Source organism: Canis lupus, chromosome 17 (genome assembly GCF_048164855.1).
Source record: "Canis lupus baileyi chromosome 17, mCanLup2.hap1, whole genome shotgun sequence".
Taxonomy (NCBI): Eukaryota; Metazoa; Chordata; class Mammalia; order Carnivora; family Canidae; genus Canis; species Canis lupus.
Window position 1 is genome coordinate 22,907,874 of NC_132854.1, and position 72,089 is coordinate 22,979,962.

Consider the following 72,089-nt stretch of genomic DNA (forward strand, 5'->3'; position numbering starts at 1 on the left):
AAAAATATTCAACACTTCCAAAGGTTTCCTTTATCCCTCTTTATTATTTTCTGTGACAAGTACATTTAATACAAAATCCAATTTTTTAGCAGATTTTTAGCAGACATAGTTTAACAAAAATATTAGATTGTGACTGTAGGATATAGTATTTTTAACAATAGGCACTATACTGAAAAAATTTCAGATTTATTCATCTTATAACCAAACCTTTACACCCTTTTATTGCCTCCTTTGTTTCTCTCTTCTTCAGCCCCTAGCAAATACAATCCTATATTTTGCTTCTGGGAGTCTGATTATTTTAGATTCCTCATATAAGTGGTACCATGTATTATTTTTCCTGTGTCTGGCCTATTTCACTTACCATAATGTCCTTCAAATTTATTCATGTCATTATAAATGGCAGGATTTTACTCTTAAAAAAAAAAAGATTTTATCTATTTATTTGAGAGAAAGAGAGAGAAGGGGAGAGAGGGAGAGAAAATGTGTGAGCAAGCAGAGGAAGGGGCAGAGGAAGAGGGAGAAAAGGAATCTCAGGCAGACTCTGTGCTCAGTATGGAGTTGGATGCTGGGCTACATCCCAGGACCCAAGATCATGAACTGAGCTGAAATCAAGAGTCAGATGCTGAACCAACTGAGGCACTCAGGTGCTCTTTTACTTCTTCTTTTTTAAAGATTTTATTTATTTATTTATTTGAGAGAGAGAGAGCAGGAACACAGGGAGAGGCAAAGAGAGAGGGAGAGAATCCCAACAGACTCTGCTAAGTACAGACCTGATGCAGCACTTCTTCCCAGGATCCACGATCTGACTCAAAATCAAGAGCTCTAGCTCTTGTACTATGTTTAATAGAAGCCACGAGAGTGGGCATCTTTGTTTTGTTCCTTATCTTAAACAAAAAGCTTTCAGCTTTTCACCATTGAGTATAGTGTTAGCTGTAGATGCGTTATACACATGGTCTTTATTATACTGAGATATAATTCTTCTATACCTGCTTTGTAAATAATTTTATTACAAAAGGATGTTCAATTTAGTGAAATGCAATTTTGCATCTTCTGTGATGATTATGTAATTTTTATCCTTAGTCCTATTAATGTAGTATGTCACACTGTTTGATATGTTGACCCACCATTGCACGCCAGGAATAATAGCTGGTTATGGTGCATGAAACTTTTAATGTGCTGTGGAATTCATTTTGCTATATTTTTTGACATTTTTCTCAACCATATTCATTAGGGATATTGATGTATAGTTTTCTTTTCTTTTATTGCCTTAGTCTGGCTTGATATCAAGATGACATTGGCTTCCTAAAATAAGTTCAGAGGTATTCCCTCTAATTTTAGATGAGTTTAAAAAGGATTAGTACTAATTTTTCTTTCAATATTTAGTAGAATTTACTTGTAAAGTCATCTGGTCCTTGGATTTTTCTTAGATGGGAGTTATTTTATGACTGATTCAATATCCTTACTCATTATTAGTCTTGTTCTATTTCTAAAACTGATAATGAATCAGTTTTAGTTTGTTGGATATTTCTAGTAATTTATTTATTCTAGGCTATTTAAGTTGTTGACATATAATTGTTCATAATAATCTTTGATGATATTTTAAATTTTCCATAGCATACATTGTTATGTCTCTTCTTACATTTTTAATTTTGAGTTTTTTCTTAGTCCATCTAAATGCTTATTAATTTTATTTATCTTTTGAAATAACCAATTTTGATTATGATGTGTCTTAGTGTATACTTCACTTGACTTATCATAGTTTTATTAATCTGGGTTCCATCAATCTGGTTATCCATTTCCCTCCTCTGATTTGTGAACTTTTTGGTCATTTTCCTTTAAGTTTTCTGTCCCTATATGGGACTATCCTATCCTTCTGGGACTGCCATAATGAACGCAATGGTCCACTCAATGGTTACCTATAAGTTCTATAGACTTTCTTCATGCCTTTTTAATTTTTTTCTTTATTATTTCCTCCAAATGGATAACTTTAGATGACCTCTCATTTTGAGTTTTGCTGATGCCTCTTCTGCTTTATCAAGTCTACTGTTGAAATGTTCTACTGAAGCTTTTAAATTTCAGCCATTGTATTCATTAGCTCTAGATTGTTTAGATCTTTTTTGAACTTTACATTTTATCTATGTATTGTTTCCCTGATTATGTTTAGATTCCTAAATGTGTTCTCTTGTACCTCACTTAACTTCTTTAATATGATTCTTTTGAATTATTTGCTGAGAAGTTCATAGAGCTCTATTTCTTTATGAATAGTTATTGGAGATTATGTGGTTGCTTTCAAGATTTCATGTTACCCTGATTCTTCATGATCCTTGTAGTCTCACTTTGTCTGTGGATTTAAAGAAGTAGTCACTTCTTCTAGTCTTTACATACTGACTTCATCAGAGAAAGCTTTTTGCCAGTCAATCTGGCTAGAGATTCTAGACAGGATTGTTTCCTGGGTCTGCTGGCAGGTGACATGGTCCTGGGGTCTGCTGTTGGAAGGTGTTGGTGCCATGTTCTATGGCTTGCTGCTGAAGGATTTTTGTGTTGTTGTTGTTTTGGGTTTTCTTGTTATTGTTGTTGTTGGTGGTGGTGGTTTGTTGTTGTTGAACCAAAATGGGCTAAGATTTTCCTTTAGGAATTTTTTTAAGTTTCTACTTTAAATACTGTCTAGTCACAGCAGATTAGCCCCACCTGCAGCCCAGGGTGTGATCCTGGAGACCTGGGATCGAGTCCCACATCAGGCTCCCTGCATGGAGCCTGCTTCCTCCCTCTGCCTCTCTCTCTCTTTCTCTCTCTTTCTCTGTCTCTATGAATAAATAAATATAATCTTTTAAAAAAAAGAAGGTATAAAAAAAAATCAGGACAGCCTGGGTGGCTCAGCAATTTAGTGCAGCCTTCAGCCCAGGGTGTGATCCTGGAGACCCAGGATCAAGTCCCAGTCGGGCTTCCTGCATGGAGCCTGCTTCTCCCTCTGTCTGTGTCAGTCTGTCTGTGTCTCTGCCTCTCTGTCTCTATATTAAATATTTAAATAAAATATTTAAAAATAAATAAACAAACAAACAAATAAATAATAAAAATACTGCCTAGTAAATTTACCTACAAATATTTCTGGAAGTTTAATTGTATAGAATTTTTGTTTACTATTAATTAGTTTATCTTTTCTATGAGTCTTAAAAATTTTAAGTTTAGTTGTAAAATGTCTCCCTTGACTTAAAAGGAAAAGTATTACTCATACTGAAAAAATATATTCCAAAGAACTAAGGTATAAGGGAATAAACTTTCTCTAAGTAGAAGTTCACTTATAGAAAATCCTATACAATGTCTGAACAAAACGCAATTCTAAATATTGCACTGCTCAAATAAATATAATAAATACATATATTGTCAAAATCAGACAACTTCCTCTAAATGTTTAAGAAAAAAAAGGTTTCAAGCTAAGTAATTTATTTATACATGATGAATTATTACATTTCAGATATACAGATGTGATTATTATTTTTTATAATTCACTGTGTTAGAGCATATTTGATTTATGTGTGATTTCATGGGTTTTTTGAGCAAATTATTTGCTTTGAGATTCAATTGGAAATACTAAGTAGTAATAATGTCATCCTATATAAAATAGAGTTATTTTATAGTGAAAATAATTATACTGTGATTAAAAACTAAGATAGAAACCAAAATTAGAGCAGCTACTGCTAAAACATTTGTTCTCTTAACACTGGAGAGGTCATTCTTAGATAGGAAATAAATAGGCACAGCAGGAGATACCTACAAAGACATAATATCTTGAAATCAGATTGATGTAAGCTACTCTTGATCACCCGCAGGCACCCCTATTACCTAGAATTACTATCCCAATTAAGCACCTGTCTTTACAGTTGAGTGTTATTAGGCTCAATTTAATAAGACGGGAAAGTCCCAATTAAAAGGACTCCCTAATTAAGCATGTTTTATGTAGAACAGCCTGATTACTCCAAAAATATATTTTCTGTCCTACTTCAATAACATTTTATCCACTATATACACATATCTATCTATCTATCTATCTATCTATCTATCTATCTATCATCTATCATCTATCTTATTATTTAACTTATTATCTATCTTATTATCTATCATCATCATCTCCATTTAAGTAGTTATGCAATGTTTTTAACACAAATATAATAGTAAAGAAAAAAATAACACTTGGTAGACATAGTCCAATTACAGCAAAATCTTTTTCTCTTACAAGGAAGCAATAAGCAATATATGTAAGATTCCATTCTCTGATAATTTTTGTTTTGTTTATTCTGGACTTTCCATACCACACTTTAATTTGCATTTATGTTTAAGACTCTTAAAAAAAATCACAGATAGCCATTATATTTTGTATAATTTCTATGAAGTTAATATATTATTTTTCATCTAGCACATGTTTCACTCCTGTTATAACTCATATCCAAATTAAAACTGATTAAATAAGTTGGTTAGAACTGTGACTTTAAAACTGAAATGTGTTCAGTTCCAATTATTCAGAGGTGCATGCATTGCTAACTAGAGTAAGATGTGCCATTGAGAGAAAATGTAATTGTATGAAGACTTGTCTCCAAGCTTCTACCCCCTATTATATCAGTAGAAACACATTTATTATAAGATTTTTTTTAATTTAATGAGGCTTGGAAGAAAGGTTCAGAAGAAATGAGTATAAATATATCACATTATTGTTATATAACAAGTCTCTTTAAAATATAGTGGTTTAAAACACCAATAATTATTTATTGTTTTACACAGTTTCTGTGGGTTGAGTATTTCATTGCTGGCTGACTAGGAGGTTCTGGTTAGGGATCTCCATAAGATTACAGTCAAGGTCAGTTGGATTGCATTCTTCTTAAGGCACATATGCATCTGGAGAGTTAAATTCCACAGAAGTCACCCAAAAGTAACTTCACCTACGTGGCAAGTTGGTGCTGGCAGTTGGCTAGAGGATTTATTTCTTCTCAACATGAACCTCTTTATGGGGCTACTTTAGTGTCGGCATGGAAGCAAGAAACCACCAAGACAATAGATTCAAGTTGCAAAGCTTTAATGGCCTACCTTCATATTACATCAGTCACACAGGGACAACCAGCCCTGGTGCAGTGCAGGAGAAGACTACACAATGACATCACTATAAGGTAATCATTACTGGAAACATCACAGAGGTTGTCTAACTCTATAGCCAGTGAGTTCTAGTGGAAATTCTTTTGCCAGATATTCACTCTTCTACTTTTAATTCTGTTACTGATTGTGTGAATTTGGGGACCACACTTAACTTTTATCTCTTAGTCTCTTAGTTTTAGAGACTAGAAGAGGGTCTAAAGAGGTAGAAGACTAAAGAAGACTTTAGAGAGTAGAAGAGGGAGAGAAGCAAGCAGAGGGAGAAGGAGAAGCAGACTCCCTGCTAATCAGGGAGCCTGATGTGGAACTCAATCCCAGGACCTTGGGATCATGACCTGAGCCAAAGGCAGATGCTTAACTGACTGAGCTACCTAGGCACCCCTGAAAAGTATTTTTAAAAGAGGCTGGGATGCATTAGATTTCTATATGTGATGCTATTTCTACTTTTTATTTCTATAGTAATATCACAAGTAAGCAATTTTTATGTGGCTTTTAGAGACTAAAATGTAAAACTTGCCTGGACAAGTTGGTTATGAACATAATTTTAAAAATTTTCACTTGGGCAGCCCTGGTGGCTCAGTGGTTTAGCACTGCCTTCAACCCAGGGCCTGATCCTGGAGCCCCGGGATCTAATCCCACATTGGGCCCACTGCGTGGAGCCTGCCTCTCCCTCTGCCTGTGTCCCTGCTTCTCTCTCTCTCTCTCTCTCTCAGGAATAAATAAATAAAATATTTTTTAAAATGTTTAAAAAGAACCTTTTTTACTTGAGTATAGTTGACCCACTACATCACATAAGTTTCAGGTGTACCACACAGTGATTCAACTTCTCTATATCTTATGTTGTGCTCACCACAGCTGTAGCTACGATCAACATAATTTTTATTTGAGAGTGAGGTAGCTAGCAGATATATATTCTATGATGAATAAAATAGTGAAGCAAAGGTCTAATGAAGAGATGCATTTTTATAAATGGGCAATTAAAGCATATATGGAAATTAAAATACACAATATTATTTCTACCAACCTTGAATGTTTGGCAAAAAGATTAAGACTATATTTAGGAAAATAATTATGTTATAAATCAATATTATCTTTTTCATCACCAACACATACATTGCCATATTTGGAATATAAAATACATATGATAAACCAGATCTGTGAATCAATTAAAATATTTAAAAAGACCTAAGAATGCCTGAAAATATAAAATCAACAATTAAAAATTAAAAACTAAAGCACAAGTCTGTAAGTAAGTTTAACTCTCAGTTTTGAATTTGAGGTGAGGAGAGAGGGATCAAAATTTGAATTAATTTCTTGGCTATGTCTGAGATCATTTCCTGACAAAATGAGAACAGGCTATGAACTAAAAATAGTCTCTATAGTTTATGCTAAATGTAGATGCCTGCCAAGAATAACAATATTAAATGAAATACTTCTTGAAATAAGATTCACTGTCATCAATCTCCTTTGCTATTAATCTTAATTCACTTGTGAATTGGCTTAGCAAGAATCATATATTTTCATAAATATCACTAGCAATCAGAAAAATTCACAAAAACTATAACAATCCAATATAAAAGCATAACTCATAAAAATGTATGGGAGTACTTAAAGCACAAATATTGAATAAGAATAAAATTTGCATCTATTTGCAATTCATAAGTTAGTAGTTCCATTGACTCCAGCAAAATTGAATTCCTTGCTCCAATCATAATAAACTATCTTTATACATCAACAAAGTTTATATCTTAATGTCTATCACAGAATGAGGGAATACAGTTTTCTTAACCATACTCACCCTCTATAAATTGTACACTTTAAAGATAAAGCTGTTACATATGTACGAAGAGATTTTTTTCCAAATCATTGAAAGGAACCTGTAAGAACAAGTGACTACAATAACAACACACGCATGCCAACACACATACACACAATCCATTTATCTGTACTTCCCCCTGGTTTGTAGACTATTCTATGCTTAAGACACTTGAGCAATATAAAAAGCGGCTCAAAGAAGTACCATGTTCTTCCAAAAATATATTATAACCACACACACATCAATTTGTCTTTTCTGACTTTCTCCAACTCCTCCACCCCCCTCCCACACACACAGTATTCTTCAATATGCATTGAGGTTTCTAAATATTAAAGGATTGTATTTTCTAATATGTAAGGCTTTACTCAGAATAGACCTTCATTTATAGATTTTAGTCAATAGGTATTTATAAATGAATAGATGTTAGGCTTGATAAAAGAATGGCCCCGGGGATCCCTGGGTGGCGCAGCGGTTTGGCACCTGCCTTTGGCCCAGGGCACGATCCTGGAGACCCGGGATCGAATCCCACGTCGGGCTCCCGGTGCATGGAGCCTGCTTCTCCCTCTGCCTGTGTCTCTGCCCCTCTCTCTCTCTCTCTCTCTGTGACTATCATAAAATAAATTTAAAAAAAAAAAAAAAAAAAGAATGGCCCCATTTACATTGCTGTCTTACGTCATTAAAAGTAAAGTTCATGACCAGCACCTGATGAATAAATTAGTGCATATGAAAATTTTTAATATGTCCACTTAATAGTGCTTCTTCTTATAGAAAGATATTTATTTTATTTTAAAAAATCTGGCAAGTACCATCAATATAAAAATTCATTACTTCCTGTTAGTCAACCAATTGCTTTTCATTTAATTAAATCATAAAATATAAAAATATTATAGAATAAAATACACTGAAATAGAACAATATTCAATAAATAATACTTATTTTCAAGAAAACTATTTTCAAAAACATTACATTAACATGCTATAGTTAATGTTATATGCTAAATAGTAACTGAAATAAAGCATTTGAAAATATAGCTGTGCTCTGGATTATGTTTTATAAAGTGTTATTAACAATTTATTTTAATTGCTAGATTATTGGAAAATAACATGTTATTTCAAATCTAATAAAGGCATTTGAAAATAAATCATTTGTAATCTTATTTTGATTCACAATCAACATTTTATTGCACCTCATGGATCCAATTTGTACTTCACAAAACAATCTTATGATGTAATCATTGTTCATTAAAGAAGTAACATAGAAGATTTTGTTTTATGCTGAACACTCTTACATTTGTACATTATATACCTTTAATATAAAAGTATGTATATGATATATATGCACATAGATACACCTATATATAATATAATAAAATATTTTAAATGACATAGATTACTTTATTCTTCTCGTTTCCAATAAAATGTAACTTAACAAAATATGTATAAAATGTATAAGAAGCAATAATGTTTACCATGAAATAGTCCACAGTAAAATTGGAAAGAAATAGAAAATAGGAATACATTTGATGTTTTTCAAAGTCAAGAGAATACTTAGTAATTAACAATGGTGAAACCATGATTAGATTTATATCTCAAGGATTTTTTTTGTAATTTATTCTTTTTTTTTAAAGATTTTATTTATTCATTCATAGAGAAACAGAGAGATAGAGAGAGGCAGAGACACAGGCAGAGGGAGAAACAGGCTCCATAAAGGGAGCCCCACGTGGGACTCGATGCCGGGTCTCCAGAATCACACCCCAGGATGCAGGCGGTGCTAAACCACTGCGCCACCGGGGCTACCCTGTAATTTATTCAATGTTGAATGCTGACTTTCTGATCAAGATTACCAAGGTATTTGTCAATGTGAGTTGAAACAATTTATTATATTTTAACATATACTAGCATAAAATGAGGAATAATTGAAATGTTATAAAGGTGGGAATTAAAATATGAAAAAAATAAATTATTAATAAGAAAGAAATCAAATGAAAGAAGTCTCTTAGCATAACAAAAATGCAAAGTTTATGAATCTAGACAATTAATGACAAAATAAAGGAGTCAGTGATGAAAGGAGTGGAAAAGGGATGTAACATAAGCATAAAATGAAACAGAAGAACACACACCCTGAACAAGTTTTGGTTATTTTTCTTCTAAACACCAATAATAAGCCTATAAAAAGCAAAAGGAAAAAAATCCAGATTTCAAGAACAGGCTAATGTTCTTGGAATGGAACATTTAAAATGTCTTTGAAATGGAAACATAACCAAACATACTGTTTCTTTCTTTGACAGAATAAGCTAAAAACAAAAGGTTATTTTTAGAAGATTGTATGAAAAGTTATTTTACCCAATAATAGGCTATATATAGTAGGAAAAAGCCCAATATATCAGTCATCATTCATGAGTCAGCAAAACCAAAATGTTCTGGATGCTATAAACCTCGAACACATAAAACATATTTGAGGAAAATACTTAAATAATTGATAAGCTCCATGAAAATCATATCAGAAACATACAGCAATTATATAGCTAGTATTTTATATAATTTCACCAGACCAATTACTAAGTTTCTCACATATAAAATATATTTCATTTCTTATGAAATTATATAGATAGACAATTCCAGGAATGATGGAGGAGCAGAAGGATCCTAAGGTCATCCTGTCCCATGGATACAACTATATTAACAATCGCATATGAGTAAATTACCCCAAAAAATAACCCAAAGACTGGAAAAACACTCTTCACAGCTAAATGTAGAGAAGAGGCCACAATGAAGAGGGTAGAAGGGTGGAATCATGCTCAGAGTCAAACTGACCCTGGGACTATCTGAAGTAGGGGGATACTGGGCAATGGTGAAGAGGGGAAAGAAGCAGGCACCCCAGACACACAGGGACCACATAGGAAGATGAATTCCCCGCTCCCCCCCCACACACACACACCATAACATTTGTCTTTGAAAACCACAGGGGCTTAACAATTAGTGAGGTTTAACATCTAGAAATTTAAAAATCAGCCCGCAAGACCCTGGACTGATTGGTTGGAGGGTGGAGTTGGAGGGTGGAGTTCTAATCCTTAGAGAAACATCATAAAAAACAGCTCTGCTAAGATACAGCATAGAAGCAGCAGTTTGAAAAATGTCTGGGATATACAGGAAGGAGATTACAGGAAGTACTAAAGGGTCAGGGATCTTTGGAAGATCTCTTCATGAACAAAACAGAGGGTGGGAAGCATTTTACTCCCCTGCTCCTCAACATAGATACATACAAGAGATACCTGCAAGAACCAGTAAAGTGCAACATTATACACCTAGTTTGCTAACAGTACCCTATGTCCATGAACTTCTGTGAATCCACCCCCTACAACTCAGCTAGCCTGGCAGTTTTCCTGGGTGGCTGCAAGTCCCTTCCTGCAATGAACCATCAGTGGAACTTTCTAGCAACACACCCCCTGCTGCTGAGTTCTGTGAAACAGCCCTCTTCAGCCCAGCAGCACAAGTTTCCTAAAGCTACTCCAAGTCCCCTCCAGCAGCTGACTGAGGAAAACCTTCCTAACTCCATGTGACCTGCCCCTGTATTCTCCTGTAGACCTGCTCTCTCCAAAACATCTTTGGCTGGAGTCCATTCAAAGTGGTCACAGGTCTGACAGTGTGCAAGCAGCCCCAACAGAGGTCAAACACTCCAAAGTGAATCTTGTCCCAGGGAGAGGGGAGAAGTACCACAAACACCAATCCAACTATGGTCCTAGCAGTGGGCTGGAGGAGATATCTGGTCTGCCTGCAGGCCTACATCAATGAAAGCTTCTAAAGGGACAACATAGGAGAGCGTGCTATAGTTTTGTGATACTGCATCACTGGAAATACCTGGTCTAACTCAACTCAAGCAAGAGGTGGTCCCAGACTGTCCTATTAACAGCACAAGGACAAAATCTTGCCCACAACAGGCAAAAAGAGCCATTACAGACAACTGAATTGAAGACAAGTAAAATTCAGCCATAATAGTAGGGAGGCACAAAACACATATAGGAGATAGCTCTGAAGTGCCAGGTACAAGCTGAAAAGGGAAAATAGCACTGCAGGGCACTACAGGATCTCTTCTTCAAACAGTTACTAATATCAAGAGCAGGAGACATAGCTGACATTCCTGACATATAGAAACAGATTCAGAGATTTTGACAAAATGAGGAGAAAGGATTATGTCCCAAATGAAAGAACAGGACAAAATCACAGCAAGGGAGCTACATGAAATGGAGATAAGTCATATCCTGATAAGATAATTTAAAGTAATGGTCATAAAGATCCTCAATGGACTTGAGAAAACAACCAGTTAGCTCAGTGGGACTTTCAACAAAGAGATAATATGAAAAAGAACCTATCAGAGATTTTAAAAACCTCAATAATTAAAATAAAAAAAAAAAACAGTAGATGGGATAAGTAGTAGCCTATAGGAAGCAGAGGAATAGATCAGCAATGGAAGACAATCAAGCTGAAAAGAAGAAAAGGATTTTTTTTTTTTTTTTTTTTTTATTTATGATAGTCACAGAGAGAGAGAGAGGCAGAGACACAGGCAGAGGGAGAAGCAGGCTCCATGCACCGGGAGCCCGATGTGGGAATCGATCCCGGGTCTCCAGGATCGCGCCCTGGGCCAAAGGCAGGCGCCAAACCGCTGCGCCACCCAGGGATCCCAAGAAAAGGATTAATAAAGAGAATAGATTAAGGGAACTCAGCAAAACCATCAAGTGTATTAATAATTGCATTACAGAGATCCCAAAAGAAGAAGAGAGAAAAAAGGGAGAAGAAAATTTATTTGAAGAAATGATAACTGCAAACTTTCTGAATTTGGGGAAGGAAACAGAAATCTATTTCTGGAAGACACAGAGAGCCTCCAACAAAATCAATCCAACGAGGTCCACACCAAGATACATAGTAATTAATATAACAAAAAGTAGTGATAAAGAGAATTCTAAAAGCATCAAGAAAAAAGAAAATGATTACATACAAGGGAAATCCTATAAGATTTTCAGCTGATTTTTCACCAGGAATTTGTAAATCAGAAAGGACTGGCATGATATAGTCAAAGTGCTAGTGAAAAATAAAAACAAAAACACCCTACAACTAAGAGTACTCTATCTATCAAGGCTAGCATTCACAATAGAAGGAGAAATAGAGTTTTCAAGAGAAAAAAAGGTTAAGGAAATTCACTAAAAAATGACCACTAAACAAAACCTATAAGATATCTTAAAGGATAGAGTAGAATGAATAGAAAGGAAGGACCATAAGTAGAAGTAATAAAAATAGGTAGCAAAAAGCAGTAAAATTAAGTATATCTATAAAAAAACAGTCAAGAGACTTATAAAATTAAAGGATGTAAAGTATGACACCAAACACCTAAAACATGACACGGAAAGGAGTAAAGAATGGGTTGAAACTTAAAGTAATTGTCAACTTAATATAGACCGCTGTATCATATGTTATTTATAAACCTAATGGAGACTACAAACCAAAAACTGATCATAAATATACAAAAAATAAAGAGAAAGGAATTCAAGTATTTCACTAAACAAAGTCAGCAAAACATGACAAAAGAGAGCAAGGAACAGAGAACTACAAAAACAACCATAAAACAAGTAATAAAATAGCAATAAGTATATACCTATCAATAAGTACTTTGATGTAGATGCACTAAACGCTCTAATCAAAAGACATGGAGGGATGGAAGGGATAAAAAAAAAAGACTCATCTATATGTTGCCTACCAGAAACTCACTGCAGATTGAAAGACATACAGATTGAAAGCACAGGGGTGTAAAAGTACTTATCATGCAGATGGAAGGAAATAAAGCTGGGGTAGCAATACTTACATAGGGCAAAATGGACTTTAAAACAAAGGCTGTAATAAGAGACAAACAAGAACAATATATACTCATAAAAGGAGTAATCTAACAAGAAGATATAACAATTATAAATATTTATGCACCTAATACTTAAGCAACTGAATACATAAAGCCACTAATAACAAACATAAACAAAACAGCTCATAGTAATACAATAATAGTAGGGGACTTTAACACTCCACTTACACCAATGGATAGATTATCCAAACAGAAAATCAAAAAGGAAACAGTGGCTTTGAATGACACAGGGTACCACAGGGATCTAACAGATATATTCAGAACATTTAATACTAAAACAGGAGAATACACATTCTTTTCTAGTGCACATAGAAAAGAATGAAATCTTGCCATTTGCAATGATGTGGATGGAGCTACAGAGTATTAGGCTAAATGAATGGAGCTACAGGGTATTACGCTAAGTGAAAGAAGTCAAAGAATGACAAATACCATATGATTTCACTCCTATGTGGAACTCAAGAAACAAAACAAATGAACATGGGGAGAAAAGAGAGGCAACCTATAAAACAGACCCTTAACTATAGAGAACAATCTGAAGGTTGCTGGAGGGGAGGAAGAGGGAAAGAGTTAAATGGATGATGGGTATTAAGGAGGGCACTTGTGATGAGCACTGGATATTGTATGAAAGTAATGAATCAGGGCACCTGAGTGGCTCAGTGGTTGAGCATCTGCTTTCAGCTCAGGGTTCTAGGATCTAGTCCCACACCTGCTTCTCCTTCCACCTATGTCTCTGCCTCCCTTTCTGTCTTTCATGAATAAATAAATAAATAAATAAATAAATAAAATCTTTTTTTTAAAAGTGATGAATCACTAAATTCTACACCTGAATCTAATACTACACTGTACATTAACTGGAATTTAAATAAAAACATGAAACAAAATAATAATAATATTTAAAAATAAATAAAAAATAAAAATGGGTAGAAGACATGAACAGACATTTCTCCAAAGAAGACACACAGATGGGCCAATAGAAACATGAAAAGATGCTCAACATCATTCATCATCAAGAAAATGCAAATCATAAATTCCAATGGGATTTCACCTCTTACCCATCAGAATGGTTAGAATCAAAAACACAAGAAACAAGTGTTGTCAATGATGTAGAGAAAAAGGAACTGTCAAGCACTGTTTAGGAATGAAAACTGGTGCAGCCACCGTAGAAGATAGTATGGAGTTTCCTCAAAAATTAACCATAGAATTACCACATGATCCAATAATTCTACTACCAGGTATTTACCCAAATATGAAAGCAGTAATTCAAAAAGAACTATGTTTATTGCAATCTTAGTTACAGTAGGTAAATTATGGAAGAACTCTAAGTGTCCATCAATAGACAAATAGATAAAGAAGAGATAAGTATATACTTAGCCATAAAAAAAGAATAAAATTTTGCCATTTGCAACAACATATATGGAGCTAGAATGTATAGTACTAAGTGAAATAAGTCAGAGAAAGACAAATACCATATGATTTCACTCATATGTGGAATTCAAGAAACAGATAAACAAAGAAAAAAAGAGTAAAACCAGACACCTAACTAAAGAAAACAAACTGATGGTTACCAAAGGGGAGGTGGGTGAGGGATGGATGAAATAGGTGAAGGAAATTAAGAGTACACTTATCATGATGAGCACTGAGTAATATACAGAATTGTTGAATCACTATATCACACACTTGAAACGAATACATTGTAGTTTATACTGAAATTAAAATAAAAAATAATATACTAGTGAGTTAAAAAAACTTTATTACTAATTTCAGAATGAGGATAACAAAATAACAAAATGTAAGAAATTAAGTATCTTCCTAGGACATAGGGAACCTAGGGAACACAGCTCCTAAGGGACATAATCTGGTGTTTAAACCATTCACTTTGGGAGTGCCTGTGTGGCTCAATTGGTTAAACCATTCAATTTGCCTTTGGAGGCTGACACTTTCTCCATTGTTTAATAAAGACTGAAAACATTCAAATTGCATGCCAGTGTAAAACCCATTGAAAAACACAGGAGTATTCAATGAATCTAGGAATATTTTAATATTCTAATCATGCCAAAATATAATTTTGTAATCTAAGAGAATAATTACTTTCTTATAATGAAAACAATGTATAACATGGCAGAAGAAAGAATATGAAACTACCTATAGCTTGGCCCCAGAATTATTAAACAAACAACTGAATTTTATTTGGAAATTAAGTATGAGCACTACAAGAATAAAGCTGTAAGGAAGACTGCATCTAAGTAGAGAAAGGTCTATATTGATATATAAGTATAGGTAATATATATGTAAACTTCATTTTTAGTTAAATAAAATAGGGGCACACACAAAAAACTCCATTAAAATGAATCACTCAGGGATCCCTGGGTGGCGCAGGGGTTTAGCGCCTGCCTTTGGTCCAGGGCGCGATCCTGGAGACCCGGGATCGAATCCCACGTCGGGCTCCGGTGCATGGAGCCTGCTTCTCCCTCTGCCTATGTCTCTGCCTCTCTCTCTCTCTCTCTGTGACTATCATAAATAAATAAATTAATTAATTAAAAAAAATAAAATAATGGAACGCTACAGTGAGAAGAGTCCGCGCTTCTATCAAGGTAGGAAGATGGGGGGGGAGGGGGGAAGAAATAAAGAAACTAAAAGGCCTCCAAGGGGGAGGGGCCCCGCGAGGAGCCGGGCTGAGGCCGGGGCGAGTGTCCCCATGACAGGAGAGCCCCGTCCCGGAGGAGCAGGAGCTGCACCGACCTTCCCGGGCGGAAAGGGGCTCTCGGGGAGGTGGAGCAGGACCCAGGAGGGCGGGGATGCCCTCGGGCTCCCGGGGACACTAACAGACACCTGCGCCCCGGGAGAGCCCCACACCCCGCGGCCGAGCTCCCTAAGGGCTGCAGCGCGCACGGCGGGACCCGGAGCAGCTCGGGGGGCTCGGGGGCGGCTCCGCGGAGGGGGCTGCGGGGCGAGAGCAGCTGGGGGGGCTGGGGGCGGCTCCGCGGAGGGGGCTGCGGGGCTGGAGCAGCTCGGGGGGGCTCGGGGGCGGCTCCGCGGAGGGGGCTGCGGGGCGGGAGCAGGTGGGGGGGGCTCGGGGGCGGCTCCCGGAGGGGGCTGCGGAGCGGGAGCAGCTGGGGTGGGGCTCGGGGGCGGCTCCCGGAGGTGGCTGCGGGGCGGGAGCAGCTCGGGGGGGCTCGGGGGCGGCTAGCTGAGCCTCACAGTGGCCTCACAGGATAAACAGCTTAAGCATCATTCACTGAGCCCTGCACCAGGCAGGGGGCTGAGCAGCTCCCCCAAGTGCTAACACCTGAAAATCAGCACAACAGGCCTCTCCCCCAGAAGACCAGCTAGACGGACAGGGGAAAAACAAATTATTGACCAAGCAACACTGGAAAGTTCCAGGGGAAGTCGAGGGACTTACAGTATACAGAATCAGAGGATACTCCCCCTTGTTTGTTTGTTTGTTTTGTTGTTGTTGTTTGATTTCTGTTTGCTTCCACCCCTTTTTTCTTTTTTTATTTTTTCTTTTTCTCTTTTTTTCTTCCTTTTTTATTTTTTTTCTTTTTCTTTCCTTCTTTCTCTTCTCTCTTTTTCTCCTTTTCCCAATACACTTGTTTTTGGCAACTCTTCACTGAGCAAAATGACTAGAAGGAAAACCTCACCTCAAAAGAAAGAATCAGAAACAGTCCTTTCTCCCACAGAGTTACAAAATTTGGATTACAATTCAATGTCAGAAAGCCAATTCAGAAGCACTATTATACAGCTACTGGTGGCTCTAGAAAAAAGCATAAAGGACTCAAGAGACTTCATGACTGCAGGATTTAGATCTAATCAGGCAGAAATTAAAAATCAATAAATGAGATGCAATCCAAACTAGAAGTCCTAACGACGAGGGTTAACGAGGTGGAAGAAAGAGTGAGTGACATAGAAGACAAGTTGATGGCAAAGAGGGAAACTGAGGAAAAAAGACACAAACGATTAAAAGATCATGAGGATAGATTACGGGAAATAAGTGACAGCCTGAGGAAAAAAATCTATGTTTAATTGGTTTTCCCGAGTGCACCGAAAAGGACAGAGGGCCAGAATATGTATTTGAACAAATTCTAGCTGAAAACTTTCCTAATCTGGGAAGGGAAACAGGCATTCAGATCCAGGAAAAGGAGAGATCCCCCCTAAAATCAATAAAAAACGTTCAACACCTCGACATTTAATAGGAAAGCTTGCAAATTTCAAAGATAAAGAGAAGATCCTTAAAGCAGCAAGAGACAAGAAATCCCTGACTTTTATGGGGAGGAGTATTAGGGTAACAGCAGACCTCTCCACAGACACCTGGCAGGCCAGAAAGGGCTGGCAGGATATATTCAGGGTCCTACATGAGAAGAACATGCAACCAAGAATACTTTATTCAGCAAGGCTCTCATTCAGAATAGAAGGAGAGATAAAAGAGTTTCCAAGACAGGCAGGAACTGAAAGAATATGTGACCTCCAAACCAGCTCTACAAGACATTTTAAGGGAGACTCTTAAAATTCCCCTTTAAGAAGAAGTTCAGTGGAACAATCCACAAAAACAGGGACTGAATAGATATCATGATGACACTAAACTCATATCTCTCAATAGTAACTGTGAACGTGAAAGGGCTTAATGACCCCATCAAAAGGCGCAGGGTGTCAGACTGGATAAAAAAGCAGGACCCATCTATTTGCTGTCTACAAGAGACTCATTTTAGACAGAAGGACACCTACAGCCTGAAAATAAAAGGTTGGAGAACCATTTACCATTCAAACGGTCCTCAAAAGAAAGCAGGGGTAGCCATCCTTATATCAGATAAACTAAAATTTACCCCGAAGACTGTAGTGAGAGATGAAGAGGGACACTATATCATACTTAAAGGATCTATCCAACAAGAGGACTTAACAATCCTCAATATATATGCCCCGAATGTGGGAGCTGCCAAGTATGTCAATCAATTAATAACCAAAGTTAAGACATATTTAGAGAATAATACACTTATACTTGGTGACTTCAATCTAGCACTTTCTACCCTCGATAGGTCTTCTAAGCACAACATCTCCAAAGAAACAAGAGCTTTAAATGATACACTGGGCCGGATGGATTTCACAGATATCTACAGAACTTTACGTCCAAACGCAACTGAATACACATTCTTCTCAAGTGCACATGGAACTTTCTCCAGAATAGACCACATACTGGGTCACAAATCAGGTCTGAACTGATACCAAAAGATTGGGATCGTCCCCTGCGTATTCTCAGACCATAATGCCTTGAAATTAGAACTAAATCACAACAAGAAGTTTGGAAGGACCTCAAACACGTGGAGGTTAAGGACCATCCTGCTAAAAGATGAAAGGGTCAACCAGGAAATTCAGGAAGAATTAAAAAGATTCATGGAAACTTATGAGAATGACGATACAACCATTCAAAATCTTTGGGATGCAGTAAAGGCAGTCCTGAGTGGGAAATATATTGCAATACAAGCATCCATCCAAAAACTGGAAAGAACTCAAATACAAAAGCTAACTTTACACCTAAAGGAGTTAGAGAAAACACAGCAAATAGATCATACACCCAGCATAAGAAGAAAGTTAATAAAGATTCGAGCAGAACTCAACAAAATCAAGACCAGAAGAACTGTGGAACAGATCAACAGAACCAGGAGTTGGTTCTTTGAACGAATTACTAAGATAGATAAACCATTAGCCAGCCTTATTAAAAAGAAGGGAGACAAGACTGAAATTAATAAAATCAGGAATGAGAAAGGAGAGATCACTACCAACACCAAGGAAATACAAACGATTTTAAAAACATATTATGAAAAGCTATACACCAATAAATTAGACAATCTAGAAGAAATGGATGCATTTCTGGAAAACCACAAACTACCGAAACTGGAACAGGAAGAAATAGAAAACCTGAACAGGCCAATAACCAGGGAGGAAATTGAAGCAGTCATCAAAAACATCCCAAGACACAAAAGTCCAGGGCCAGATGGCTTCCCTGGGGAATTCTATCAAACGTTTAAAGAAGAAACCATACCTATTCTACTAAAGCCTTTTGGAAAGATAGAAAGAGATGAAGTACTTCCAAACTCGTTCTATGAGACCAGCATCACCTTAATTCCAAAACCAAAGACCCCACCAAAAAGGACAATTATAGACCAATATCCCTGATGAACATGGATGAAAAAATTCTCAACAAGATACTAGCCACTAGGATCCAATAGTACATTAAGAAAATTATTCACCATGACCAAGTAGGATTTATCCCCAGGATGCAGGGCTGGTTCAACACTCGTAAAACAATCAGTGTGATTCATCATATCAGCAAGAGAAAAACCAAGAAACATATGATCCTTTCAATAGATGCAGAGAAAGCATTTGACAAAATACAGCATCCATTCCTGATCAAAACTCTTCAGAGTGTAGGAATAGAGGGAACATTCCTCAACATCTTAAAAGCCATCTATGTAAAGCCCACAGCAAATATCATTCTCAATGGGGAAGCACTCGAGCCTTTCCCCTAAGATCAGGAACAAGACAGGGATGTCCACTCTCACCACTGCTATTCAACATAGTACTGGAAGTCCTAGCCTCAGCAATCAGGCAACAAAAAGAAATAAAGGGCATTCAAATTGGCAAAGAAGAAGTCAAACCCTCCCTCTTCGCAGATGACATGATACTCTACATAGAAAACCCAAAAACCTCCACCCCAAGATTGCTGGAACTCATACAGCAATTTGGTAGTGTGGCAGGATACAAAATCAATGCCCAGAAATCAGTGGCATTTCTATACACTAACAATGAGACTGAAGAAAGAGAAATTAAGGAGTCAATCCCACTTACAATTGCACCCAAAAGTGTAAGATACCTAGGAATAAACCTAACCAAAGAGTTAAAGGTTCTATACCCTAAAAACTATAGAACACTTCTGAAAAAAAATTGAGGAAGACACAAAGAGTTGGAAAATATTCCAAATATCTAAATGTGAGACAAGATTCCATCAAAATCCTAGAGGAAAACACAGGCAACACCCCTTTTGAACTTGGCCACAGTAACTTCTTGCAAGATACATCCACGAAGGCAAAAGAAACAAAAGCAAAAAGTGAACTATTGGGACTTCATCAAGATAAGAAGCTTTTGCACAGCAAAGGATACAGTCAACAAAACTAAAAGACAACCTACAGACTGGGAGAAGATAGTTGCAAATGACGTATCAATAAAGGGCTAGTTTCCAAGATCTATAAAGAACTTATTAAACTCAATAGCAAAGAAACAAACAATCCAATCATGAAATGGGCAAAAGACATGAAGAGAAATCTCACAGAGGAAGACATAGACATGGCCAACATGCATATGAGAAAATGCTCCGCATCACTTGCCATCAGGGAAATACAAATCAAAACCACGAAATACCACCTCACACCAATGAGAATGGGGAAAATTAACAAGGCAGGAAACCACAAATGTTGGAGAGGATGTGGAGAAAAGGGAACCCTCTTACACTGTTGGTGGGAATGTGAACTGGTGCAGCCATTCTGGAAAACTGTGTGGAGGTTCCCCAAAGAGTTAAAAATAGACCTGCCCTATGACCCAGCAATTACACTACTGGGGATTTTCCCCAAAGATACAGATGCATTGAAACGCTGGGACACCTGCACCGGATGTTTCTAGCAGCAATGTCCACAATAGCCAAACTGTGGAAGGAGCCTCGGTGTCCATCGAAAGATGAATGGATAAAGAAGATGTGGTTTATGTATACAATGGAATATTACTCAGCCATTAGAAACGACAAATACCCACCATTTGCTTCGAGGTGGATGGAACTGGAGGGTATTATGCTGAGTGAAATAAGTCCATTGGAGAAGGACAAATATCATATGGTCTCATTCATTTGGGGAATATAAAAAATAGTGAAAAGGAATAAAGGGGAAAGGAGATAAAATAAGTAGGAAATATCAGAAAGGGAGGCAGAACATGATAGACTCCTAACTCTGGGAAATGACCTAGGGGTGGTGGAAGGGGAGGTGAGCGGGGGGTGGGGGTGACTGGGTGTTGGGCACTGAGGTGGTCACTTAGCGGGATGAGCACTGGGTGTTATTATGTATGTTGACCAATTGAACACCAATATACATTGGAAAATTGTCTGGAGTATTTCTCCGTATATTCAGACACAGCAGATTGTATATATATATATAAAAGAATCAGTCATCCAAACCAGGACAAATAAGTTGAATCATTCTAGTAATAATAAAGATAGCACATTTTGCCAGTCATTGTTGTAAGCATGTTTGCATACATAAAACCACTGGAGCTGCACACACACACAATATATATATATAAATATATATATATTATTATATAATATATAAATTAGTTGATCCTATTATTATATATGCTTTGCAGGGTCAATAGTGACCAATAAAAGTAAAATTGTCCCTCCTGAGAGATTAGGGGACAATGAATTAAGCAATGTAAAGTTTTTTTTTTTTTTTTTTAAGATAGTCACCCAGAACGAGAGAGAGAGAGAGAGAGAGAGGCAGAGACATAGGCAGAGGGAGAAGCAGGCTCCATGCACCGGGAGCCCAACGTGGGACTCGAGCCTCGGTCTCCAGGATTGCACCCTGGGCCAAAGGCAGGCGCTAAACCACTGAGCCACCCAGGGATCCCAGCAATGTAAAATTTTAAGTAACTTTACTCAAATATCTTCATGAACTCTTATAAGAAAGGTTTATTCCATAAAACAAAGAAAAGCACTAATGTTAATAATTATTCATAACTGGGTCAATTTAAGATTGGAAACTTAAAGTTATTAAAAGATACTATCTCCCATCTTATAAAATAACACATAAAAAAGTGGGGAAGCTATATATGAAGGAGAACTCTGAAACTAAAAATACTCATTCCAGCAACAAACTTAAGAAAGGGAAATTGAAGTGAAAATATGCAAAAGGAAGAAAGCAAGCTGCGTAGCTAGTGGGAAGCTATTCTAATCAAACTGATAGCTTCAGTGTGTTATTTGTTTCAGGAAGGCTATTTGTAAATAAAATAAAACAGAGAGGCCAAATTGAGGGTTGCCCATCCCTTGAACCCCTGGCCAAAAAAGTTCTTGAACTGGCAGAAAAGTCTAAGTAAGAAAGATAGCTGTTACCCTTCTATTAGATGTGCCTCTGCATCTCAACCTGGTTCCTCTAAATAGAACTAACATAGTTTGAAATTCCTCTTTATCCAAATTAACCTTGATTATATGAAAATTACAAACACCTCAAGAGTATAATTCAAGGGCAAAAATCTACATATTACTGATGGCCAAAGGGTTGCCATTTTTCTGCACAAAGAAAGAAGCAGCACAAGAGAGATAAGAAATTCATACATTCACCATTGTCAGAAGTCAAAGTTCTTCTTAAACCTCCAGGAATAAATCTGTTCTGGATTCTAGACCAAAAAAGGGAATCTATCCTGACAAATAGGTGTTCTCTGATTCTTTTTTTCTTTTTAAAGGTTTTATTTATTTATTCATGAGATACAGAGAGAGAATGAGAGAGAGAGAGAGAGAGAGAGAGAGAGAGAAAGGAGGAAGCAGGCTCCATGCAGGGAGCCCAATGTGGGACTGATGGTGATCGCGGGACTCCAGGATCACACCCTGGGCCAAAGGCAGGTACTAACCCACTGAGCCACCCAAGCCATCCCATTCTCTGATTTTTGCAAATGTTGATGCTGAATAGAATTTCCAAAAAAGATAATGGTTTTTACTTCAATGCAGAGAGTCACAGGCAAGATTACTTAATGAGCTCTGGAGTGACAAAAAGTTTTAAAATTAAAGAGACATGGTTTTTACATGATACTGTGAATGTAGGACATACCACTGAATTGTCCACTTTAAAATGTATGTTATGTGAATTTCACCTCAGTTTTAAAAAGTCAAGGTAGTTAAAAAAACAGTAAGGAGTCATCATTTCATTTCCCTTAAAATTGCAATGATAAATTAACAATAAAATATGAATATGTATAGTTTCATTGACATGAATATGCTTTATAAAATATATCATCTCTATCAGGGAAATACATGATTACTTATTATCCTTTTTTTAGAAGTCAGGCCAGTCGTTTTTCCCTGTCCAGTATGTTTAATAAGAGGTATTATTCTTTCAAAAATTGAATCTATGAGGTCAAAGCAGAAAAGAAAATACCCTCTAATGAAAATTGCATTTCTATTTCTGTTTCTGAGGTACTTTAATCATTCAGTGTGTGTTGTTGCTGGACTTAACAATCACCGTTTGTAGCAAAATAGCTCTAATTAGCTCCATGTTAAGCACTGAGCTGACAAGGAAATATTCTCAAAAGGGTTCTAAATTAGCACTAATTTAAATCACCTCTACTATCAAAGGCTTTCTTTAGCAGATCTGAAAAATTCATGCAAGATTTTCTACTGGACTATTTAAATGAAAACTTTCATCCTGATAGGGTATGCTAAGGGTAGCAAGCAGGGGTAAATACCAAGAGGGGGAGTTTGCAAAATATCTTTCTATATGAATTTTAACATATATAATATATATTTGATCAGAACAAATGATAACTTAAAGCCATTGAGTTGACACGGAGATTTTAAATGTGATGAAAAAAAGTACATCTACATTGCATTCTAGTAGTTTCTCAAAGGAACTATGGATTTATTAGATATCTATTTGATTAAAATCCAAGTATCTGATATATTTGTCATACAGTAAACTAATTTATATAAAGAAAATTAACTATTTAATTATCAGAAACCGAACAAATTTTACATTAATTACATAACTTTAAAATGCTTTTCTAGAAGAAACTAAAAAATATTATGCACATGGACATCTTTGACATCCATATATATAAACATCCATTTTGCATCGATAAATTCACACTACTAGTGTTCAAAAGGTATAAAGTATAATTAAAGTAATATGTAATAAGACAACAGTAAAAAATGCATCTGGACATGTGTTCCATGGAGTTCCCATTACATATAAACTAATATTAAAGAAATTGGATGGTGCCATTAATATCATTTTAGTTTTTTATTCCAAAGTTATAAACATATAAAGTACATATAATTTACCTTCAAGTATTAATTGTGGTTATACTGTTAATGGTTTCCAGACAAATTTAAGAAAGCAAAAATATAACCAGATCATTTAAATGTTATTCCTCTCAATATAATTTGACAAATATGTAATAATTGATGTAGGAGTTAAAAAAAAAGTATGTAGTAAATATTTTTTAAAACTCTAAACAACAATTACCACCTCCAATACCAACACCCTGTCCCAACACACAGTCATTTTTATCCTATAACTTTGCAATAATCTCTTACTATATCTCTTTTTCCTGGTTGCTCTTCTTTCATCTATTCTTAATGCAGTAGCTAGTATAATCTTCTTAAAACTTAAGGTACATCATATCACTTCTATACTTGTAACTATTTATTGTCTTACCATGTCACTTCAAGCTAGAGTTATTACATTGAACTTACAAACTACACAGCAAACTTGGTTCCATGCTATTTCTTATTTCAGTGACTTCGTCTTCTGTTTTACTTGCCCTTACTCAGTTTATTCCTATCAGTGTCAAGTTTGACAGCTTTTCGCAAGAACAATTAGTAGAAGGGGTTGATTTGTCAACAGTTTTGAGTGGGAGACTGCAATGATGGCATTCGCACAAAATATAAGGAGTTCAGTTTTTCAGCTGTTAAATTTAAGAAAATATAGAACTCTCTATGGAAATACTGAATTTGCATTTGAATTTTGACTCTGGAATTCAGTGAAGAAATATTATTGCTCCAGTGTATATAGATGTGGTGTTGATGGATCTCTTAAAATAGATTTCTAACTAAAATGTAACTGCTACATTAGTTTTAAGAGAAGCCATAACAAAGAACTATAGACCAGGTAGCTTACATAACAGAAATTAATTTCCTCACTGTTTCTGGAGTATTGAAGTCTGAGATCAAGGTGTTGTAAGGTTGAATTCTCCTGGGGCCTCTTTCCTTGGGTTGTGCATGGCCAATTTCTTTCTGTATTTTTACATAGTCTTTCCTCTGTAACTGTCTGTATCCCAATTTCTTCTTTTTATGAAGAAACCAGTTATATCAGATGGGATCCACTCTAATCACTTCATTTAACTTAATTATCTCTTTAAAGACCCTTTATCTAAGTAAAGTCACATTCTGAGGTACTAGACACTAAGACTAATGTATGAATTTTAGGGAGACACATTTCATCCCATAACAGGTTCTTACCACTTATGTTATGTTCTCTGAGAGAACTAAAAAGATATTCTCTTCATTGAGATAATAAGGAATATATTATAAAGTGTAGTATAAATACAGTAGCTTTGAGAAGTTAGATGCTAATTATGTGCTGTAAGTTTCAAATGACACTTAGGGATATTGTATGGAACTGGTATCCCAAATATCAGTGAGAATGATGGGATTCTAGAATGTCATAGTCCAGACACCAGCACATAAATATCAATGGAAGATTTATATTTCCATAATGGCTATCCAGGCAAGAGTGGCAATCGACACGCTCTATTCTGGAGGTATCTAATAGAAAACGGTATTCTAAAGGGTAAGATGGCAGGTCAGAAAAACTGGTGAGCAGAAAGCTGATTTAAGCCATCATGGTAGTGAGTAATACTACTTCACAAGGCTTCCAAATCCAAGTCATTTTCTGTTGCTTGAAGTAGGGAAAGGTCCTCATACAAGCATCAGTGCCACTATATATGCTTCTAATTCTTTTCCAAAAGAAGTTTTTGAAATTTGCCAATATAACTTTGTACCAGAAAAAGGATAATCAGTAAAACTTTTTTATGATTTTCAGGTATAATATTTAAACTGACATGGAAACTAAGTTACCTAAAATGCTAAAATAATATTTTATGAACATCAAGTAATAAATGATCTAGGACTAAGTTTATCACATAGGATGTCTAATGTGTTATTGCACAATGTATTTTCCAGTACTTGAGTGTCTACCTGACATAGATATACTTCACAAATGAGAGAAGCCTCACACTGGTTCTCACATTGGACCTTTGTGCTAGGAAACCCTAGAAAAAAGCTCCTAAAAAATAATCCTCTGGCCAAGATATTATATACAAAGCAAAACCACATCATAGAAATATTTACAGAGAAAACATAAAAGGATTTTAAAGATTCAAAGAGACCTGTATCCATCATGATTTCTTCTTTTAAATTTTGTTAAAGATTTTATTTATTTGAGAGTGAGAAAGAGGGAGAGACACACAGAGAGAGAGAGACAGAGAGAGAGAGAATGAGCAGGGTGGAGGGGCAGAGGGAGAAGGAGAAGCATACTCTTCGTTGAGCAAGGAGCGCAACATTGGCCTAGTTCCCAGGACCCTGGGATCATGACCTGAGCCCAAGGCAGCTGCTTAACTGACTGAGCTACCTAGGCGACCCATCATTTCTCATTTTAATTCCCTATCTAAACCTCGATGGAAAGCAGTTGTACCAGGTGTTATATTTTATATAGAGCAGATCAATACAGCCTCTGACATTTTGTATGTAGGTTTTAGTTTGGTGAATGTTTATCTCTTAATCCTTATTTTAACAAGAAGGATAAAAAAAAGTCAGACCACCTGGGTGGCTCACTCAGTTAAGTCTCTGACTCTTGGTTTCAGCTCAGGTCATGATCTCAGGGTCATGAGATCAAGTCCCACACTGGGCTCTGTACTGAGTGTGAAGCCTGCTTAATATTCTCTCTCTCCCTCTCCTTCTGCCTCTCCTCCCAGCTCACATGTGTGCCTTTCTCTCTCTCTCAAAAAAATATACTTATATTTTACAGGAAATTCAATAGTGCATCTTCATTGCTCTGGCTGCAGGGCTCTGTTTGCTCTTCTGTTCTTGGACATAATACAGTCTGTATTATGTAGGGTCCTTGATCATACTGATACTTTGTCTTAATGAAATTATGCTATTCTTAATAAGAAGAATAGGAAGTGGCAAGAGCCCTAAATTCTCTAGTAAACAACATGCTTGCTAGAGATTCAAGATGATCCCTAAAAAGTTTTAAATGATTGCAAATTAATGAAATTTATATAGGTACAGGATTTTGGTAATCTTGGACATCCTCTTTAATATAAAGTCCCTTTCACTCTCAAACAACTGACTTCTACCACTGAGAAATATATACTTAACGCACCTCTTTGGATTTTGGAGGCAGTATATACTGTACATGAATCGATTATCCTGACCTATTAAAATAGTGCCTAGAAATTCTGCTAGTTTAGAATGTGATCTAGAACAAGAGAGTTTTCTGTAGTAAGAACAGACTGCAGAAAACACTGCTTAACTTTAGGATCATTTTGCTGATATTCACACTGTGTGTACTTTGCTTTGAACTCCTACGAGACTAGCCTCTCAGGCTTTTAGTGTGCTGCAAGTCCAGACTGTGCCCTTTGAGGCAAAAAACAAATGTCTTTTTTAGACATAGCTCCCATGACATTGGGACGAGGTAGAGATTGTATGTTTGATCACTGAACACGTATTGACTAAGTAGCTACAGCTTCACATCATGGCACTGTTATTGAACCACTGGTTCATACTTTTAGGAACACAGTACCATACCATGGGATTGGTACATTTGAGATCAGCCTTAAGTAGATGTAGAAATATGAGGCTCAGACTCCCAGCTTACTTATTACTTTTGTACAAAGATCTGTCCTTCAACTATCATCTACTGCTTTGTGGCATATTTCCTATAACCCACTGAGGGATGAAAAAGATGTGGGCCTACTTCACATACAGAACGTCAAATATAATGGCGGTAGCCTAAAGTAGATGGCAGTTGCATTCCATTCCACTCAGAATAAACCCCAGAGAATTGTGGTAATTTTTTTTTCCAGTGGGAAAAGTTGTAAGCAATCATTTCACTGTCCCACTCTAATTGTAGGGAGAAGTGGCCAAATGCATGTTTTACATTGATATCTCACTAATGGGGGAAATAATGGCCTGGATAGCATGGGATATGGACAGTATAGTCCTGGAATATTAGAAAAAAATGACTTGGGAAAAATGTAAATTAACCAATAAGAACAGAAAAAGCCTGTGATCTTTGTTATCTTCTGTTTATATCCACAGAGACATCATATAGGAAATGTTATCACATAAACATTATGACTGACCTATTAGAGTCAGCCAGCCTCTCTCTTCTTATACCCTTAATGTTTGCAAATAGGCAAATGAAGAGATGGGCCATAATAGCAAGGGTGGTGGCAATGTATTGTCTTAATATGGGCTCCATTTTACACAGGATTATTTAACTGTGCTAAATCAGCAGTGCTATTCATAAATCCTAATTATGACACTATTTTACAGGAAAATAACTCAGAAACTCTTCCTATTCAACATAATCTGAGTGCTCACAGAATGCCTTATTCAGATCAAGAGACTCATTTTACCATAAAGGATAAGCAACAGTGGGATCATAGTTATGTGGTTCACTAATCTTACCATATATCACATTACTGAAAAGCAGCAGGCCTATAAAACATAGGCCTGTATAACGGCCCATTAAAGAGAAAATACTTTGAAAGACTCATCTGTTACCCTAAAAACTACAGTGTATACCCTGAACTCAGTCAAAATACAGAGTTGAGTCACAAATGCCATAATATATGGGGTCTGGAAATAAAGGGGTTGAAAAAACTTCTGCTCCTTTCACTGATATGCCCAGAGATCTATTTATGAAAATATGCTTCCCATCCTAGAAATCTGAGATTTCGGCAGGTTCTATTTATTGGTCTTTTGAGAAGTGCAAGGCATTTCTGCCCATGGAAAAGTTCGGTGGAAGTGAAGATGTGATGCTAACATGGCAACTTTGGATTCCTCATGCCACTGGTTATGTCATTGTGCTGGCAAAAAATTGACTCTGATTTTCATGAAAAGCTGGAAAAAATTACTAAATAATGGATAGGGCAAGAGGGAATGTGAAGCTGAGGGGACTCGGGGGTGTGTCTTGGTGCTTTTATGTTAAATTATAGTTATGAATAATTAATTACAGCATTTATTGCCTGAGAACAGTATAGCTTCAAAGGCTCAGTGCCCACAGGCAAGCAAACAAAAACATCTGAAATGCTACCTAAGTGTAAGAAAACTCTAAATTCATGGTCAAGTAGAAAAGTGATGAATATCAGTTACAGATTTAGGATTACCTTCAATAACTGGCCTTAGCTTGGGTTGTTATCTTGCTTTAACTATTTTTAAGGTATTGTAATTGGCCACCACCTTAAAAGTTGGATTTTCACTTGTCCAATCACAGAATATTATGTATATGCATGTTATTCTCATGTGATTAGAAGACACTCAGAATCTGTTAGAGAATGTGATTTGATTTGAGTTTTATCAGGGATAGACTGTATCTCACTCATGTTTCTCCCCTGATTAATTTGGCCTCTCTAGTCTCCTCCTCTGGTTCAAGCAGATCATCCCTGCTGCCTTCATGACTGAATTTCTGATCCTCACTAGCTGTCTCAGAATATCCCAAGGTGAAAGAGAGGCTCTTGTTCTACCCTGCAAAACTTAGTGAGAGCTTCAGAGTCATGATACCCCATCCAGCTAGGCCTAAGGATCTACTGATTGTAGGATCAAAAGACATGTCACATCTCAAGTGAACAATATGGTTATCCAAAGGGATGCTCAAAAAGCCCAATGAAGAATGAAGCTAACCCTCGAAGTATAAAGTAGTTAGCACATCATAGATGAACATTGACCAAAGAGAGAAAAATTAAATGACAATAACACCAACAATAAAAGGCAAAAGAAAACAGGGAATACATTTCTAACTCTTTATTTCTACCTTGCCATCAGATTGTTCAAAGGTACAATGGTTTCATACAAAGAAGGTTTAATGAATGCCTAGGGAACTAGCTTTGTTTTACTAAGGAGACTAGCCAGCATCGTGACACACCACAATTTATTTACCTAAATTTTTCTCATTCTTTTTTTGATGGTATCATTATCTGAAATAAAGTGTCTGCAAATACATTCTACTATAGGTTCTGTATTCTACAGATTCCATGCTAAGATGATCTGATTATAAAGTCTATAGATCCAAAAATTAGATATGTACCTTATCATTATTAAGATTCACTTGTAGGGTCCTTAGTAGGTGTCACATGTTCTTCTATACAGTTAATTCTCACAATAACTATGACTGATAAAATAGCATCCATATTTCACAGAGCAAAAGTTTGTATAACAGATTAAATGGAACAGGGATGCCTGGGTAGCTCAGCGGATGAATGTCTGCCTTCTCAGGGCGTAATCCCAGGTCTGAAGATCAAATCCCCCATTGGGCTTCCTGGGAGGAGCCTGCTTCTCCTTCTGCCTAAGTCTCTGTCTCTCTCTATGTATCTCATGAATAAATAAATAAAATCTTTAAAAAAGATTAAATGGTACAAAATATCAATTTTATCTTTATAATCAGTAAAGTTTCTTGTTTGTGAAAAGTTGAATTTCACTAACTTACTACAATGAAATCAGTTATTCTGGGACAGTGGCTTTAACGTAATGTTGAATTTTGTAATCAAGACTTATATCCAGATAGTCTGTGCATTTTTCAACCATATCAAAACGTTATCACAATCCAGTGTTTTCTAAAGCAAGAGAAAGACTTTAATTTTAATTAGTGACAGTATAAGCTATCCTGTGTTTGAATCATATGGATCACCTAATTGAATACACTTAAAGTGTTTGTGGCAGATTGAAATAATAAAAGGAAACCAGCTTTTCTTGAGAAGAAAATCAAAGAAACAGTCATTTCACTTTTGATGTAAACCTTTACTTAACAGGTCACTGTCTTTTTGAGAAATAGTAACTTACATAGGATTCCTATAAATATTAAATAATTGAACATGAGATATCAGTTGACTATGAAACATGAGTTTGCCATCATGAACTTGATGTTAATCGACCTGCAAAACAGAAAGACGATGATATGCTGGAGGCCGATGTTGAACAGTGGTTGCAAGCAGAAATGTCAGTAGTATACCCAGAAACAGGCTAGAATACAATAAATACTGGTGACTTTATTTTTTTTTTATTTTTATTTATTTATTTATGATAGTCACACAGAGAGAGAGAGAGGCAGAGACACAGGCAGAGGGAGAAGCAGGCTCCATGCACCGGGAGCCCGACATGGGATTCGATCCCAGGTCTCCAGGATCGCGCCCTGGGCCAAAGGCAGGCGCCAAACCGCTGCGCCACCCAGGGATCCCTACTGGTGACTTTAATATGTTGTATGAGAACGTATGTTGCCTCCATATTTCTAATCTTGCTGTACTTCCTCTCATCCTTCAGAACTGAAGCCCAATAGGATAAGCATATGACCCACCAGCTAAGACTGTAAAAAAGTATATCAAAAAAAAAAAAAAGTATATCAAAGATGGTAGAAATTGATGTCCAATTGTCTCCTATTCTTAGATGCAATATTCTAAAATAAACATTAATAAATTAATCTGGATATATATACTATATATTAAAATGGCCAATAAATATATGAACAGATTCTTAACTTTCATTAGTCACAAGGAAAAATACAAACTCAAACCAAATCAAGAGTTTAGTACATTTTTATCAATAAATCTAAAATGAAAAAAGCAGACCATGACAAGTGTTGATGCTCATCTGTCTCAGATCAACAGGAACATTGCTGTGGTTGTATGGAATTTGGTTTATTGGTTTATTGTAACTGGTGAGATAGCTTAACATTGTACAGAGTGTTTCATAAAACATGATTTTTTTCATGAGGATTCTAGAAACAGAGGTTTCACAATGAAATGAGTGCTTTCTGAGATCTTGCTCCAGTTTGAGTGTTGTTAGTAGTGGGAAGCAAATTTATGGTTCTTTCTCTTCATTAATATTATATAGAAGACAGAAAAAAATGGTATGAGGCTAAACAAACATTTGGTAAAGAAGCAGATGTTATATCAGCTGGGAAGATAGTCATTTGATAATTCTTGTGGTTTACACAATGACCTTATTTTCGTCTCTGTTCAGAAAAGATAATGGAGTCAACTTACTTCATCACAGTCAAGAAGTGATCTGTTCTGATGTTGGTGACCTATGAAACTGTTTTTATTCAACAGGTGGGGGATCCATGGGTGGCGCAGCAGTTTAGCGCCTGCCTTTGGCCCAGGGCGTGATCCTGGAGACCCGGGATCGAATCCCACGTCGGGCTCCCGGTGCATGGAGCCTGCTTCTCCCTCTGCCTGTGTCTCTGCCTCTCTCTCTCTCTCTCTCTCTCTGTGACTATCATAAATAAATTAAAAAAAAAATTTATTCAACAGGTGAACATGACTGCTAACCTATGGTGCCAAGGCAGTTCCTCAAAAATCAAGGTATGAGTATTAGCAAAAGGCAAGCTCACAAAAGCTTTCTAATGACAATATCAATTAGTTATTATCACCCACAAGTCTGTAGATTAGTAGTTTTTTTTTTAATTTTTTGTTTAAATTTAAGTTAGTTAACATACAGTGTAGTATTAGGTTCAGGTGTACAACGTAGTCATTCAACACTTCCATACAACAATCTGGTGCTCTTCATAAAAACCATACTCCTAAATCTCCATCATCTATTTAACCCATACCCTCCCCCCACACACACACATTTCTCCTATGATAGCCAACAGTTCTTTTTTTTTTCTCTATAATTAGGAGTCTGTTTCTTGTTTTGCCTCCCTCTCTCTTTTTTCTTTTTTTTTTTCCTCTCTCTTTTTTCTTATTGCCTGTTTTATTTCTTAAATTCACATGTGAGTGAAATATTTCTTAAATTCACATGTGAGTGAAATCATATGGTTTTATCTTTCTCTGATTGACTTATATCATTTAGCATAATACTCTCCACACCCATTCACATCATTGCAAATGGCAGAATTTTATTCCTTTTTATGAATAATACTACAATGTATATATATAGCATTATTCCTTATCCATTCATCAGTCAATAGACACTTGGACTGTTTTCATAATTTGGTTATTGTAGATAAGGCTGCTATAAATATTAGGGTGCATGTATCCCTTTGAATTGGTATATTTGGTATCCTTTGGGTAAATATCTAATAATACAATTACTGGATCATAGCGTAGTTCTACTTTTAATGTTTTGAAAAACTTCCATACTATTTTCCACAGTGATTGTACCAATTTCGATTCCCACCAACAGTGCAAGAGGGTTCCCTTTCTCCACATCCTTGCAAAAACCTGTTGTTTTTTGTGTTGTTGATTTTAGCCATTCTGACTAGTTTGAGGTTATATCTCATTGTAGTTTTGATTTGCATTTCCCTGATGATGAGTGATGTGGAGCAACATTTTTTCATGTTTCTATTGGTCTTCTGTGTATCTTCTTTGGAAAAAAAAGTCTAGTCATGTCTTCTGCCCATTTTTAACTCATTATTCATGTTTTGGTTGTTGAGTTTGATAAGTTCTTTATTGAATTTGGATACTATCCCTTTATCAGATGTGTCATTGCAAATATCTCTCCCATTCCATAGGTTGTCTTTTAATTTTTTTTAAATTTATTTATGATAGTCACAGAGAGAGAGAGAGAGGTGCAGAGACACAGGCAGAGGGAGAAGCAGGCTCCACGCACCGGGAGCCCGACGTGGGATTCGATCCCGGGTCTCCAGGATCGCGCCCTCCAGGATGGGCCAAAGGCAGGTGCCAAACCGCTGCACCACCCAGGGATCCCCTGTCTTTTAATTTTGTTGATTGTTTCCTTCCCTGTGCTGAAGTTTTTTATTTTGATATAATTCCAATAGTTCTTTTTTGCTTTAATTTTTCTTGCCTCAAGGGACATACCTAGAATGAAATTGTTACTGCTGATGTAAAAGAAGTTACTACCTATGTTCTCTTCTAGGGTTTTTATGGTTTCAGATGTCACACATAGGACATTCATCCATTGTGCATTTATTTTTGTATATGGTTTAAGAAAGTGGTTCAGTTTCATTCTTTGGCATGTAGCTGTTCATTTTTCCTAGCACTATTTATCCAAGTGACATCCTTTTCCCATTAGATAGTCTTTCTTGCTTTGTCAAAGATTAACCGTATAGCTGTGGGTTCCTTTCTATGTTTTCCATTCTATTTTATTGATTTATAAGTCTATTTTTGTTACAGCATTATACTGTTTTGATTACTACAGTTTTGTAGCATGTCTTGAAGCTTAGAATTGTGATGCCTCCAACTTTACTTTTCTGTTCTTCTTGTTGTTATGGTTTGGCTTTTTATGTTACAGCTTTTGCTATTAGGGGTCTTTTGTGGTTCCATACAAATTTTAGGATTGTTTGTTCTAGCTCTGTGAAAAATGCTATTGGATCTTGAAAGAGATTGCATTAAATGTGTAGATTTCTTTGGGTAGAATAGACAGTATAACAATATTTATTCTTCCAATCCATTAGCATGGAATGTCTTTCCATGTCAACAATACATTAAAAAAAAATCATTCATCATGATCAAGTGGGATATTCCTGGGATGCAAGGGTGATTCAATATTTGTAAATCAATCTACATGATACATCACATTAATATAAAATAGGATAAGAACCACATAATCATTTCAATATATGCAGGAAAATCATTTCACAAAGTATAATATACAACCATGATTAAAACTCTCAACAAACTAGGTTTATTTTTTTTATTTTTTAAGATTTAATTTATTCATTTATGAAAGAGAGAGAGAGAGAGGCAGAGACACAGGCAGAGGGAGAAGCAGGCTCCATGCAGGGAACCAGACGTGGGACTCCATCCTTGGACTCCAGGATCACGCCCTGGGCTGAAGGTGGCGCCAAACCACTGAGCCACCAGGGCTGCCCAACAAACTAGGTTTAGAGGGAACATATTTCAATATAATAAAGGCCATATATGAAAACCCCACAGCTAACATCATACTCTGTGCAAAAACTGAGAGCTTTTCCTCTATGATCGAGAACAAGTCAAGGATGTACACTCTCACCTACTTTTATTTAACATAGTACTGGAAGTCTTAGCGACAGCAATCAAACAACAAAAAGAAATAAAAAGCATCCAATTTGGAAAGGAAGAAGTAAAAATTTCAGTATTTGCAGACAACATGAATCTATACATAGAAAACCTGAAAGACTCCACCGAAAAACTGCCAGAACTGATAAATGAATTCAGTAAATTCACACGATAGAAAATCAATGTGGGCAGCCCCGGTGGCCTCTCTCTCTCTCTCTCTCTCTCTCTCTCTCTGTGTCTCTCATGAATAAATAAATAAAATCTTAAAAAAAAAAAAAAGAAAATCAATGTACTGAAATCTGTTCATTTCTATACACCAATAATGAAATAGCATAAAGAGAAATTAAAGAATCAATCTCATTTAAACTGCACCAAAAACAATAAGATGCCTAGGAATAAATCTGTTATCATGACTTGAGCCAAAATCAAAATTCCGAAAATTAACCAACTGAGCCACCCAGGTGCCACCCCACCTCTCAAGAACAAATATAACCGAAGAGGTGAAACATTTGTACTCTGAAAGCTATAAAGCACTGATGAGAGAAATTGAAGATGACACAAAGAAAAAGGAGGACAATTCTTCACACTCAGCTCGATTCACATTTGTGTCTGAGATCAGATGTGACTAGAGGTGCATTATAAGGCTACAGAAGTATGTAGTCATTAATAAAACTTTGAATATGTACCGCCCAGTTTTAAGTCCACAGTCACACCTATCAATTTACTTTATAAACTTTTACTGCTTGCATAATCTATGGAACTAACTTGACTACTATGAGCATCAGTTTCTCACTAGGAAAACTGGAGATTGATGTGATATTACTCTATAGACCTGCTGTGATAAAGAAACAAGGTCAAACATGGAAAAGCACTTAATAGTCCCTGGTACACAATAACACCCTAAAATGTTAAATATCATTATCTTCTATATAAATAAAATATTTAGGTCTATTTGCCCAAGATTCAATTAGAATAGGGATACCAGATTTAACAAATAACATATAAGACACTCAGCCAATTTGAATTTCAGATAAGCAATTAGTGAATTTTTGGTATCAGTAGGGAATATGCAATTTTTGGAACATATTTATACAAAAATCATGGTTTAACAAATATATTTGTTTTTGTAATTTACAAAAGTTTTGTAATTTACTTGGCTATAATACACTGGATGAAACTCTTACATCATCTTTGGTGCATTTTTATGTATTAGAATGATCATAGGATTTTGCAGTCAGTTGAGTATCCGACTATTGGTTTCCATTCATGATCTTAGGGTCATGAAATCAAGCCCTGTGTCAGGCTCTGCATGGAATTGGCTCGAGATTCTCTCTCCCAGTCCTGCACTCTCAATCTCCCTCAAATAAATAAATCTTTTTTTTTTTTAAAGTAAGATTATAGGAAAAAAAAAATGGTGCTGGATAAAAACCCAGATAAATACCATAAAAAATATACCCAAATAACATTTGAGAAATGCACTATGTTTTATTTGCAGATAAATACTGAAAATCTTCTACTTTTACCATACAATTTAAATAGCACAGTTCTATCAGTTCTCTATAGTTGAGTCTGTTTCTTAGTTTTCCTCTTTTCCTGTGTTCTTTTGTTTGATTTCTTTAATCCTACATGAGTGAAATCATAAGACATTGTCTTTTTCTGACTTATTTCACTTAGCATAATATTCTCTAGCTCCAACCACATAATTGCAAATGGTAAGATTTCATTCATTTTTCTGACTATATATATATATATATATATATATATATATATATATATATATATGTCTCCATTCATCAGTCAAGGGACACTTGGGCTGTTTCCATCATTTGGCCTTGTAAATAATGTTGCTATAGACATTGGGGTGCATGTATCCCTTTGAATTAGTATTTTTGTATCCTTTGGGTAAATAACTAGTAGTGTAACTACTGGATCATAGGATAGTTCAATTTTTAACTTTTGAGAAACCTCCATAGTGTTTCCCATAGTGGCTGCACCAGTTTGCATTCCTATCAACAGCGTAAGAGAGTTCCCCTTTCTCCATACCCTTACCAACACCTGTTGCTTCTTGTGTTGTTAATTTTAGCCATTCTGACTGGTGTAAGTTGATACATCATTGTATTTTTGATTTGTATTTCCTTGATGATTGGTGATATTGAGAATCTTTTCATGTGTCTGTTGGCCACCTGTTTGTCTTTGGAAAATGATGGTGGGTGAGAGGTTGGGTTAAAGAGATGATAGGGATTATGAGGGCACTTTGTGATGGGCACCAGGCATTGTATGTAAGTGTTGAATCACTAAATTCTGTAACTGGAACTAATATTACACTGTATGTTAACTAGCTGGAATTCAAATTAAACAACTTAAATATAAATAAATATATCAGTTCTTTCTTTAGAATACTTTAAATCTTCAATCTAATACTACCTGTATAACTGTGGGGCATTTTCTTTATCTTATCTGGCTCACTGATAAAATGGCAGAAAATGGTTTATCTTTATAGAGTTGATAACTATTAAATGAGGGGTTAAATGGAAGATTTTTTTAGGTAATGAATACCACAGAACATGCATTCAGTTAGTATAAACTACCATATTAAAGGCTTTATTTTTTTTAAAGGCTTTAAAACATTTATCCTGTTATTCAGAATTCTAGACATATAATTTTCCTTGTTAGTCCTCTACTGACCTCTGCTAGATCTTAAGAACATACTTCAATTAATTTATGGTAAAGAGGAGTGAGGGACAGTTTAATCTTTCTACCTCAAGTTAAGATAAATCTTCTAGTTGAAAAAAAAAAGTGTGTAGTAAAAAAAAAAAAAAGTGTGTAGTTCATCAGTTATTTCAGGATTCAAACTTAGTCAATTCAAATTTTATCTCCTTTGAAAGACAGTCATCCTTCTCATCCCTTTTGCCTTCCCAGGGGATACATGGACAGAGGGAAAATTATGTAATACCAGGAGGAAGAGCAGTGGTGGTGTCTTGGCTGATTCCAGGGAGAGGCTTCACTCAAACTGTTCTTTGGGTATTGTCCTCCACACACTAGTAGCATCTATTGGTTTGACCCCTCTTACCTATCCTCCTGGTGTGTGATGACATTTACTGCTTTTCCATTCCCCTAGAAAAAATAATTTACATTCTATTCCACCTTTGTTCTTTTTCTAGAACTGTTTGCATCTGTCAACTATCACAGCCTTGTCTAGCCTCTGCTCAATAATAACCAAGTAAGACTATGGAAATAATAATGTAAGACTTATTTTTTACCAAATTATACCTTCACACCTTTTTTTTTTTTTTTTAATCTTCTACAGTGACAGCCTGACACTGATGCATGAAAATCTGAAAAGTGTTTTGTTCCTGAAGTTCCAGATAAGAAGAAGGTCATTGGAGTCAGAGAACATCATTGGAGTCAGAGAGGACTTTCTTCTGACTTCTATTCAACCTATTAAGAGGGTTTCTTCCTTTCTATTATTCAACTTCCAAACTATAGGTTTCAACACATAAAGGATAAAGACCAAAATTCCATTGACTACTAATTGATAATTTTCTTTATTTTTTTTATTTATTTTTATTTTTTTTGATAATTTTCTTTAATTTTAATATCTATCATTCCCCAAAATAGAACAATGCAATTCATGTTTCAAGTAAATGATTATTTTGTCAAATCTTATGCTCTCCCTATAAAGTATTAACAAATATTTTAAGTCAGAAAAAAATATAAAAATTTCCTAATTTTTTCTCTACATTTACTGTTCTATTTCTTACATAATATTGAGTTTTACAAGATGCCAAATTCTTGGCTAATGATTAAGAATACATAAATAGGGGCTCCTCGGCGGCTCAATTGGTTGAGTGTCTGGCTCTTGATTTGGGGCCAGGTCATGGTCTCAGGGTTGTATGATTGAGCCCTGCATCAGGGCCCATGTTCACTGGGGAGTATGGTTGAGATTCTCTTCCCTTCCTTCTCTCCCTCCCACCACACACACACACACACACACTCTCTCTCTCTCTCAATAAATAAATCTTTTAAAAAGAGAATACAAAAATAATAACACAATATTATGCTATCAAAAACTCTGACATTTAGTAGAATAAAATGTCATGTGGCTTTCTCTGTAGTCAATGATACTTAGATATAAAAATACTCATTTCTGTATGCAGAAGACAATATTGCTTTAAATGATCTTAAGTGACTAAAATAATAATTTCCCTTAAAATGGTATATAAATATATCAGAGGCTAAAATCTTAGCTTTATGTTTATTCAAAATAAAATCTGACCTATTTTCACAAGAATGTTAGGGTTTCCAAGGAGAAATATTAATGTATTCAAATACATTCAGTTATTTTCTAATAGCAACATATTTATTATTATCAAGACACAGATTATTTGAAATAATAGATTTTCTCATTTTAGCTAATTGGTTTGATTGAATTTGCCACTATATAAATCAATCCTGTTTAAATTTTATATTCCCTTTTTATATAACTCAATCTAAAATTTGTATGATACAAAACACAGAATTTGGGGTTTTATGTCCTAAACTTGATATATTTAGTAAATTTGAGATGCACCAAAGTAGTTGATGCACCAAATAAGAACAGGAAATAAACATTATTTTCATCAGAAAGTCTTGTTTGACTTCTTTCTCTTTTTATGTGCTGCCAGGTTTTTTTATGGTTTGTCATATTTTGCTAGCCTCAGATATGCAATTATACTTCCTCTTCTTTATCATTATTATCATTTATAGCATTATTTGCTGCTGTGTGAATTTCACCAGCTTGCTATATTTGAGAGCATTAATTTAGAGTAGTTTATTTCTGTTCTTCAAGAAAGTTTTTATTTTTAAATTTAGAAGAGCAGGACAATTTAACATAAAAATAATTAATGCAAATTTTTGTAGTCCAAATGACTTTTAAGTTTTCATCAAAAACCCAACAGAGAAAAATCCACAACATATATTAATTGATTCTACCTGCAATTTGGACCTCTATACAAAGTGATGATTTTCCTTTTCCCCTATAAACTAACTTAAAGTTAGTAATGCTATGATTTTCTTTTTTAAGATTTTATTTATTTGTTTGTTTGAAAGAGAGAGAGAGTATGCACACAAGCAAGGGGAGAAGCCGAGGGAGAATGAGAGGGACAAGCACACTTTCCACTGAGTGTGGAGCCTGACACAGCGCTTCATCCCAGAACCCTGAGGTCATGACCTGAGCCCAAGTCAGATGCTTCATGGACAGAGACACCCAGGTGCCCTTATAATATATATATATTTTAACTTGCCAATCACCTGTTCCAGTTTGGCAATAAACATTTATTTTAGAGATTTTACTTATTTATTCATGAGAGACACAGAGAGAGAGAGAGAGGCACAGGCAGAGGGAGAAGCAGGCTCCATACAGGGAGCCCAATGTAGGACTTGATCCCAGGACTCCAGGATCACACCCTGGGCTGAAGGCAGCACTAAACCGCTAAGCCACCTGGGCTCCCCCAGCAATAAACATTTTTTAAACTAATTTTCTTTCCTTATTTTTTTTCTTTCCTTATTTTCCTTTCTTTCCTATTTTTAACATTTTAAAAGTTCCATACCATTTATTACTTGTTAATTCAGAACAAAATATATTTAATTCCTTTTATGGTATCAACAAGGTTTAAAAAATAGAAACAGCATATTTAAAATTGAAAATCTGAAATATTTAAAGCTATTTCTAGTACTTTCCATTAGAAATAACTTAATTTATCCTGAAAGACCTTATTGACCATATACCATATATGCATATACTATATTGGCATATACTATAATTATGCATATACTATATACCTTATTGACCATATGCAAATTATGCATATACTAAATTATGTCATTTTAATTTGGCACTGGTTCTTACTCTAAATTAATCTGCATTATTTGAAATGTGCCCATACAATCTTTCCAAATAAATTAAATTACATAGGTAAAGTTATAGGGAATTGAGGAAAAAATAGAATATAACTCTCCCTATAAACTCATAAAATGACTCTCTTTATACTACTGCAAATTTGATTAGAAAATAAAATTTAATCCTCAATATTCAGTCCTGCATGTAAAGCTAAAATTTCTCAAATTGGAAGATACACATACAGTCTTCTGGTAAACATGGATGGTTGGATAGATAGATAGATAAACAGATAAATAGATAATGTCCTAGTACAATGTGCAGATAGATCAATAGAATGATAGAATGATAGAATGATAGAATGATAGATGAGAGATAGATAGGTAGAGATAATGTCCTAATACAATGTGTAGAATCTGTGGGTGTACAAGTAAAGATGAAAGAATTCATTTTAATGCATGTTTTCTATTTATTTAGGTGGAATTGTATACTTTAATCAAATATACATATTTGTAACGACAAGATATCAAAACTTTCATGGAACAGAATAAACTAATTTTTCCAGAGATACCACATTTTGATTCATTACCAGTATTTTCTTCCACTTGCGACTACTAAACTACTTGCCAGAAATCATCAGTCTTTCTTTTTTTTTTTTTTTTTTTTGCTTCTGCAATCCCTGAATGTATTTTGAAGAACAAAATGATACTACGTACCTGTTTAAATTTTCATGGTTATTAGTGGAAAATTAAGTACTTGTGAATAATATAGTTTTCAACATATTGTATCTTTGGTCTTTTTATATAAAATAGTTATATTACCAATTTAAATGGATATGGTGAATTCCAAATAATACCCATGTCGCATATAAATTTTTTTTAACATTAGCAATTTAACATTTTTTTCTTATTTAACTGAACTAGGATTTCAATTTCACTTGTTCACAGTATTTTACAATAGCATATTATTATATATTTTATGCATTATTTTCTTCATACATTTATAAGCATCTGGGTGAAAATTATTAAACATTATCAAATGTGAAGCACAAATTAAAGTGAAATGAAATTGTTTTTCATAATCTGTAGGTCTCTATATCATCATCTACATGAAGCTGTGTAATTGCTCCAAGCTGTCATTGTCTAGTTCTCCTTTTTTTTTTTTTTTAAGATTTGTATTTATTTATTCATGAGGGACACAGAGAGAGAGGCAGAGGCATAGGCAGAGGGAGAAGCAGGCCTCCTGCAGGGAACCTGATGTGGGACTGGATCTTAAGACCCCAGGATCACGACCTGAGCCAAAGGAAGACATTCAACCCTTGAGCCACCCAGGTGCCCCTGTAATCATCTGGTTCTATCACGATTATCCTTTAACTGTCCTACTCGGATCTCCCTTCACAAAACATTTTTTTCTCTGAATTTGAAGGTAAGAGCACATATTTTCTACATAGGCCCCAGAAAATGACTGAACCTAACGAAGCTACCAAAGCTGTTCATTTTTAACAAATTCAGTACTCCTTTACTGGGCAATATATATTCCTGAGCTCATCATGGCAGCCAATAATCTGTTAACTCTGCCCAGTGATCTTAAACAACCTGCCATCCTGATTCCTCCCATCTTTTGTTTAGTAGATTTCAGATGTGCAGTGCATTCTGAAGTTTTCCCCTGGGCAATCTGGTTTTCTTACTCTTTCTCCGTCACAAGTATTCACTACAATAACCTTTCTGGACATCTAAATGTATCTCAGAGTTAGCAACCAGAGGTCCTGAACTGATGTAACCTTCTGCATGTCAGTTTAATTCTAGTCATAATTCAATATGCCTATTAAAATATAAACCTTACAGTTGTTTATTTTGAATTATGATGCATGTGTAAATATAAGTAAAACTCATCTTTCCTTTTTTGGTATTTTTAATTCTTTATTATTAATAATTTTAGGTTTAGATGAGATACAAAAATGGAATGCATAGTTCCTTTGTACCTTTTACTAAACTCCTCCTAATGCTAACACTCTATACAACTATGTAATATTTATCAAAATTAAGAAATAAACAATGGTATGATATTACTTAAGCACAGACTTGATTAAAATTTCAAATGCTGGGGGGCACAAAGGTGACATAGCCAATTGAGTGTCCAACTCTTGGTTTCACTCAGGTTGTGGTCTCCAGGTCCTGATATCAAGCCCCAGGATAGGCTCCAAGTTCAGATTTAGTGAAAGGCTTGAGATTCTCTATCTCCCTCTCCCCCACCCACTCATACTGTTTCTCTCTCTTAAATAAATAAATCTTTTTTAAAAAATCAAATGTTTGTTAAAAGGTTTTGCTAACATATTTTCTGGTAATTAATTCTTTTTTTTTTTTTTAAGATTTTATTTATTTATTCATGAGGGACAGAGAGAGAGAGAGAGAGAGGCAGAGACACAGGCAGAGGGAGAAGCAGGCTCCATGCAGGGAGCCCGATGTGGGACTCAATCCTGGGTCTCCAGGATCACACCCTGGGCTGAAGGTGGCACTAAACCTCTGAGCCACCCAGGCTGCCCTCTGCTAATTAATTTTTATTCCATCATTAATCTAGGATATCAGGTGGCACTTAGTTAACATTTTGTCTAAGCCTTCTCAAATTTGTTACTGTTTTTGGATTTTTGCTTTTTTAAAACAATCTTAATACTTTTGAAGAGTATTGGTCAATAATTTCACAGAATGAACCCGGCTCGGGGATTTTTTCTTCTTTTCTCATAATTTTACTAAGCTTATTATATAGATTTGAGGAGTAGGGAATATCATAGAGAGGAAATATCCTTACTGCATAGTACCAATGATAACATGGCATCAACCCAGTTATGGTCCTGCTTCTGTGAATCTGGACTCCAGATCAAGGTTGTGTCTGCCAGGTTTACCCACTGTGACTGTATCTTCCCTGTGAATATATCATGAAGATCTTAGAATAAAATCTTGTAGTAAGGTGCAACCGCCCTCCCAGGCTGCAACCTGAAGGGGCTTCTCATTGCTACTCTATCTTCTGCTTGGCCTTTAACAATTTATTTATTTATTTTTATTTTTAATAGCTGAATGTTCTTTCCTGTTTAAGTTGTATGCAGCAACTTTTGTCCTAGGTAAATTTGGAGTCCAGTTTCTCAAGGCAGGCATCTACCTCTCTACACATTTCAGGTTAGTTGTTTGCCCTGCTACTCAGTTCTCTGATGAGCTCAAGAAAAATCACTAATTTGCTATTTTTCAGCTCTGTTCTTGTTATAAGGGTGGGAGTAAAACTTTTTCTAATTCTCTGTACCTCTTACTAACCCTGGAAGTCCTCTGCCATAATTTATGATATTATTATCCTATTTATTTTCTTCCTTTGATTTTTTTTCATCATCTTCATTGGAAAGATGTTGTAAACACAGGATATTAGATTTCCAAAAGGAAACCAATGTGGAAAAGTTACAATTCTATATTATCAAGCAAAACCTTAAATTATATTTTAAACATATCATTATACTTTTGTATAATATTTATACAATACTTACAAATGTAAGTAAATTAATTTATTAAAAAATAAAACCAGGATTATCCAATCTAAAAATGAAAATATAAAAATAATCCAACCTCATCAAATGTGTGCTGATTTTTGAACGTGGATTATTTTCTAAGTGAACAGGATAAATTTCTGGATATAGGAGCCTTTTATTTCCTTAGTTTCATTTTCAAAAAAAATCTATTTTATACTAAAGAGTATTTCTTTTGTAGGAATAAGTCAATCAATAAGTCACTACATTTCTTCCTGTTTAATTATGACTTCAAGGAAAAATACAAAACAAAATATGGATTTATTTTGCTTCACATAGTAAAGTATTATTACAACATAGATTACAAATATTAAAGGTTTTATGTTTTATACTATTAAAATCTATATTATATTGTTGAATTCACTGTGATCATATATATTTCCTACATAATCCACCCATTTAGATGGCATCAAGTCACTCAAAAGGAGACCAAAGCCCATGCATTTTTAAGTTCTAAAACGGAGTTTAGGTTATATGATAAATGCTGTTTAGTTTTCTAAGTGCATTTGTTTAGCTGTCTGTAGACATTTGTAATTAATGTGTAGTTTTGTCATCACTACCAAGAAGGAAATTGTATTTTAACTTGTAGCAGTTAAATATTTCAGAAACTAGTTCACTACATTATTATTTTTTTTTCTTGTTGCTAAAATGATTTTTAAAACAATGACACTTTGGGAAGCCTCTGTACTAAGGAAGCTTGGAAGCTTTAAAAGCAACATTTTAGAGAGGCTTAAGTAGAAAATTCTTTCCTTTTTTTTCCTCTCTTCCTTCCTTCCTTCTCCACTCCCTCTTCTTTTTTCCCATCCTCCTATTCTCCCTCCTCTCCTCCTCTTGTCACTTTTCTCTACTTGGTAGCAGAGAGGAATAACCAACTATATCAATGTTTCCTCTTAAATTTGCCTTCCAACTATGGCTATTGAACTGGACTGGTTACTAAGATATATGCCATAAGTTACTTTTATATTACATTTCACTCCTTTATCTCCAAGTATTTAATGCCCTTTAAAATTGACTTTAAACTATGGAAGTTACATAAGGAATGCATTTTGTTTAACCATGAAAAAAAAAAAAAAAGACTGCACACACAAGGCTGGATGCTGCCCTATTCCATCCCCATCCCTAGACATGTTAAGAATTCTGGAATTTTACTTGACAGCTCTCACACTCTTGTGTGTACTTGTGGATATGAGCATATATGAGTGTATATCCAGTGCCACATCTATCTTCACTGTTTTCTGATAATTGTGTAGATCAACATTCCATCATAGCAAGTAGTTCTTCAGTTTTATTTAGTCTTAAATTAAGTTTATTTTCTGAACTGCCATTTGTATTTTCTTATTTAATTTCAACAATTATCATTTTACATTTCAATATCTCTAATAGCTTATCATTGTGTAATACTCTCTGCTTAAGGGACATATCCTTTATATTACTGAGAAACCAAAATGGACAGACTTATTTTAAAGTTTTAAGTATTCTCTTATTTTTCTTTTGCTCCATGTAATTCTCACATCAGAGTAGTTGCTTATTTTTCTGCTATCTTTATTAAAATAATAGAGCAAGTACTGTAACTATTGTTTTTATCTCCATAGTCTGGCACATAGGTAGTTGTTTAGAAAATACTGGTGAATAAGTGAATAAATTTCAGAAATGTTTCATATTGCTTTTGATTCATACAGTAACTTTATAACTTTACAAAGTTGAATATTAAAACAATACAAACACAATATTTCCTCTGCACTTAAAGAATTCAGTGAGGTAACAAGTATATAACAATTACTTTAACATTTATCCTTTATTAAACAGTGAATGAAGGATACAAATTTTCTTTTATGGCTCCAAATTGCACCCAATCTAAAAACATGGTCTAGTAACTTAAATGACCTAATGAATAAGTTGAAGTTTCCACAACATTAATTATATGTATAAACCATCTCAGCCTTAATGACTGGTTGCCATTTTCCACAATTTGTTGTTCATAAATCTGTCTCCTTTCCTCCTAAGACTACTTGTTCAACTAAGACGCCCCTTCACACTTTGCTGCATGGACACGCAAGTTTGGGCTTCACTGATATTGACTACTCTATCATATTGTTTCAAATTGTGCTTCAATATGTCCTTGAAAGATTTCTTATGACCATCTGTTGTACAACTGGTTTTCTTCAGTTCATACACAGGTTGCTTTGGGATCTTATCGCCAGCAATTATTTTCCCGCATGAATAAGTTTGCAAAACAAGATAAAATAAAAATAACTCAGAAGTCCAGAATTTGTGAGTACTCAGTGACTGTATAGTTTTAAACTCAAAATTGTCAAAGTATATTATTTCACTAAAGTCTTGCTTGTTTATTTGTTTGTTCTGAGAGTATGAGAAAAAGTAAAAGTCAGGGCAGGAGCAGAGGGGAGAAAGAATCTTAATCAGGCTTCAGGTGGAGTAGGAACCCTACACGAAGCTCCATCTCACAACACTGAGATCATGGCCTGAGCCAAAACCAAGAGTCCAATACTCAACTGACTGCACCACCAAGGTACCCCTAGAACCCAGAATTTTCAAATAAAGATGTTATCACTACCTGTTACTGACCTGTAGAGTTTAAAAGAGACTGACAGGAGGAGGGGCAAGATGGAGGAAGAGTAGGGTGTCCAAATCACCTGTCTCCACCAAATTACCTAGAAAACCTTCAAATTATCCTGAAAATCTATGAATTCGGCCTGAAAATTAAAGAGAGAACACCTGGAATGCTACAGTGAGAAGAGTTTGCGGTTCTATCAAGGTAGGAAGACGGGGAAAAAGAAATAAAGAAACAAAAGGCCTCCAAGGGGGAGGGGCCCGCGAGGAGCCGGGCTGAGGCCGGGGCGAGTGTCCCCAGGACAGGAGAGCCCCGTCCCGGAGGAGCAGGAGCTGCACCGACCTTCCCGGGCGGAAAGGGGCTCGCGGGGAGCTGGAGCAGGACCCAGGAGGGCGGGGATGCCCTCGGGCTCCCGGGGACACTAACAGACACCTGCGCCCCGGGAGAGCCCCACACCCCGCGGCCGAGCTCCCTAAGGGCTGCAGCGCGCACGGCGGGGCGGGAGCAGCTCGGAGGGGCTCAGGCAGAGGAAGAGGCTCCGTGCGGAGGGGGCTGTGCGGTTCCAGGAGCAGCTCGGGGGGGCTCGGGCGGCGGTCCGCGGAGGGGGCTGTGGGGGCCTGAGCGTGAATCCAACAGCGCAGGCTCCGGAGCACAGGGCGCCGGGACACAGCCCAGGATCCCGCCTCCCCCGGGACAGGCAGAGGCCGGGAGGGCCCAGGACAGCGAGGACGCTCCTGCCCCAGCTGAGCAGATCCGCGGCCCCGCCCCGGAGCCTCCAGGCCCTGCAGACGGAGTTCCTGCCTGAGCTGAATCCAGGTTTCCAGAGCTGCCCCGCCACTGGGGCTGTTCCTCCTGCGGCCTCACGGGGTAAACAACCCCCACTGAGCCCTGCACCAGGCAGGGGCACAGCAGCTCCCCCAACTGCTAACACCTGAAAATCGGCACAACAGGCCCCTCCCCCAGAACACCAGCTAGACGGACAACTTCCAGGAGAAGCCAAGGGACTTAAAGTACACAGAATCAGAAGATACTCCCCCGTGGTTCTATTTTGTGTTTTCTTTTGTTTTGTTTTGTTTTGCTTTTTGATTTGTTTCCTTCCCCCACCCCCTTTTTTCTCCTTTCTTTCTTTTTCTTTCTCTATTTCTTTTTTTTTTTTTTTTCGTTTTTTTCTTCCTTTTTTTTCTCTTTCTCTTTTCTTTCCTTCTTTCTCTCCTCTCTTTTTCTCTTTTTCCCAATACAACTTGCTTTTGGCCACTCTGCACTGAACAAAATGACTAGAAGGAAAACCTCACCTCAAAAGAAAGAATCAGAAACAGTCCTCTCTCCCACAGAGTTACAAAATCTGGATACAATTCAATGTCAGAAAGCCAATTCAGAATCACTATTATACAGCTACTGGTGGCTCTAGAAAAAAGCATAAAGGACTCAAGACACTTCATGACTGCAGAATTTAGAGCTAATCAGGCAGAAATTAAAAATCAATTGAATGAGATGCAATCCAAACTAGAAGTCCTAATGACGAGGGTTAACGAGGTGGAAGAACGAGTGAGTGACATAGAAGACAAGAGATAGCAAAGAGGGAAACTGAGGAAAAAAGAGACAAACAAAAGACCATTAAGATAGATTAAGGGAAATAAACGACAGCCTGAGGAAGAAAAACTTACGTTTAATTGGTGTTCCCGAGGGTGCCGAAAGGGACAGAGGGCCATAATATGTATTTGAACAAATTCTAGCTGAAAACTTTCCTAATCTGGGAAGGGAAACAGGCATTCAGATCCAGGAAATAGAGAGATTCCCCCCCTAAAATCAATAAAAACCGTTCAACACCTCGACATTTAATAGTGAAGCTTGCAAATTCCAAAGATAAAGAGAAGATCCTTAAAGCAGCAAGAGACAAGAAATCCCTGACTTTTATGGGGAGGAGTATTAGGGTAACAGCAGACCTCTCCACAGAGACCTGGCAGGCCAGAAAGGACTGGCAGGATATATTCAGGGTCCTACATGAGAAGAACATGCAACCAAGAATACTTTATCCAGCAAGGCTCTCATTCAAAATGGAAGGAGAGATAAAGAGCTTCCAAGACAGGCAGGAACTGAAAGAATATGTGACCTCCAAACCAGCTCTGCAAGACATTTTAAGGGGGACTCTTAAAATTCCCCTTTATGAAGAAGTTCATTTGAACATTCCACAAAAACAAGGACTGAATAGATATCATGATGACACTAAACTCATATCTCTCAATAGTAACTCTGAATGTGAACGGGCTTAATGACCCCATCAAAAGGCGCAGGGTGTCAGACTGGATAAAAAAGCAGGACCCATCTATTTGCTGTCTACAAGAGACTCATTTTAGACCGAAGGACGCCTACAGCCTGAAAATAAAAGGTTGGAGAACCATTTACCATTCAAATGGTCCTCAGAAGAAAGCAGGGGTAGCCATCCTTATATCAGATAAACTAAAATTTACCCCGAAGACTGTAGTGAGAGATGAAGAGGGACACTATATCATACTTAAAGGATCTATTCAACAAGAGGACTTAACAATCCTCAATATATATGCCCCGAATGTGGGAGCTGCCAAATATATAAATCAATTATTAACCAAAGTGAAGAAATACTTAGATAATAATACACTTATACTTGGTGACTTCAATCTAGCTCTTTCTATACTCGATAGGTCTTCTAAGCACAACATCTCCAAAGAAGCGAGAGCTTTAAATGATACACTGGACCAGATGGATTTCACAGATATCTACAGAACTTTACATCCAAACTCAACTGAATACACATTCTTCTCAAGTGCACATGGAACTTTATCCAGAATAGACCACATATTGGGTCACAAATCGGGTCTGAACCCATACCAAAAGATTGGGATCATCCCCTGCGTATTCTCAGACCATAATGCCTTGAAATTAGAACTAAATCACAACAAGAAGTTTGGAAGGACCTCAAACACGTGGAGGTTAAGGACCATCCTGCTAAAAGATAAAGGGTCAACCAGGAAATTCAGGAAGAATTAAAAAGATTCATGGAAACTAATGAGAATGAAGATACAACCGTTCAAAATCTTTGGTATGCAGCAAAAGCAGTCCTAAGGGGGAAATACATCGCAGTACAAGCATCCATTCAAAAACTGGAAAGAACTCAAATACAAAAGCTAACCTTACACATAAAGGAGCTAGAGAAAAAACAGCAAATAGATCCTACACCCAAGAGAAGAAGGGAGTTAATAAAGATTCGAGCAGAACTCAACGAAATCGAGACCAGAAGAACTGTGGAACAGATCAACAGAACCAGGAGTTGGTTCGTTGAAAGAATTAATAAGATAGATAAACCATTAGCCGGCCTTATTAAAAAGAAGAGAGACAAGACTCAAATTAATAAAATCAGGAATGAGAAAGGAGAGATCACTACCAACACCAAGGAAATACAAATGATTTTAAAAACATATTATGAACAGCCATATGCCAATAAATTAGGCAATCTAGAAGAAATGGACGCATTCCTGGAAAGCCACAAACTACCAAAACTGGAACAGAAATAGAAAACCTGAACGGGCCAATAACCAGGGAGGAAATTGAAGCAGTCATCAAAAACCTCCCAAGACACAAGAGACCAGGGCCAGATGGCTTCCCAGGGGAATTTTATCAAACGTTTAAAGAAGAAACCATACCTATTCTCCTAAAGCTGTTTGGAAAGATAGAAAGAGATGGAGTACTTCCAAATTCGTTCTTTGAGGCCAGCATCACCTTAATTCCAAAACCAGACAAAGACCCCACCAAAAAGAATTATAGACCAATATCCCTGATGAACATGGATGCAAAAATTCTCAACAAGATACTGGCCAATAGGATCTAAGAGTACATTAAGAAAATTATTCACCATGACCAAGTAGGATTTATCCCTGGGACACAAGGCTGGTTCAACACCCGTAAAACAATCAATGTGATTCATCATATCAGCAAGGGAAAAACCAAGAACCATATGATCCTCTCATTGGATGCAGAGAAAGCATTTGACAAAATACAGCATCCATTTCTGATCAAAACTCTTCAGAGTGTAGGGATAGAGGGAACATTCCTCAACATCTTAAAAGCCATCTATGAAAAGCCCACAGCAAATATCATTCTCAATGGGGAAGCAATGGGAGCCTTTCCCCTAAGATAGGAACAAGACAGGGATGTCCACTCTCACCACTGCTATTCAACATAGTACTGGAAGTCCTAGCCTCAGCAATCAGACAACAAAAAGACATTCAAGTTGGCAAAGAAGAAGTCAAACTCTCCCCCTTTGCTGATGACATGATACTCTACATAGAAAACCCAAAAGTCTCCACCCCAAGATTGCTAGAACTTATACAGCAATTTGGTAGCATGGCAGGATACAAAATCAATGCCCAGAAATCGGTGGCATTTCTATACACTAACAATGAGACTGAAGAAAGAGAAATTAAGGAGTCAATCCCATTTACAATTGCACCCAAAAGCATAAGATACCTAGGAATAAACCTAACCAAAGAGGTAAAGGATATATACCCTAAAAACTATAGAACACTTCTGAAAGAAATTGAGGAAGACACAAAGAGATGGAAAAATATTCCATGCCCATGGATTGGCAGAATTAATATTGTGAAAATGTCAATGTTACCCAGGGCAATATACACGTTTAAAGCAATCCCTATCAAAATACCATGGACTTTCTTCAGAGAGTTAGAACAAATTATTTTAAGATTTGTGTGGAATCAGAAAAGACCCCGAATAGCCAGGGGAATTTTAAAAAAGAAAACCATAGCTGGGGGCATCACAATGCCAGATTTGAGGTTGTACTACAAAGCTGTGGTCATCAAGACAGTGTGGTACTGTCACAAAAACAGACACAAAGATCAATGGAACAGAATAGAGAACCCAGAAGTGGACCCTGAACTTTATGGGCAACTAATATTCGATAAGGAAAGACTATCCATTGGAAGAAAGACAGTCTCTTCAATAAATGGTGCTGGGAAAATTGGACATCCACATGCAGAAGAATGAAACTAGACCACTCTCTTTCACCATACACAAAGATAAACTCAAAATGGATGAAAGATCTAAATGTGAGACAAGATTCTATCAAAATCCTAGAGGAGAACACAGGCAACACCCTTTTTGAACTCGGCCACAGTAACTTCTTGCAAGATACATCCACGAAGGCAAAAGAAACAAAAGCAAAAATGAACTATTGGGACTTCATCAAGATAAGAAGCTTTTGCACAGCAAAGGATACAGTCAACAAAACTCAAAGACAACCTACAGAATGGGAGAAGATATTTGCAAATGACATATCAGATAAAGGGCTAGTTTCTAAGATCTATAAAGAACTTATTAGACTCAACACCAAAGAAACAAACAATCCAATCATGAAATGGGCAAAAGTCATGAAGAGAAATCTCACAGAGGAAGACATAGACATGGCCAACATGCATATGAGAAAATGCTCCGCATCACTTGCCATCAGAGAAATACAAATCAAAACCACAATGAGATACCACCTCACACCAGTGAGAATGGGGCAAATTAACAAGGCAGGAAACAACAAATGTTGGAGAGGATGCGGAGAAAAGGGAACCCTCTTACACTGTTGGTGGGAATGTGAACTGGTGCAGCCACTCTGGAAAATTGTGTGGAGGTTCCTCAAACAGTTAAAAATAGACCTGCCCTACGACCCAGCAATTGCACTGTTGGGGATTTACCCCAAAGATACAAATGCAATGAAACGCCGGGACACCTGCACCCCGATGTTTATAGCAGCAATGGCCACGATAGCCAAACTGTGGAAGGAGCCTCGGTGTCCAACGAAAGATGAGTGGATAAAGAAGATGTGGTTTATGTGTACAATGGAATATTACTCAGCTATTAGAAATGACAAATACCCACCATTTGCTTCGACGTGGATAGAACTGGAGGGTATTAAGCTGAGTGAAGTAAGTCAGTCGGAGAAGGACAAACATTATATGTTCATTCATTTGGGGAATATAAATAATAGTGAAAGGGAATATAAGGGAAGGGAGAAGAAATGTGTGGGAAATATCAGAAAGGGAGACAGAACGTAAAGACTGCTAACTCTGGGAAACAGACTAGGGGTGGTAGAAGGGGAGGAGGGCGGGGGGTGGGAGTGAATGGGTGTCGGGTACTGGGGGTTATTCTGTATGTTAGTAAATTGAACACCAATAAAAAATAAATAAATAGATAAATAAATAAGACTGACATAAAAACTATTATTACTAAACTATTACAATTTGCAACTTCTAAACAATATTTAATGTGATATCAAATTACATTGAAAATGTTGAAAAGAATAATATACTTTTAATTCCTTTATGGTTCATTAAAAATCCAGCAAATCTTTGTTGATGAGTGCATGAATAATTCATGAATGAACTCAGTGGAGTTAACTGAGAATATACTATATAAAGTATATAGTATGTATTGAATGTATTTTTTTAAAAACAGATACATTCAAACTTGCTTGATACTACCTCAGAATTTTTTTCCAGTACTGTCAGAGAGTAACTAAAAAATGTTATTTTCCATAATATAGAAAATTCTTGTAGTTTTCTGGAACTGAATATTTATAAAATACAACAGGTATGAACTATTTAGAAAAGATTCTTATTATTACTCAAACTCAGATATGATCAACATGGAGGACCTTCAAAAGCATGTCTGGTGGAAAGAAGAGGAAGCCAAATATTCTATAGAAGCAGGTGTACCAGTAGAAGGCCAACCAAATATAAACAGTCTAAGGCACACTGGTAATAGATGGCAGTTAGCATCAGGCATTTTCTAGAAAGTATCTTGTGTATATTGAGTGTATGTGTATATACACACAAACATATATATAATTTCAATCTATTAGAACTAGTGGTGCATCAAAGAAAATATATACTTGGTCTTCGCTATAATTGCCATATTTTTTGCCAGACTGTTAAATTCCTGGGTTAGAATAATGTACAGTACCCTGTCCATGCTAGTTATATACTGGATAGCATTAACATAATAAATACTAAGAGAAATACCCAAAAGTATAATTGTCTTCCTCCTCTCTTCTTTTTGGAGGTAATTCAGGGCTTTTGGGGGCCTTCATCATAGAAAGAAGGAAAAGAAAACTGAACTGCATCTAATCATTTGTTCACTGTGATGTATTTTCAGAAAGTTATGTTTAAGAGAGATATTGTTGGCATTAACTAAATACATTGATTCGACAATTTTGATCAATCAGATATAATATGTAGTATTGTTCTATTGACATAAAAATTGGCAGACAAGGGCAGCCCAGGTGGCTCAGTGGTTTAGTGTCGCCTTTGGCCCAGGGTGTGATCCTGGAGAACCGGGATCAAGTCCCACGTCGGGCTCCCTGAATGGAGCCTGCCTCTCTGCCTGCGGCTCTGCCTCTCTCTCTGCCTATGTCTTTGCCTATCTTTCTGTGATTCTCATGAATAAGTAAATGAAATATTTAAATAAAGAGTTAGCCACTTAATGTCAACAAATAGGTCACCTGGATGGCTCAGCGGTTGAGCATCTGCCTTTGGCTTGGGGTGTAATCCCAGAGTCATGGGATCGAGTCCCACATCCCGTTCCCTGCATGAGCCTATTTCTCTCTCTGCCTGTGTCTCTGACCTCTCTCTCTCTGTCTTTCATGAATAAATAAATAAAATCATTAAAAATATCATATAATCCAATTATTCCACTACAGAGTATTTAAAGAAGACAAAACCACTAATTTGAAAAGATATATGCACCCCTATGCTTATTGCAGAGTTATTTACAATAGCCAAGATACGGAGGCAACCCCAAATGTCCATCAATAGATGAATGGATAAAGGAGATATGGTATATATACAATAGGAAATTAGTCAGCCATAAAAAGGAAGAGATCTTGCTATTAGTGACAACATGGATAAGCCTATAGGCTTTTGTAGTAAATGAAATAAACAAAGAAGGATAAATATTATATGATTAAACTTACATATGGAATCTAAAAAACAAAATAAACAAAAAGCAGAATCAGATCTATAAATACAGAGAATTGATGGTTGCCAGAAAGGAGGGTTGTGGGAGATGGGCAATATGGGTGAAAGGGAGTGGGGGATACAGGGTTCTAGTTATGAAGTAAGTCACAGGAATAAAAAGCACATCACAGGGAATATAGTCAATGGTATTGGAATAGTGTTGCATGATGACAGATGGTGGCTACACTTGCAGTGACCACAGCATAATAGAGTTACTACTGAAATCACTATTTTGTACATCTGAAACTAATGTAACATTGTGTGTCAGCTATATTCAAATTAAATTTAAAAAGGAGGAGAATAACCTAGTTTTTATAAAAATAGAAAAATATGTATGAATTTTAAAATCATATAATAGGTTTCTTAAAATCATATACATAATTAACAAAATATGAATTAAACCTAAAATATAAAATAAAATGATAACAGCACAGTATATTTTTAGAGAAAGTTTTAGTTTAGAAAGAAAATTGAATGCATACAACCTCATTTAGTATTCTTAGCATTTTATATTAAGTATATGAAGATCTGGATCTAGATACACATACACATATATACACACCTTAATATGATAACTATTTTAAAGTCCTTTTTTAATGATAATGTGTTAAAAATATAGATATCTTTCTGAAGATTTGTTTTTCTAAAATGGGGGGAAAAGCTAATTTTTAAAACTTTGAATTAAAATCTTAAATATTTTGATGTTATTTTGTGTAACTGTGTGTTTGTATTCATATATGTGTATATAAATATATATAACTTATGTTTTATCTTGTGGGCATAATTCTTCCTTCTATATATGATCATTCCTATCTATAAATGGATTTTGTGTTCATTGTCAGTCCTTACGTTAATGCTTCTGATTTTTTGAAATATTTGTTTAATCTTTTTGTTGCATATAACATGAGTCTCAATGAAAATATTTTATAGCAGCATGTTAGTGTTGCATACATTATTTTCCAACCATTTCCAATGACCATTATTGAAGGTCATTGGGATGAAATATTTGTGTACTGAAATAATTAGTGAATACTTTCTCTGGGCCAACAAATGTACTAAGACATATTTTAAGCCAGAATATATATCTTGGCCCCATATCTGACAATACCTGGAACATCAATTCAATTATCCTTATTTTTTTTCTTTTTTTGATAATGGGAGGATATCTCTGTAAAATCAAGCAAACCATTATCTGAGTTAATGATTGTTTGACATATTTGAATTGCATTGCCCTGGAGACCTACTTCCTATGTGCCAATAACCAAACAAGTCATAGAACTATGTGAATTACTGTGTTCAAGTTGGGTTTATTCCTAACAGAATAACACACTTCAGAGGAAAAAATAAAAAGAACTTAGGCCACCTAAATTGTGGAAGAACCTAAGAAAAATGTGTTACCAAATAGGATTCTGTCTCTGAAGCAAACTTTGGCATGAAAGCCTATATACAGTTATGTATATGATATATATGTATTCTTATATGATTCTATACATATGTGTGTGCTGTATTTAGCTCAGTGTCTAGCTGCATATCCTATATTAAGGTTTACTGTATGCCTTGTCTTTGCATAAATGGAAAATTTATAATTCTTTACATGCACTAATTAAAATGTTGAAGATTTCTTTTTTTAAGATTTTTTATTTATTTATTCATGAGAGACACAGAGAGAGAGAGAGAGAGAGAGAGGCAGAGACACAGGCAGAGGGAGAAGCAGGCTCCATGCAGGGAGCCTGACATGGGACTCAATCCGGGGTCTCCAGGATCATGCTCTGGGCCGAAGGTGGCACTACACCCCTGAGCCACCGGGGCTGCCCATGTTGAAGATTTATAAAACCAAATGAAACTGTAACATGAAAATCTCCACATACTACAAAGAAAGAATCATATAACTTGTTATTTTGTTTTGAAGGCAACATCCCTCCAAATCGTTACTTCAATAGTTAAATAAATGCAGATATAAATAGAGATAATTGCTATTAATATGTCAGAAAAATTTTACTGACAAAATATAGGATAGAGAGATTTTAAATAAAACTTTTTTAGGGGGAGGGTTTGTTAGATGGTTCAGTGGATTAGGACCTGTCATGATCCCCAGGTCCTGGGATCCATGCTCAGTGAGGAGTCTGCTTCTCCCTCTCCCTCAGCTCCTCCCCCAACTGCTGCTAATTCTCTCTCTTTCACACTCTCTCTCTCAAGTAAATAAATAAAATATTTTTTAAAAAACTTTTTTTTTCTGGAATAGGTCACTATTTGCATTTTTTATTTTCTCCCAACCATATATTTTGTGGAAACTTTGCATTATAATATGTATTTTGAAAAGAAATGCATATATATCCAAGAATAATCAGCAGCCAAGATTTTAAAATATTACTTTTGGACATCTATGTATAACTTAGGATAAGCATAAACATTATTTCTTTAGAAATAATGACTCGAGATTGGTATAACATAAAAGTGAGGTTTTTTTCAAGATTTTATTTCTCCATTTATTCATGAGAGACACAGAGAGAGAGTGAGAGAGAGAGGCAGAGACACAGGCAGAGGGGGAAGCAGGCTCCATGCAGGAAGCCTGACTTGGGACTGGATCCCAGGTCTCCAGCATCACGCCCTGGGCTGAAGGAGGTGCTAAACTGCTGAGCCACCTGGGCTGCCCAAAAGTGAGTCTTTTTATTAAAAATTCCTTCTTTGTGGACTCCTTAGGAATTTAGGTAAGACACATGGCTAAAATTATATTTTTAAAAATTGTTTGGCTAAAACATTAAAGGAAACATCTGAATACTTCCATGGGGCAGCAGAATAGAATCTAAGATACAGAAATCTGATAACCAGCATAGCATCAGATGTTTCTGATTCACTGGAATCAGTAGGGAGCAAAAGTTTCCTGAGACAAACCACAGTTTTGCTAACAGTGCCCCTGGGTATTGGCAAATACATCTGAAATATTGACTTTCATAAAATAGGCAAACTTACTCTGTTTGTAGAACGCACATTTCCTTTCACAACTATACCTAAGAATCCCTCCAAAGACAAAGGATAATAGAGTTTCTTCTTTGTCTTTGGTACACTGTGAAACATGACAGTGAATTGGAAAGACATAGAAACCTAAAAATAGAAGGATAGACCATCTTTATTTGAAATCACAGAGTCACAGAATACCTAAATAATGATTTTTAAACCTCATCTCACTATTTAAGTATGTTTTTAAATAGAAAAAAAAAAGATAAATTACTTTTCCAATGACTAAATTAATAAACTTTTTATTGACTAGTTCACAAATAAATCAGAATGGGGAAGGGAAGAGATCCATACAATCCACTGCAAAGCCATTTGTGAGAAATGGGAGCTTGAATAAATATTACTCTATCTCATATTAAAAATACCTGTATTAAAACACAAATAAAATGCAAAAAAACTTATGAAAAGTGCTTTTACTTTCTTTAGAGCAACACTTATAAAATTATAAAATACAAATGGGATCATCCAAAATCTTATTAAAACGCAATCTGGTTGGGGTGCCTAGCCAGCTCAGTTAATAGTGCATGCAACTCTTGATCTTGGAGCTGTAAATTCAAGCCTCACATTGAGTATAGAGATTACCTAAAAATAAATAAATAAATAAATAAATAAATAAATAAATAAATAAATAAATGCAACCTAGTTGAGCAGGGGTGTGGTGGGACCTGAGTTTCCAAATTTCTTTCTTTTTTTAAGATGTATTTATTTATTCATGAGAGACAGAGAGGCAGAGACATAGGCAGAGGGAGAAGCAGGCTTCATGCAGGGAGCCCCATGTGTGACTCCATTCTGCATGCTGGGATCATGCCCTGAGCTGAAGGCAGGTGCCTTCACATGTTCCTGAGTTTCCAAATTTCTAACAAGTTCCTAGGTGATTTCAAAGCTAGCCTTTCTCCAGACCACTCTGAATAGCAAGACCACTATCTCCAGACCACTTCAGACCACTTTAGCATAGAGCTTTGCAATGTATATTCAAGAACACACTAGTATGTCCCCTATTGATGATACAGGTATGCCTAAACTATTGATCCCATTTTTTCAGTGTGTTTGTGATAGCTGAGACATCCAGAGCCTAAACTGATTTCTTTCAGCCCTATAGAGCTTTATCCACATATTACAGTAACCCACACTTTAGGTGTGTCCTGACATGAAACAAAATTTAGACACTGTGCATATGCTTTGATAGTAAATGATTAAGTACAGAAAATTACATATATCAATACTGACATGATATTTCAGGAGAAAAAAAATATCAATTAGTAACAATTCCCTAAAAATAATAATTAAAATATGTCAAGTATATCTTCAATATTGGCTTATTTGATATTCATGGAAAAAATTGTAATTATGACTGATCCACTAGACCAGCATTAATCTCTTGTATAGGACTACTTGGATAACTTTTGAGGATAAGATTTCAAAAAGCACTATTCTTAAAAAATTCCTTAGAAGTAGAATGAATAGGGGCACCTGGGTAGTACAGTCAGTTGAGCATCTGAGGCCTGAGGGTTTCAGCTCAATTCATTATTTCAGGGTAGTGGGATTGAGCCCCATGTCAGACTCCAAGCATGGCATGGAGTCTGCTTAATATTCTCTCTCTCCTTTTCCCTCTGTCCCTTCCTTTGCTCATGAAATAAATAAATAAATAAATAAATAAATAAATAAATAAATAAATAAATCTTTTTTTAAAAAGTAGAATGAATAGCTCTTGAAAAGCCCAGCAATCTTGAACATATTGAAGACACTACAAATATATCCACACTTTTTTTTATTACAAAATGAATTTTTAGAGAGTATAATTTTGTAGCCCATGTGTTATTCCAACATTCTATATAGTTCCGATTACATCTTAAAAACCAATTTGCATGTATAAAATTATGTATTACTGAATTACTTTGGAATCTTTAATATTATAATAAAATATAATATTAAATGATTAAATTAAAAGACAATAATTTCTTTTATTAAACAGTTATCTTGGGACACCTGGGTGGCTCAGAGGTTGAGCATCTGCCTTTGGCTTAGGGTGTGATCCCAGAGTCCCAGGATCGAGTCTCACATCAGGCTCTTTGTGTGGAAGCTGCTTCTCCTTCTGCCTGTGTCTCTGCCTCTCTGTCTGTCATGAATAAATAAATTTTTAAGAAAAAAATAAAAAAAAAACAGTTGTCTTCTGTATCACAAAATTAATAATCTTTCAATGAGATAGTAACATCCTCTGCAACAGAGAAGATAGAAACTCTCAACTCACTAGAGCATAATTAAAACCTTATGAAGTCAGTCCCAAAAGTGCCTCTAATAGGATTTCACTTAAATAAAAGACAAAAAGAGTAAAATAATGCCTGTTGTTAGAAGTCAGGAAATGGTTTTCCTTGGGAGACAGTGACCCAAAATAGCACTCAGAGACTTCTAAGGTACAGGCAATGTTTTATTGCATGATCTAAGTAGTATGTTCAGGTTATAAAAACTCTGTATATTGTACTCTGACGTGTACTTTTTTGCATTAATAATAGCATTTTAAATTTATGAGTAATCATATCTTGCCAAAATTTCTTTGTGAGATTTTTCAAGGGTAGACTTTTTTTTTAAATTTAAAATCAACTCAGCAGTTGGAGAAATTATTGTGTGATTTTGTTTGAGTATGTATGTGTGTATGTGTGGCGTGTGTTCAGTGAAGGATAGGATATAAACACTTTTATTTAGCAAATTCTAATTGTAACCTTTAAATCTGCTGAGAGAGTAGGCTGCAACTATAGATTTAGTGTTATGTTTTTGAAAAATTTGGAAGGCTTTCCTAAATCTTTTTTTTTCCACAAACAGAGTTGATTCAAGATAGAGAACTACACAAGTGAGAACTTTCTGTCTGATGAAATGGCTGGTTCATCATGCAGAACGTCCTGATAATCAGAATTATAAATCACTGAGAGATAGCTTGGCTTTGAATCATTGAAACTCTACTTCAAAATGCATCCTTTAGTCAAGATAATGAAATCCACTGCAACTATAGGCTTTTTATGAAAATACACGTAAAACCACTCTTTCTTGATATTTACTATGGCAATCAGACATAGAACTGAAATATATTCCTGGCATCTGAGGCTGCTTTGCCCAGATTAAAAAAAAAAAAAATAAATAGCTTTTCCAAAATATCTACTCTATGGATATTTGTCAACAACCATTTTTCCCTTTCTGTGGGGGTGGGGCGATCAGAGACTTGTAGTAAATAAATAAAATTAGCATTCATTACAATAAACATGAGATATTTTACCCTAAGTAGGTGGAAAAATGTATAAATGACCCTAAACAGCAGGGTCAGTAGTTCAGTAGTAGTTGAGTAGTTCAGTAACAATACAAAAAGAATGATTTGCAGGAAGAGTTTGTTAAAGAATATTCAGCCTAACTCTACATGCTCAAACTTAGATGTGAAGGAGACAAACTATTTCTCCCAGACAGAATCATTCAGTTGATCTTCATATTCATTCATATTTTGTTTCTCATTTGCATCTTCAAGATGTGTGTACTTCAAGGAGTCTGCCTTGAATAAGAACTTCAATTAGGTAGAACTACAAGTAAATATCATAAAACACTGGAATGTCTAGGAGCAGCTAGATTTTATTCATTCTCTGGCAAAGTCCTCAGATTCTATTTTTTCTTCAAAATTTATTGGGGGTTGAAAAAATGGTCTCCCAAAGATCTCTACATCCTTTTCCCAGGAAATTGTGAATTTGTTTTCTTGATGAGGGAACAAAAGACAAGCTGAGGGCAAAGCATAGGCTAACATCCCTCAACAGCAGCCCCCTTCCTGCCCCCACCCTCACCGCTCCAGGTGGGATATGTGTAGAATTTCTCAAGCCTCTTAGCTGTCCTAGAACAAAGGGAAGGGGAAAACAAATGGTTAACTGACAGAGATCACAGTCCTGCGGGACAAGAGTCTCCAAGGTTTGCAACTGCCTTAATGATTTACAGGAAAAAAAGCAATCTACAGAAAATTATACATAGGGATGCCCGGGGGGCTCAGCAGTTGATCGCCTGCTTTCAGCCCAGGGAGTGATCCTGGAGTCCCATGTCCCATTCCCTGCATGGAGCCTGCTTCTTTCTTTGCCTATGTCTCTGCCTCTCCCTCTGTGTCTCTCCTGAATGAATAAATAACATCTTAAAAAAACAAACAAACAAACAAACAAAAAAACAAAAACCTTATAGACCACAATTTCCTGGAGCCCTAACATCATCCTCCCCTCCACAGGATAGAATATCTTCAACAATTATCCACTTCTCACAACCCCAGTGCATCTCTTTCTGTCCCCATGGGTTCTGTCCCTGTGCTTTCATAAAAACACCCTTTGTGCACCAAACATGTCTCAAGCCCTGTTGTGCCCAAAATTGTGAATCCGAGAAACCACCAAGGAGCTGACACCGATGCAAACACACGAGGGTTTATTTACAAGCTCGAGGTTGGGTCCAAGTATACCCGACATAGTGGAGCAGGGACTTGGACCCCGAGGTGGTTTCAGCTTAGTTTTAAGGGCTGGTCTAGGGGACCTCCAGAAGGGGTGGAGGAATTTCTCAAGTTCTGTTTACATTCTGATATGGGGCTTTCAAGGGCATTGAGCTCTGCTCTCATTCTAATAGATGCTTCCTGCCCTTGGCTTGGGCTCTGTTTTTATTCTAATAGGGGCTTCCTGCCCTTGGCTTGGGCTCTGTTCTTATTCTAATACGGGACTTTCTAGGACGTTTAGCTGTAAGCTGTTTTCTTCCTGTAACTGAAGTAAGGTGAAGTTCAGCTCTTGTTCACAGGGGCCTGGGATGGCTGTACTTGTGCTAACGCTGAACTTAAAGTGGAATGGCCTTAATTTTCTCGGCCTCCACAGCCCCACTTCAAACCAAATCAGTCTTTTTCTTTTTCTTTTTCTTTTCTTTTTTTTTTTTTTTTAAAGATTTTATTTATTTATTCATGGGAGACACAGAGAGAGAGGCAGAAACACAGGCAGAGGAAGAAGCAGGCTTCTTGTGTGGAGCTGGATATAGGACTTCAATCCCAGGACCCTTGAACCATGACCTGAGCCCAAGGCAGACACTCAACTACTGAGTCACTCTGGTGCCCCAAACCACATCATTCCTATTGGGCGGTGGGATCAAGGGGGATCAGGAGGCACCAACAAAATGGCAGCAGGCCCTCCACCTTGTTGCCCCCACCTCAGAACTTTACCACCACAAGCAGACCGCCCAAGGACACCTCATCAGGGGGAGCCTGGACCTTTGCAGGAAACCTGAACAGTACTTTACCCAGACCCCATATAAGGGCATGGGCAGTTGTTGCCCCAAGCTTATTCCACCAGTAACATGCCGAATACCTATTACCCTGTACAGACACACAACCCCTTACCCGTCCCCCCTTAAAAAACCCACTTGCCCTCCCCTGTGCCCGACTTCCCTGCTCTCTCCCTCCCCTGTGAGCCACAGAACCTCCCTGAGAACACATCCCATTAAAAGCCTGTTCCTTTTTTTTCTTTTAATTTTTATTTATTTATTATAGTCATAGAGAGAGAGAGAGAGAGAGGCAGAGACACAGGCAGAGGGAGAAGCAGGCTCCATGCACCGGGAGCCCGACGTGGGATTCGATCCCGGGTCTCCAGGATCGCGCCCTGGGCCAAAGGCAGGCGCCAAACAGCTGCGCCACCCAGGGATCCCTAAAAGCCTGTTTCGACCAACTTTTGCCTGCTCTCTATTTCATTTCACTATCAATCAGATTAAACCTGACAATTCTTATGTGGAAAAAGGAAGTTTTCAGATATGATTAAATTAATATCCTTAAGATGGAGGGATTATCCTGGAATCTCCAGGAGGGCATAATGTAATTGCTGTGCTGGCAAGACTGGGGACCTCAAAACGGCCGACCCCAGGCCAGTAACCTCCCAATAAGGCCGCCTTGCCGCCCCACCCTAACTCAGCTTAGAAGACCTGTAACCCTTGCCCTAATCGGATGCCACCCTGCCCCCATCTTCCCGCCTAAAACTCTTTATAGACCCCCCTGCGGCTCTCCGAGTCATGTCACCACCTCACCCGGGAGCACTTCCCACTAAAGCACACTTGAACCTGGCTCTGCCCTTTTTCATTTCTCCACCGTTCATTTGGAAAAACCTAACAGTAATTATCAAGGTCCTTATAAAGGGGAGGTAGTTGTCAGGGAGAGAGAATGAACATGTTATGGATGGAAGCAGAGTCAGAGAGGTGAGAATATGCTACACTGGTTGGCTTTCAAGCTGGAGATGAGAGGGAACAGTGGAAAGCATGAAACAAGCAACTTAGCTGGAATCTAGAAGCTGGGATAGGGAAGCAAACACATTCTAACTAGAGTCTCCAGAAGAAACCAACCCTCTGAATACCCTGACTCTAGCCCAGTGAAATGGGATTTCAGACCTGTGGCCTTCAGAACTGTAGTATATAAATTTGCCTCGTTTTAAGCAACTAAATTTGTAGTAAGTTGTTACAGCAGCAATAAAAAGCAAATACACCTGGCAACCATTAACCAGTAATTGCCTACTGAGACAATGAAGCTGCTTTACTCTTTGTTGTATTATAAAACTCTATTTTACATGATTCATTCTTTTTGTATTCTTTATTTCAATGCCAGTTTCTTCATCTAGACTTCTAGCCGGTTCCTGCAGTGACCTAGCTTTAGTTCTTTTTATGTCTCCAGCGTAGTATATGCTTCTGATGTCTGCATTATATTGTCTTAGCATACAACTGACTTCAGAAAGAAATACTAAAGTTTCCTGCGGCCTCAGACTTATTTTGCATTGTCAGACTGTCTCCTGGAGTGACTATTCCTATGTTTCTGCACTTTCTCTGGGGCCTTTTCTGCTATCTGGAGAAATTCCACTGCACACTGAGAGCTCACTAACCATACTACCCCTGCAGAAGATAATAACTCTAGTGACAGCTCTCAAACAGGGTTGAGGAGCTAGTATATAACATTCCAGCTGACAGTGTTTCCGATGGATAAGTGTGAGTTTCATTCTCCCAATTTTCTCACATCTGTAAAGAAGGAATTTCCTCAACCTGCAATGAATTTTATAGGGCATCTTTGTTTTGTCTTTAAATCCTGTTCCTTCTCACTCTTGCCAAGCACATATTCTACTTTCTGTGGTCACTTCTCAATCAGCTACCTGCACTGAGATCTTGCCTCAAACTCTGCTTGTAGGGAAACCTAAAGTAATGCACCAGGATAATGTCAAGTTTTGAACACAACAGTCAATCAAATGTCTCCTGGATGATTTACATTTGAAAAACAACTGATTAATGAGATGGATTTAAAATACATTTTAAGAATTGTCTTGATTTTGTTTAGTACTTTTAATTACCTTTCATAATGATGATTTTTTCCCTTCTGCATGTATGTATTTGATAGTAACACGATGTATATATAGTTAGCATGCTCTTAAAACTTCTGGAAGATGTCCTCAATGAAAAATATTTATAAAATCCAGTTATTAAAAGGCCACTCTGGTTCTATGAATTATTTTTAGATAGGTGTTACATTAATTTATTTTTTAACTGTTGTATAAGTGAATAATCCAATTTTTACTGAGTATCGCATTTCCTTGAAGGTCAGATTATGTTAAACATTCCTTTAATTAGAAAAAAATGTACAGAACATAACAAGATCAATTCTGATCTTAGAACACATGATTTTTATACTCTATAAGGCAGTGCTAAATGGTCACTCTTTATAGTAACTCATTGAATTCAAAACTTACTTTTTTAAAAAAGTATATTTGATGATTATATGCAATCGTTTAGTGCTTTCTTAAAAACAGGAAAAAGCAAAAGACAATGAACATATACATATGTGTGTATGTGTGTATTCACAGTGTGTACATATGTACATATGTATGTACACATATATTCACAGTATATTCATTGTGTATATATATATGCTAATATAGTACGTAGTGTATGTACTATATATAAACATAATTTTCATATCTATTTTCAGCAAATAAATATTCTGAATCATTTTATTGAGACAGCTCAATTACAAATAGGAGTATAAATACTTTTCTGCAATTTGTAATCATAGAACCTTATTTACTCATAACATATAGGTAAAAAAATTGGTCAGTTATTACTTCCTAAGATTTGTGGTTAGGTGAAATATATAATACATTTATGTTTCTAGATATAGTTCACAACAATACTTTTTCATTTATTTCTTGCAAGTTTTAGTAGCAGTATGGTTGGGACAAAAATGTTTTGGCTATATTTTAGTGTAAAAAATATGAAGGCAGTCCGATTTTTAAATATTTTATATAACTAAACAACTTATATGTTTTCTAGGTAAATATAGTTACAGATTTTTATCTTTGAATTCTGATAATACAACTGTCAGTTTTAATCTAATCGGTAGTGAAATTAAATAGAGAGGCCAGGCAAACATTGGTAGAAAGAGGCTTTTAATGGGACACACTCTTAGGCGAGGTTCCACCCACAGGGGAGGAAGAGAGCAGGGAAGTCACGCACAGAGGAGGGCAAGTGGGTTTTTAAGGGGGGACGGGTAAGGGGTTGTGTGTCTGTACAGGGTAATAGGTATTAGGCATGTTACTGGTGGAATCGGCCTGGAACAACTGCCCATGCCCTTAAATGGGATCTGGGTAAAGTATGGTTCAGGTTTCCTGCGTAGGTCCAGTCTCCCCCTGATGATATCCTCAGGTGGTCTGCTTGTGGCGGGAAAGTTCTGAGGTAGGGGCAACAAGGTGGAGGGCCTGCTGCCATTTTGTTGGTGCCTCCTGATCCCCCTTGATCCTGACAGCCCAACAACTACCATGGTTTAACAGGAGATAGTTACCTGTAAAAGATTTCTTGTTTGTTTTTTTCTTGGATGGGCAGTCTTTATAATCTGCACATATAAAATGTTCTTATTTCTTGAAGAAACTGTATCTTCTATTACAAACTTTTCTCGTCCATTATCATCTCTTCACCTGAAATACATGTATGCATTTGTACATTTAATAATTTGTGCTGTATTTGATTTCATTTTATCTTTATAAATTCCTTAGGAACATCTATAGTTTATATATTTTTTTGAAATGATGCCAGTTCTTATGTCTGTTTATAATAATTTATTTTTTCTAATAATTTCCTTTCTCTCATTTGTTTACATCCAGAGTACTGCTGACTTAATATTTAATGCCTTCTGTTATCTCAGAGTCTCTTCAATAACCTACAGTCTTTAATTTCTAAGATATCAAAAACAAGTATTTATTTGTAAGTTTAACTTGTTTTATGAAATAAATTTTGTTTCATTTTCCATCTGCATTTTGCTTCTTTGTTCATTTTATTAGTACAACTGAGTAGGTCCCATGATAGTCTTTTTTTTTTTTTAATGACAGAGTCTTTTAATAGGTGTCATTCTTTTGTGAATATGTAACATTTATTCTGAGTCATGCATTTGTAAAAGTATAGAAAAGATCATCCCATAGAGAAAACTAAAGGTGTAAATCGTTTACAATTTGCTAAGTTAAGACCCAGCGTCATCTCACAGATATCCTGTTTTGCGAATATATCTCCTTCTTATCCTGTAAGATATCTGTGTTGAGTCAGAGAGAAGGCCAGTATGTTACAGAACTTGCCTATGGTTTTCTAATACTTAACTACAATTTCTCTCATCAGGAAATTAGGCTGGCAAGTTGATTAACATGCACTGTTTTCTTCCCAGTATATATCACAGAGAGAGACAAATGCTTTCGGATGAATTTTTGTTTGCTTGATTGGTGCTTGTTTGTTGGTGGCTGGTTGGTTGGTTGGTTGGTTGGTTTGGTTGATTTGGTTTGGCTTGCTTGTAAGATAAATATGTATTTCTTTATCAAATCTGGCTTCATTTGCAATTCCATGTTTTCACCGGAGGATTCCACTTCACTGCTGAGCTTTGCCTTGGCAAGCCTACAAGTATTTCTGACTTCCTTACTGTTTTCTGGTTTGCTGTTCATTCCATGAATAGCATTTTTCAGAATTAAAGTATAGAAGTACAGATGGCTTTGTTTCATAAGATGTTCCTTTTTCTTATTGTGTTCCCTCTGATTTGGGTTGTTTTCAGGGATAAGAATGTGAAAATATGTCTTTAGTTCAATATGATCGTTGCCTTTGATGAACCATTACATAGTACCTATTTATCCTAAAATTCTATATGATTATGTAAAAATCTCCTTTTGTTTGCATGTAATTCATTCTTAAGAGGCAATTTAAAAGGACACAAATGGTTAGTGCATAGAATATTAACACATGTTACTAACAGTTTGTGTTCATAGATTAATACATTTCCTATTCTGTAAACTGATAACAATGTTGATTACCATACTCTGTACTATCTATTAATGACTGCAGAGCTTGTGATGAATACTAAGTATTTTAGTTTAATAGAAGATCTTTCCATTTAAAATGGTTTCATGACAGTCTCTCCAAGTTACAAAATTCTTAAAGGAAACAAAAATTTAAAGTCTGTTGGTGAAAAACTATAATACTGAAATTTTATTATTATTCATTTCAATATTACTATTATAAAGAATTTGTGATTACTTGGCATAGTCAAAATATACTTGCTTATGTGATTCTATAAACTTCGCATTAAACTATATTTATTGACTATTCTTTCCCATCATAGTCAATAACGTTTCAGGGATGCTCATTTATTTTTATTAAGTACCTATATTCAAAATGTTATACAACATAAAAGATACTCCATATTGCTTCATATAATTTCTAGTAAGTACTAACTTGCTACTAATGCTGTTTCATAATGCTGTAGACTCCTTAGATGAAAGTGATTTATTATGGCACAAAACTTGCTAATTGGTAAATTATTATGGTAAAAAGTTAAATATTTCAATTATACTGGGACTGTAAAATAAAAGAAAAAACTTTTAATAACCTAGGATCATCAAAAATGAACTTGAAATAATAAATAACTCAGAATTAATTATATAACAGTAAAACAGGTGAAAAAGTCTTTTTAAAATTTTAATTCAGCAAAATAACATTAATACTCATTCTCTTTCAAAATAGAACTATAAAAGGGTCAAAAGGAACAAGACCATCAATGACTATCTCAAAATTCATAAAATCTTTGATATTTTATCAGAATGATAGATACCTGAAAAATTCTGCACAATTTTTTAATTGAGATAAACATACAGCATTCCTCAAACTAATGAACTTCAATTTAAGAGATTTATGTTAAGTGCAAGATGGTAAATTCAAAATTTGTTAGCAATTAGTAGACAGGAACACCTTACAGACTTTTTTCATAACCATGTGTCCATTCTCCTATTGTTGATTTTGCTGTGCATTCTTCCCTACATATTGTGCCTAAAAAATGTCAAAATGCCACCTTAGAGTGTATGCCTTTTCTTTTTTTTTTAAAGATGTATTTATTTATTTATGATAGACATAGAGAGAGAGAGAGAGGCAGAGACACAGGAGGAGGGAGAAGCAGGCTCCATGCCGGGAGCCCGACGTGGGCCTCGATCCCGAGACTCCAGGATTGCGCCCTGGGCCAAAGCCAGGCGCTAAACTGCTGAGCCACCCAAGGATCCCCGAGTGTATGCCTTTTCTGTTCTTGTTTTCCTGAAGTCTATACCTTCAAATAGATTGACAGATGACAGACACATAGAGGCAGATATAGATATTTAGATTCATTTGATTTCAATTTCCTTAAATGTATTAACCTTAAATGTAAATTCACTAAAAATGTATTAATGAATTAATCTGCTTATTTCTTTATAATGAGTAATCTGCACACTATTGGACAAAGAATATTTATGAATGAATAAGGATTTATTTTTATGAATTTTGATGCATGTAATAATTTGAGTTAACTATCAACTGTCCTAAACATTCTTCAATTAAAGACAAATAAGAACTTAGGCAACAATTGTTTATCAATGGCTTTGCAATAACCTAAAACAAACACTAGTATTTGGGGACAGGTAAACATGAATTGAAATTCCAGCATTCACATCTATTGGACAGGTGAAATTGCAGAAGGGATAACTTATCAGTGATTTCAAGTTCATATAGTATAAATTGGAGAGTATATATACAAAACATTCTGAGAATGGAATAGGATAGTGCTTCTTCTAGAAGGTGACATATATTAAAAGCACAATATTTAGGATTCTACTCCATGTTATTATATTTTCAATTTTCAAACTCTCTTCCACATTTAAGTATTTTCATTAACAGTATTTTATATTCACAAAAATATTTCAGCACATTCAAATTAAATGGAACTTAGGTTTGTTTACTTGAAGATATTATCAAAGTCTTTCCTTTTCTTTACATAGTAAATATAACATAAAATGAGATTTTGACTACTTTTGGAAGTTTAAAAGTTGGAAGTAATTGTTACAAGTTCATTTTAACATAATTTTCCTCTAGTGTATCCCTTTCAATAATCAGTATTTATTATATCATATATCACAGTGATTTTAGGAAGATTCTACCTAATAGACTAGTGTGCCCCTCCCTTTTCCATATTTTCCTCATATAGTTCTTTCCTTTTCTTATTTTAAATATATTTTTGAGTATTTATTTGTTTGTTTTGAGAGAGAGAAAGGGAGCACAAGCAAAGGGAGGGGCAGGGACAGACGGAGAGAGAATCTCAAGCAGACTCCATACCTACTGAATGTGGAGCCAGTCATGGGGCTCAGTCTCAGGACCCTAAGATCATGACCTGAGCTGAAATCAAGAGTTGGTCACTTAACAGACTGAGCCACCTGGGCATTCCAATTTGACTAATCATCTATCATTTGACAAGCCATCTTCTATGAAATGAGGATACAACAGTGAATAATACACATTCCTGCTCACAGTGTATTTGCATTCCAGTTGTGGAAGCAAGCTATACACTAAACTAAAACATTCTTCAGACAATAAGTAGTATAAAAAATACAATAATTCATTTAAATAGAGCATAACTGACTAAAGTTAGCCTGGCAAGAAAGACTTTTCATAATATGGTGATTTATAAAAGCACTCCTGAATTATGTGAAGTGGCATCTTGCACAGATGTGTGGAAAACATGTGAGATGAGCAATATGAATGCCCTGAAACAGAAATGCACTTAGAATATTTTGAGGATGGGACGCCTGTGTGGCTCAGCGGTTGAGTGTCTGCTTTCTGCCCAGGGTGTGATCCTGGAGTCTCAGGATCAAGTCCCACAATGAGCCCCCTGCATGGAGCCTGCTTCTCCCTCTGCCTGTGTCTCTGCCTCTCTCTGTGTCACTCAGGAATAAATAAATAAATTCTTAATATAAGAGAATATTTTGAGGATAACAAGGGGAGTTGGGTGACTGAAGCATAGTGAACATAAAAAAGAGAAGTAGGGAAAGATTTGGAAGAGGAGGCAGTGGCATTTTTACTCTATACGATGGGTGCCTCTGAGGATTAAAATGAGGAGTGAAAGTGTCACAATCATATCTCAAAAATTTTACTCTTGCTTCTATGTGGAGGTTGTATTATAGTAGGGACAGGGTGACAATAGTCATTAGGGTATAGAGCTATTGCACTATTTAAGAGAAGGAAGTTGTTGGCTTGAATTAATTTGGTAATAGCTGAGTGGAAATAGGTAGGAACACTGGAAATAGGTTTTGATAGCAAAGACGCATGATAATAAATTGTATTTGGTCAGAGAGAGAGGAAACAATGATTATCTCTAGAATGTTGATTTACTCAATATATTGGCTGTGGTTCCATGTCCTCACATGGACAGGATTAGAGGTCCCAAGTTGGTATTGGAGAATACTAGGGAGGAAATTAGAATTTACTTATGAATTAAGGGAATTAAAACCTGAACCTTGGAACATTTAGAATGTTAAGAATGTTTAAAAGTCCAAAAGCAGAGCAAGTAAAGAAAAAATCATAATGAAAGCCTGGTAGGTGTCATTACAAATATGAAATAAGGAAAGGGATTCCTTTTTTTAAAGTTTTATTTTATTTTAATTCAATTAATAAACATATAGTATATCATTAGTTTCAGAGGCAGTGTTCAGCTATTCATCAGTTGCATATAACCCCCAGTGCTTATTACATCATGTACTGTCCTTAATGCCCATCACCCAGTTGTCTCATCTCACCTCCCC